The sequence below is a fragment of the Salvia splendens genome, chromosome 6, assembly GCF_004379255.2.
Source record: "Salvia splendens isolate huo1 chromosome 6, SspV2, whole genome shotgun sequence".
NCBI lineage: Eukaryota > Viridiplantae > Streptophyta > Magnoliopsida > Lamiales > Lamiaceae > Salvia > Salvia splendens.
In genome coordinates, this window is record NC_056037.1 from 10,956,675 (window position 1) to 11,024,344 (window position 67,670).

Here is a 67,670-nt window from a genome sequence, read left to right on the forward strand (position 1 = left end):
GAAGAAAAGAAAAAACCTATACTTAGTGAGATAAAAAAGAACCACTAATACATACTACTAACATAAACCTCTATTGACAAAATACTTAAACAGATTATTTATCAATTAAAAGGTTGTATGAATTTGATGATATTGGAAATTCCTAATTACTTCACCTTTCCGAGTATCCAATAGCGTGTAAGCAAAAATTAGGTGATGCTTTGCAATAGTAAAAGGGAAACATTTGCAATTTCCAAATTTAAAACATATTACGGAAGGTGATGATTTGCAATAGTAAAGGATCACCATTTGCAATTTCCAAATTTTTATAAAATAATGTGAATAGAAATGGTCTAGTGTTGAATTGAATATTTTTAAGATCATGCTTAAGTTTGAATTTCATAAAAGTCTTACATATTAAGCATTACTGTCTATTTTTTTCAAATGTTAGTCATCATTAAAATAAATACAATTATTATTAATTCTATTTATAAAAAAAATATCAGGCCAATTTTTTCATATACTGCAGAATCTTATAAATGGAACATTTCACATATTTTTTAAAATACGTAATGATTTACTTTTGAATCCTCGTAAAATAGATTGTATCAACTACGATTAATCTTCCATGTACGGTTTAAAAGAATAGAAGCTCTCTATGTTGTCTCTGTCACATTTTATATTTCAACAGTGATTTTCATATCTTGTTTATCATAGAAAATATATTAAAAATGAAATGTTAATTAAGGTAGTATTTAAGATATTTAAAAAAAGATACGGCAAATAGAGGTATGTATTAAGATTTAAAATTAAAAAGATATGGTAGAGCTGGTCTGCTGTCATCTACCTTGAGATATTCTTCAACCAGAGATGGACTAAACAATCCTCATTCATCTTTACCTAAAAATTGTTTTATAAAATAAATAAAAGGAATATCTCCCCTTCCATGTAAGTTAAATGGAATTCCATTTCCTTTGAATTTGTTTAAAAAGGAGTGGAATAACCAAGAAAAATAAAGCAAGAGAAGGAACCTTTGGGGAGGAGAGGATGAACATACCCTCTGTTTTCATTTCTGTATATTCCTCTCAATAGATCTTGTTATCATCAATTTTCCCATCTATTCCCCTCCTTCCACTTGGTGAGTCTCTATTGGCAAATATAAATAAACATTGCTGAATCTTTTTCTGTGTTTTTGCTTCTTTTTTTATCTGATTGCCGGACTGCTCCGATCTACATGAATTATGGATTTTCGAGGCTTTTCGTGATGAATCTGAATATATGAATCAGGGATCCGATGATTTTGGATCGAATCCAGCATTTCGCACTTAGCATTTGATCACTCACTGCTACTGCTTCCTGCTCGAATAAGGTATTGATGATTTCGTGTCTTCATTGTTGGGTTTTTGTTTGCACTGGGATCTGCAAGATTTAAGTTTCGATTTTTGTGTGTGTGCTTGCTTGATTATGCGGCTCTAATCTGTAATCTGTTCGGTTCAGTTTGTCTTTAGCGGTCTCATTTTTTAGTTGATTCGCGCATTTGGTAGGATCGGAGAATTCGTTTGGAATTCTACTCATACTAACTTGTGATCGCATGTACTAGATTTGCTAGATTTTTTTGGGTTTATGATTTTGAAATTGATATATGCTGTGCAAAGTCAGTTTTGCTAGGTTGTGACGGAGCAGCGTGAGTTAATCTGCAGCAAAGATGGAGACTGACCAAGGCAAACTATTTATTGGTGGGATTTCTTGGGACACTAATGAGGATCGTCTTAAAGAGTATTTTGGAGTATATGGGAATGTGGTGGAGGCTGTGATCATGAAAGATCGAACCACGGGACGTGCTCGTGGATTTGGCTTTGTAGTCTTTGCCGACCCTGCAGTTGCTGAAAGGGTGGTTGCGGAGAAACACATGATTGATGGTCGAACTGTAAGTTCAATGAATAAATACTCTATAGTTCAAAATGCATTCAAAACATTCCATTTCACATTGTCAATAATAACTATTTCTAATATCCAAGGAACTGTGGTGATGCAATCTCAGTCAAAACAGCTGATTATAACTGTATTGTTAAGCTTTTCAGTTGCTAGAAGTGGATGACCAGAAAATGCTGTGCTCTCTGGACTTCCTTGGGTCTTCTTCCACAAAATCTACTTTTAAATTTAACACTGCATATTAACTAGGAAATCCATTACTTTACTTGGTCTACATTGTCTTCTTGCTTGGTCTATTCATGTCTTCTGTAATTGTAACTCAGGTGGAAGCAAAGAAAGCAGTTCCAAGGGATGACCAGCACTTGATAAATAGAAGTAGCAGCAGCAGCATTCAGGGGTCACCAGGGCCTGGACGCACTAAAAAGATTTTTGTAGGAGGATTAGCATCTACTGTCACTGAGAGTGACTTTAAAACCTACTTCGATCAGTTTGGGACCATAACAGATGTTGTGGTCATGTATGACCACAACACTCAGAGGCCAAGAGGTTTTGGTTTCATAACATATGATTCTGAGGATGCAGTGGATAGGGTGTTGCACAAAACCTTTCATGAACTCAATGGAAAGATGGTTGAGGTCAAGCGAGCAGTTCCTAAAGAATTGTCTCCTGGGCCCAACAGGAGCCCACTAGTTGGTTACAACTACGGTTTTAGTAGAGGGAATAACTTCCTCAATAGCTACCCACCAGGATATAATCTAAGCTCACTTGGAGGCTATAGTGTCCGGATGGATGGAAGATACAGTCCTCTGGCTAGTGGCCGTGCTGGGCAATCTTATGGTGTGGGAGTGAACATGGAACAAGGTTTGAATGCTGGGTTTGGTGGGGGCTCTAACTTTGGCGGCAATGTAGGTTTTGGCCGTGTCCTGAACCCATACTTTGGCAGTAGCCAGAGCAGGTATAGTACTCCTATTGGTTACAATGCAAGTGGCAGCCGTGGTGACTCTTTCCTCAACTCATCACCCAGAAATGTTTGGGGAAATGGTGGCCTTAATGCTTCAGCAAATAATGGCAACTCTGGTTCTGGAAGTGGTGGTGGTTTTGGAGTCTTTAGAAACAATGGAACAAATTGGGGTACTTCTCCTAATGCTGCCTCACTTGGGGGAAGTTCTTCTGGGTTCAGCAGGGGTAATGTTGGTTATAGAGGCGGAGAAAATAGCTATGCTCTTGGAGCAGGAGGGTTTGGAAGGAACACAGGAACTGGTGTAGCCACTTCATTTTCTGTCTCGAGTGGTGGCTATGAGAGATCCTATGGAGACTTTTACCGTGGTAGCTCTGTTTATGGTGATCCTACTTGGCAAACTACATCTTCTGGGCTTGATCATTCTGGGTCATTTGGTTATGCTCTTGGAAATTCTGAAGATGTGGCTGACAAAGATTCTGAGGATTATGGAGTGGCCTATGACATTCCAAATAGACAATCCAATAGAGGTATTACATGTTTCATCATCGCATTCAAAGTTGTAAATAAATTTATTTTAGAAGCAAAATCAGATAGCTATGTTTTAGGGTTTTCCGTAGGAAAGCTGACATATTTGATTGTAAGGAATGTCCCCTTCATGCATCCTCCAGATATTAGTCACATAGTCCCAAAGAATAATACTCTTGCTAAGAAGTTATTGTTTGGCTAATCTCATTTCTCATTCTTAACATAATTCGGGGAAAATAAAATTTCAAGCTCAAAAAAAAAGCAACCTTCATAATTTATGTGCAGAAAAAGTTTATGCATTATGTGGTGCATTGCCAACTTTGTAGCTGTAAGTCACTGAACTAGGCTGTTCTTACCATTAAAAGTTAGTACATTTGGAAAAAAATAGTCTCACCTGAATAAATTCTGTGATGAGCTCCAGTGGATTATCTACCTTTTATTTTTCTGCTCGAGGTCACCATATGCCTTCTGACATGACCTGATTAAAATGCTTTCCGAACTACCCAGTAGCAATAGTTGTTAGATTATATGGTAAATTACTGAGTACAATAGTGACTATTATAGGTGTTATCAATCAAGAGAACTGACACATTTATTGATATAAACGTGATGCACTTTGATATGATGCTTTTTTACATTCATTTTGTCTACATACGTCATCTTAGTTTTTTTGTTATGCATCTTTAGCTGAAGGATATTAGGCTGTTACTTTTAGTTTATCATCTGTATAACCTCTGATCCTGATGTCTGAAGAACTTGTTCAGAGTGATTAGGGAAGATTCTTGTTAAGTGTTGATATATAACTAACATGGCTCATGCTGTATTAATGGGGAGAATAAATTAATGGATTCCCAAACGTGAATTATACCTACTTAACCTTGATTCCTCGACTTAGGATCCCTTTTGCCTTCACTCATGACTCATTAATGTATGTCACTTTTGTACCTTTAGAGCTGAACTAATGTGATCTTTCATATTAGTAAATAATAATGTAGATCTACATAATGGCACTTACCTAAATGTAAGAAAATTATTTTTTGCAAAGTTTGGTGTATACACTATTAGGAAATACTCCCTCCGTCCCAGCCTAAGTGAGACGTATTCCTTTTTGGTACGTCCCAACCTAAGTGAGACGTTTCCTTTTTTGGCAACAATCAACTCACTCCTCTCTCCTACTTTATCCTCTTATCTCTCCTACTTTATCTTCTCTCTTACTTTATTCTCTCCTCTTTCTTAATTTATCCTCTCTCTTACTTTTTTCTCTCTTTCTCTTTCTTACTTTACTCTCTCTTACTTTATCATTAATAATTTAATTCACCAAACACCACTACCTAAATTCTTGAGCCAAAATAGAAACGTCTCGCTTAGACCGGGACGGAGGGAGTAATAATGTAGATCTACATAAAGGCACTTACCTATAACGTCTCTCTCCGTTATATCATGTTTGGTGTATACACTATTTTCGCTTTTGAAAATTATTTTTCGCAAAATTTTCATTAGTAATCTATCTAAATAATGACTTGCTTCTGCACTAATTATTGTTGACATAATCAATTTAGTGAATGCAACCTCCCAAGAGTATCAGCTAATGGAAAATTTATGCTTGTGTTTTGGGTATCTTAGATATAGAAGGCAAAGAATACTTTTAGATGCAGCAACACTAATGAATGAGTTATTTCACGAGTCTTAAGGTCCATCATGCACCTAGAGTATCTTTTCTTAGTATTCATACAAAATATTAACAAGCCCGGACCCCTGAATGAGGTTGTAAGGGCAGATTTCTATTCTTATAATTCTGTTATTTGCAGGCTTATAGGAGGGGTTTAGATAGGATTATTGTGCAAGGTTTAAGCAGTGGCTTCTCTAAGTAGAGGCTAGTACAAAACTTTATTCTTGTCAAAATTCATGCAATATGTTCTTAAAACTTGGGGGTGTAGGTTGTTTGAAATTATTGTTTTTATCCAAGATTTTATGAAATGTGGTTTGAAACTGTCATCACTCATCACCTTATATATTTATTACATGGAATGCCTATTACTTTGGATATGATCACCTAACTTGTCTCTGGGATTCTTTCCAGGAATATCTGCATAGGAACAGAGTAAACTGAAATGATGGTAGGAGAGGAAACTTAGAGAACATGTGAACTGTTTATTTGGTTTCACATTGCTTGGTAGAGACAAATGATGTTACTATACGGAGCTAACTGGGTCTTGGAGCAGAGTATGTGCATGCTCATAGTATCTGTCTGAAGGTTTGAGGTTCGTTTTTAGCATAACTTAGGTTCGTATGATCAGATGGTTGAGATGTGAATCAGACTGCAGAATACACTTGTGGAACATTCCTCTAGTTTTATTTGTTGTGTGTCTCTTCAACACAAAATGGTTTCTACTGCTACGCCATTGAAAAGGTAGAGAGTTATTTTTGTATTCATTTTTCTTCCTGTTTGTCGGCTCTGATGATTGGCGGAGTTTTTTGTCCTTCTCCGTCTGGGATTTGTATCTCGCCCAGACTGAGAGACTGTATGTGAGTTTTTTCTGCTTGATTTATTAGCGTGAAATATAACAGGGATACCCTCTTAGGTCTCCCTTCAATAAAAAATATTGAATGGTATGATTATTTCATTTCAATGGAGGTGCTTCTGTTACTGTATCACACTTTATTGTGTATCAAATAGATTTACTAGTGTATTAAGTACTTCCCAATACTTTTTCATAATTTTTATGTTGTATTCTTAATGCTTTTATGTTCTACCATACATTATTTTACTTATCCGAAGAGTTGGTTTGATGAACTTGTTTTTTTAGTTAATACTTGCTACTTGTTAGTTCTTCACAGTAATTTAGGAATGGCGGCACTTGGATTAATAATATTTCTTTTAAATGAAGAATGGGGTTTACTTTACTTTTCTTCTTCTTGTTGAAAAAAAGGTCATGAAATACATGGTGGGATTGAATTTGTGAAGGTAGAAAGTAGTACTGTAACATTCATTTTGGATGTTGATTTTGTTTATGTGAACATTTTCAACCAAATAAAATCAATGTTTTTTTTTTTGAAATATTTTGAATGATAATGCTGTTAACAATTTTGGTAGATCAAATCTTAAAAATTAAGTAGATCGTAAAATTGTAACATCAATTTATTTTGAATGATGACACTATTTCGATCCAAAAATTGAATCCTGTAATCCATCTAATGAGAAGTGATAGATCTTTCAGTGTTTAATCTATAATACAATGAATCAATCAACATCTTACTTCAAATTGTGTTGGATGGCGGACTGGTTAGAAGGATCAAATTATCATCCTATCTAATTTATTAATGTTATTTTTGCAATTAGCATCAAGTGGGGTATAGAAGGGATAAAAATAATCTGATTGTGATAAACACATCCTATCTAATTTATTAATGTTATTTTTCCAATTAGTATCAAGTGGGGTATAGAAGGGATAAAAATAATCTGATTGTGATAAACACTTTATGCTGAAAGCGGTGTTCGGTTTGTAAAATTCTATCCCAAGATTAAATATGTAGTGTGTTTGGTTCATAAGATTCAATCTCACAACTTAATCTTAGATGGATAATCATATGATAACTAGCCATAGCTAACCTCTTTATTATTAAAATAATCTCACAACTCAATCTACATTATATCTTGATATTATTTTATCTAGAAAACTGTACTAGTGATTATATATTTTAATATTATTTTATCTAGGAAATTGTAACCTAAATAGTGATTACTAGTGATTAACTACTAGTATCATTTATGAATGTATTCCTTTGCAAGTGATTAATAAATACGTGGTACAATATATTATTGAGTGACATGTTTGTTATGAAATACTCGTAGCATATTCATCGAAACAGACAATTCCTTAAAAGGAGAATTGTCTTGGATCAATTAATGACACGTGGACCACGGCAGTTATTATGTGGACTTAACGGTTTCATGTATTGATGCAGATTCACGGCCATCAAACTCAGTGGCCCACCTCTGTCCTATGTCTAATTTTAAAATAAATTAGCTACACATGACTCGCATATATACTTTTGATGCCTTATCACTTCATACTAATATTTTTAATTGATGACAAGAAAGATCGAGATGAAAACGATGAAAAAAAAAGTAATACTGATTTATAGTGTTGGTGAAATTTGTAAGACTTATGAACCGTCCATGTTCAATTATTTATTATTAGGAGGTCAATCTTATAATAGTTCAACTAGTAAAGGTCAAACTCAAACATGACTTAGAGAGAACATTCTCAATCCATTTATGAATCTATCATGCTACATTCAAAATATGAACACAATTCGCATATCATACGAACTTGTTAGTTACATAATTATATTCGAATTGACATGATACGAACCTGACACAACAACTAAAGAATAACGACATGATATGATTCAGATGTATTGCAAATGAAATATGACTCGACAACGGCGTGGTGATGGAGGTCATGGGTGAAGGCGAGATAGAATGGAATCGACATATGAAAAGTGAGAAAATGTTAATCGGACTTTTTAGTAAGAAATAAAAATAATTAAAATAATAATATTAATTTCCAATTAAATCCAATCCGAAATTACATTGTATCAGGTCAACCCGATAAGTATTCAATAACAACACCACACAACAGTAACACGAATTTGACTAGACAACCACACGATAATAATACGACATGATCTAGGTGTGTTGTGGATGAGATATGACCCGACGACGACATGATAATGGTGGTCATGGTGGTGAATGCGAGATATGAAATGGAGGCGGCATATCAGATATGAAAAATGATTATTTATTTTAAAATCTTGTAAAGTTCACACTTTGTAGAGAATTATAAAGAAAGGTGAATAGAAAATTATAGTAGAATATGAATCACACTTTTATATAGAGTACTCTATTATTAATTTTATACTAATAGAATGTGAGTGGAAAAAAGTAATGGAATGTGTAACATACTTACAATTTATAGTAAAAGTAAAATGAGACTCTTATTGATGAAAATACCAAAAATAACAAAAAAAATAGAACACCTAACCGTGGACAGAGAAAGTAATATAAAAAAATATAAAAATATTTAAATAGTAAATTATTATTACCGAGCACACATATGATGAAAAATATCATCCTCATAAATATGTACGTCTTTCATGCAATTATAAAATTGTTAGTCATACTATTATTTATTTTCTTTTTAGTTCAATTAATATGTGGAGCTTGAATTTTGAATAGAAATGACTCACATAATTTTTTTTATGAATAAATGAATATAAATTTAAAAATTAAATTTTCTATAATATATTTTTCAGAGGCATCGAACTTATGATCCTCAAAATTTAAAGGCTATTATTGTAGTTAACGCATTAATTAAAATCGTGACACTCAAATGATACGAAAATGAAGCAGTATGATTTAGTAGTACATGTGATCCGAGGCCTGTATTAGTCATTTTACACCTCGTTTAAAATTTTAAACGCTCCTCCGAGGCGTGTACAACGGTCATATGCTATAACGTCTCTCACTCTCTCATTTCAAATAAAAAACCCCATTCGCACTCTCCGTCTCCCTCCCCCCTCTCCACTTCACTGCTCCCGATATACAAAAATTATTTCTCAATTTTATCAGATCTTTCCCAAATTTATCGATTCCTTCGACTGATTCCAATCATGGCGAAGTCCAGTTCAGAAATCTTCGAGAACAGCAGATTTTTCGGCAGCATTACTTCTTCAGTTCCGTTCAAGAGCTTACTCACAAAATCAAAGCAGAAGCCTTCTTTGAATCGACGCTCCAAATTCCGATCCAACTCCGAAAACATATCTCCGATGGATCTCAACATCCGCGATCCGCCACTTTCCGCCTCTGTTTCGTTCCCCAAAAAATCGCCTTCAAAAGTCAAAATCAATCCGCGAAAGGAAGAACTCACCGTATCCACACTCGACCAAAAAGCGCCAAAAGCTTCTGATCCATCAGTCAAGGTATTGGATACAACTATATCATCATCTACTTGCTTCAGATGAGGATAGTTTAATAAACTAAAGGTTTTTGTATTTTGATAGGTTGCGGTGAGAATTATGCCTGGTGCTGGAGATGCAATGTTGAGAAAAGTTTCGGATTCATTATATGTTGATGAAAGGAAATTTACATTTGATGCGGTGTTTGAATCAAATGCAACTCAGGTTTGGCATATAGTATATAACATTTGCAAATCTATGCTTTTGTCGTTTTTCATTTGGACTCTCTGATTACATGGACTGAGATTAAGAACTCGTCTTGCTTCTAAAAGTTTAAGCTTGAATAAAGTTGTGGATTTGTGATTATAGGAGGACGTATACCAATCGGTAGGCGCTCCTTTGGTTAAGGATGCATTATGCGGTTATAATGCATCAATAATCGCTTATGGACAGGTAAATTTCTGGCCTAATCTGTAATCGGAATTTCAGTATTGAACTTTTGAGATATCCTTTTAAGATGTCCTTTGCTTTTTGGATACTAGACTGGGAGTGGGAAGACATACACAATGTGGGGACCTCAGAGTGCGATGGTAGATGACCCATCCGTGAGTGGTCTTCAGGGTTTCGCCCCTCGCATTTTCCAGGATCTTTTCTCCAAGATTCAAAAGGTAGTTTATTCAGAATCGTCTTTTTAAATTGTGAGATGTTAACTTGACAATTTGGCTGACAATGTCAATGCTTCTCAGGAACAAGGGAATGTTGATGGCAAACAGATAAATTATCAGTGCCGGTGCTCATTTCTTGAGGTGGTTCTCCCTCAGAGCATAAAACAATACTTTAGTTTTTTTATTTCATTATATGGCTTAGTGGTAAAGTTTATCTGCTTTTGTAGGTGTATGATAACAAGATTGGTGATCTGCTTGATCCAACACAACGGGATTTGGAGGTTAGTATTATCTTTTTTTTAGATCAGAAGCATAAATTTCATTAGTTCTACTGATCCAAAGTCCTTTTATTCGTGCAATTTACACTATACTGGTTTTTTATTTTCTTATTTGCAGATAAAGGATGATGTAAAAAATGGATTTTATGTAGAGAATTTGACTGAAGAGTATGTTAGCTGCTATGAAGATATCACTCAGATACTGATTAAGGTAAGAGGGGCGGCTGACAAGCATCACTCAGATTCTTTCTTCTGCTGGATTTACTCTAATAATATTTACCTGCAGGGCCTATCGAATAAAAAGACAGGAGCAACAAAAATTAACTCCAAGAGTTCAAGATCCCACATTATGTTCACATGCATAATTGAATCATGGTGCAAGGTATAATCAGTAATTGAACCGGCAATACAACACGTTCTCCAGTATATTCGATGTCAACGGTCTAGCCAAATCCAAACAAGAGTTGAAACTTGATTGTTATCCTTATGCGTGTTTTCTGAATCTTTTCCTATTGTTATCATTCTTGTAAACTAGAAATTACCATGCAGGATTCCTCATCCAAGTGCTTTGGTAGTTCAAAGACTAGTAGAATCTGTCTGGTCGACCTTGCTGGATTTGAGAGAAATGTTGCTGAAAACGCTGGTAGGCAGCATGTGAAAGAAGGAAAATACATAAAGAAGTCTATGTCGCAGCTTGGGTAGGCGTCATCTTTTGAGCTTGTTTCAGACTTTTGTTTATTGTTATATCAAGTTAATGCATTTTCTGTCGGTAGCTGAGATCTTCTGAAAATACTTAAATTTGGTTGACGTTGAAATGAGATGTATACTAGTTTGGATAAACAGAGCCAGCCATTTTTAACATCGCTAAGCTATTCTGAACTTCAGTTGCAACAGATATATATGTAGCAACGAGAACATTTTAATTATTGGTTGGATAATATTATTTGCAATGGTGTTTGATGCATGAATCTGATTCGGTACTTTCTTGTGAATTGGTGTAGGCGCCTTGTCAACATAGTTGCAGGAAGGCTACCTGACAAATTGGATGAAGTTCCATATCGAAGTTCTCGTCTGACTCATCTTCTGAGAGAATCATTTGGTGGCAATGCCAAACTTTCTATGATATGCACCATTAGACCAGATCACAAGTAATAATTCTGTCCATTTATTTTCTATCCATTAAATATTTGTAGCAAAATTTGATTTTGAGAATAGACAATACCTTGGTGGTGGTGGGGTTTCAGTCTACTTACTTTTCTAGGCTGTCTCTTATTCTTACACTGATCGTATAACGATTATGATTGTCTGCTTATAAAACAGGAGTAGTAGTGAAAGTATACGCACTCTTAGATTTGGACTGCGAGCAAGGCTCATGAAGAATGAACCTTTAGTGAATGAAATAACAGAAGAAGATGTGGATGACCTGAGCGATCAGATTCGTCAGTTGAAGGTATTGTTGGTTGATACTGAATTAGGAGAGCTTAAGATAAGTATTTTTTTCTTTTGTTGTTTTACTGAATACTGAAGGTCATTCCTTGGATGCAGGAAGAGCTTATGAGAGCCAAGTCCAGTTCATCTGAATCATTTGAGAGCAATTCTGGTTACTTTAGTGGAGGAAATGCACGTCAAAGCTTAAATCTTTTGAGACAAAGCCTGAATCGTTCACTGATCTTGCCCTGCATTGAGAATGATTCTGAAGAGAATTTATGTATCAATGAGGAAGATGTGAAAGAATTAAAGCTCCACATTGACAAATTGCGTAGCTCTGAGAATGGAGAGAGTGTCCTATACTCTGCGGAAGGATGTGAGACCGAATTCACATGCGAACATTATCTAAGCTGTTCGGACGAGAGTGAAGATGAAGAAATTAACTCTAGTGAAAATCAAACAGAAGTTGTATGCCCAAACAGCTCTGAATTAGTGGAAGATGATAGCGTTACTAAAAATGATGCTGCTTTTGATCTTCCTCCACTAATGAATAACTTGTCAATCAGCAGTAGTCATCAGTTGCTCCAAGATCCTGTTTTGTCCGAGTCACCTAAGATCAGAAATTCTCAACGGAAAAGCCTGATCTTTACATCAAAACACCTTGAAGACGTGGGACAAAATCTGGATGTAATGAGGCAGTCACAACAAGGAGACAACGTTGGATCCTCCTTAAGATCTAGCAGAATCTTTGCAGGCCATACGGAGTCTCTGGCAGCTAGCCTCCACAGGGGCTTGCAGATCATAGACTCTCATCAGAGGAACTGTGCTCCGGCTAGATCATCTGTCTCGTTCTCATTTGAGCATTTACCTAATGTTTCTGCTTCTCAAGCCTCCCCCGAAAGACAACCTACAGATGAGTCATCTGCTACTTTTGTTTGCATAAAAGGTTTGGCAGAGAGCGTAAAAACATGCATGGTAAGGGTGGATGAGTCAGCAAGTTCAACTGGATTGGCAGCCTGCTGTGCAAAGAAGGTTTGTTTGAACTTGCTTTGATCTATATCTGAGCTCTATTTCTTCACGGGTGTAATAATGCCATATTTGTGATCTTGACGTAGGATATGGAGAAGGAATTAAGTGACAAGGACCTCAGTGCTATTTGCAAGGATCAAGCAGCTCAGATTGAGCTTCTAAACAAGAGGGTAAGGATTTTTCATTTGTTGCAAAATTTTGGACATATTTTAGCCATGAATGCCAGTTAATTTATCTGTTGTGATGATGCAGTTGGAGCAATGCAAGTGCACAAGCGATCAGTCTGCTATCAGCATATTCAGCAGCTCAACGAATTTTACCGACTTGAAGAACCATCTCCAACCAATCAGTGAGGAAGAAGCTGATAAATATGAGCATGGAAACCCTGCAAATAAGGTAAGGAATTTCCTCTGCACTCTGTGGCTGTTACTGTTTCACTTGTTCTGACCTTTTCTAGTTTCCAGCTCCTAACATGGAATAGTGAAGAAACTGAGGAACCAGAACTCATAAAGGAGAAATGCGAAATCAAAGAAGTGCAAGAAAACTGCAGTCTTGGCATGAAAGAATCGTTCACTTCTGAAGAGAGGGAAGCACTTCTAAGTGAAATCGAAGTTCTCAAAAACAAACTGCAGCTCTACACTGATGCACCAACACGACGATCGTCTGACATACTCAGATCATCGCTTTTGTCAAAGTCCTACCAGCTTAGAAAAAGCTCGGCATTTGCTAACAGTGGAGAGGAGTTGGAGAAAGAAAGACAAAGGTGGATGGAAATGGAAAGTGATTGGATTTCACTAACTGATGAACTGAGGATCGAAATTGAGTCCAACCGGCAGCGAGCAGAAGAGGCTGAGATGGAACTAATGTCAGAAAAGAAGTGCATGGAAGAGTTGGACGACGCCCTCAAAAGATCTGTCGTCAATCATGCCAGAATGATCGAGCATTATGCAGACCTGCAAGAAAAGTACAATGACGTAGCAGAGAAGCATAGGGCAGTAATGGAAGGGATAGAGGAGGTGAAAAAGGCGGCCACTAAAGCAGGTGGAAAGGGTCGTCATGGCGCTCGTTTCACAAAGGCCCTCTCAGCAGAGCTCTCTGCTCTGAGGGTGGAGAGGGAGAGAGAAAGGGAGTTGCTGAGGAAGGAGAACCGAAGCCTGAAGATTCAACTCAAAGACACTGCAGAAGCTGTGCATGCTGCAGGGGAACTCCTTGTTAGGTTGAGAGAAGCAGAAGCAGCAGCTTCTGAAGCAGAGGAGAAGAACTTGAGGATGGAAGAAGAGAATGAGAAGCTGCGGAAACAGGTGGAGAAGGTGAAGAGAAAGCACAAGATGGAGATGATAACAATGAAACAGTATCTAGCAGAAAGCAGACTACCAGAGGCAGCTTTGAGGGGCCCCATATACAGACAAGATTCTGATGAGGTAGCACCAACTCCTTGTTATGATACAGTGCCAGATGATGATCAGGCTTGGAGGGCTGAGTTTGGGCCAATTTATCAACAGCCGTTTTAAAACCCACATTTTTTCTATAGCAGTCAATTGTTTGAGTGTGGTTCTTCGCCACGTGATTCATACTAACTTATTTAAACGATGTTGGTTACATATGCTTGAAAATATATACTACTATGTTTATTGGCATTGGTTGAGCGAAAATGATACCCCACAGAATTTTGCAGTGTAAAAAAGTCAGTTTTATTGGTTATTATTTCTGTCTATAATACTTGACCGCTCATCACTAATTGACAAAAAATTGAAAATTTAAAAGTGTGCATGTATAAGTGGTAAATATTTAACACAAAATATTATATACTGGATTTTTAAATTATCTATATGGCCTACAGGACAACTCATAACCAACTCCAATATGATCTCATTAAAGAATTTTTGGCACACTCTGGATAAGTAATTTTTTTTAAAAATATTACTATATGATTTTTTATTTCAACTATGTAATTGTCAAAATTTAAATTAGTTTCTTAAAATTTTTGCAATACAGTAATAAACTAAGTAGTATTATATAATTTAGAGATTAATAGGAGTATAAAATAAGAATAAAATTAAAAAGATAGCGTAGCACATAGTTAAGATATGATATGTATCCTAGTGAGGTTAGTAGCTCTTGACTAACTCTTGATTATAATTTCTTGTTTTGCACTCACTCATCAGTCCCTAAAGCTTGTTTTAACTTGTTCTGCAGAAATGTACAGTCACATTTGATTTTATTCAGATCAGCATCTCCCAATTTAATTGAGTAGATCCTCTTGCGTTCGGCACAGATGCTTTTCCCTTGAGGAGTTTGTACATAAGCATTTCCAAGAATCAGACAAATTAAGCAAATTCCAATAGGATCAGCAGCCGCCTCTTCTTACAAAACTTTGCAATAAATTGACATATTGTACCCAAATCAAAAATGCAACTACCACAATGACACTTGAATTCTTGCTCTACTTTTTCCTCTTCATCTTGCTACTACTCACACTCACAAAATCATCAAAGCATAACAAGAATTCTACTACCTCTCCTCTCCCTCCAGGTCCATGGAAGCTTCCCTTGATAGGAAACATGCACCTTCTCTTCGGATCTCTTCCGCACATTGCTCTCAAAAACCTATCCACCAAATTCGGACCACTCATGTATCTCAAGCTAGGCCATGTCCCCACCATCATCGTCTCCTCCTCCGACGTCGCCAAGCAAGTCATGAAAACGCACGACCTGACCTTCGCCTCCCGCCCGCCTCTTCTGGCAGCCAAGATCATGTCGTACGAAAGCACGGACATAGCGTTCGCGCCATACGGACCCTACTGGCGGGAGCTTCGCAAGATCTGCACGCTCGAGCTCTTGAGTGCTAAGCGGGTCCAGTCCTTCCAGTCGCTGAGGCAGGAAGAGACTCTGATGCTTGTTCGATCCATAGCTTCGTGCACGGGATCACCGGTAAATCTGACTGAGAAAGCGTACGCTTCCGCTTATAGTCTCACTTCTAGGGCCGCGTTTGGCATGAAAACCAAGGAGCACGAAGCGTTTGTTTCGCTGGCTCAAGAAGGTATCGAAATGGCATCCGGTTTCGATCTTGCTGATGTGTATCCTTCTGTTAAGTTGCTTCAAGTGATGAGCAGAACTAGGTGGAGATTGACCAAGCTGCATCGAGAGGTAGACATGATTCTTGAGAACATCATTAATAAGCACAAATTAGACAAAACTGTGAATTGTAGTACAAGACAAGACGACCTAGTTGATGTTCTGCTAAAATATCAAGAGGGTGGACAGGAACTTCCCCTTACCATTGACAACATCAAAGCTGTTATCCTAGTAAGCTTTCTATTGTCTAAACCAGTCATTGAATCCTATTATCACTTGCTTACTAACATTTGTCTTCATAACAGGATGTTTTCAGTGCAGGAAGTGAGACGTCAGCGACAACCGTAGTTTGGGCAATGACTGAGATGCTGAGAGATACGCGAGTCCTAGAACGTGCGCAGGAAGAAGTTAGACGTGTTTTCAAGGACACGGGCTGTGTCGACGAATCTCACTTCGACCAGCTCAAATATCTCAAGACAGTAATTAAGGAGACACTAAGGTTGCATCCACCACTGCCCTTGTTACTCCCCAGAGAGTGCAGCCAGATCTGCAACATCAACGGGTACCAAATCCCACTGAAAGCGAGAATCATGGTGAACGCGTGGGCGATCGGGAGAGACCCTGAACAGTGGGGGGAGGACGCTGAAAGCTTTAAACCGGAGAGGTTTCTTGATGCTTCAATCGACTTTATAGGCAACAACTTCGAGTTTATTCCTTTTGGCGCAGGTAGAAGGGTATGCCCTGGGATCACATTTGGTCTCACCAATATCGAGCTTCAACTGGCGATGTTTCTCTATCATTTCGATTGGAATCTGCCCGACGGAATCAAACCACATGAACTAACAATGACAGAGACATTTGGCGTAACGGTTAAAAGGAAAGATGACTTGATGGCCGTTCCTACTGTCAAGATACCCCCCTCCAAATTCTTTGAATGTAGCAATGGATCAAGATTTGAATTCAAGTTAATATATATTTCTGTGGCATAATCAAGATTGAACCTTGATTGCAGGAAGCCTCATAGAGGTCAAGATACCCAATGTATTTTATGTCAAGAATCCAAAATCCATATTTCAATGTCACATATCACAAATGAGTTTGGATCCAAATCTTGGCATATCCCATGGCAAGATGATTTCACACAATACTCTGCCTTTATGCTAATGCATTTAACATAAGATCAAACCAATCACTAATCAAGACTGGAACTTGTTAGCTGGAAAAGGGATGCAGTGTTTTTCACTAACTATACACAGATACATAAGCCCAAAAACCAACCTCATAAGGGAAAGAAACAAAAAAGCAATGACAAAACAAGAAAAAATCAGAGCATATGTGGGACTTGCTTCTTTCTTATTGATCACAGAGCATGAAAACAAAAGTTACAAAACAACAAGAAAGGATTCAAGATTTGCATCTACGCCAATAGGGAAAACACATGATTTCTCTTATTCAGCATAAACAAGACAAACCTCAAAATCACAATCACATATACATACAGAGAGAGAGAGAGAGAGAGAGAGAGAGAGAGAGAGAGCAGAAAGAAAGCTAAATAACATAATTAGACCAATCAGAAATATGTGAAGTCTGATCCATGGTGAAGCTAGGAATCTTATCCAACTTAATCGGATTCTCCTTCCCTCCAATCAACCTCGCCGGATTCCCAACAGCCGTCGTCCTCGCCGGCACCTGCTTGAGAACGACAGAGCCGGCGCCAATCTTAGCCCCATCCTCAATCCTCACATTGCCAAGAACACAAGTCCCCGCACCAATCAGCACCCCATTCCCAATCTTCGGGTGCCGGTCGCCAGAGACCTTCCCGGTCCCACCCAACGTCACGTTATGCAGAATCGACACATTATCCCCGATCACCGCCGTTTCTCCAATCACAACCCCAGTAGCGTGATCGAGCAATATCCCCCGCCCAATTCTCGCCCCGGGGTGAATATTGATGTGATTTCAGCTCAATCTTAGCTCAAAACACCACAACGACAACCAAAATCAACACCGATTCAACATAACACGAGAAATCAACACAAGTAATGGGGGAAACGAAAATGATGGATTGATTAAAACGAACAATACAAGCTACGGAAAGTGAAATGACGAAAGGAACAACTGAACGAGAGGAAATGCTTCGGATCTACGATCCTTGGCCCAACGAACAATCACACAATTGACGTGCATGAAAAGATGGTGGCCCCATCCTTTTATACTCCCTCATCTCACGCATGCCACCTCACTCTAAACCACCTCACCCGTACCACCTTGCCAGCTCATCAATTCGGATGTCACATTCTCCTTATTCAATTCCTTCAACTCATTTATTATGCACTTAGGCGTCCTACTCTTACGTCGCATGTACGCATCGACCCCTCCACGATCGTGCATGCAACATTACCCTCTCCTTAAGGTTCCTTGTCCTCAAGGAACCAAGGAAAACGTTCTTTAATCACGTCGGCAAACTCCCATGAAGCATCGGCCGGAGATTGTCCCACCCAATGAATCAGCCATTGGGTAACAGCTTGGTTACGTCGTTTGATCATCTTCCGCTCGAGTATTGCCTGAGGAATGGCATCATTAATATGGGATATAACAGGAAGATCTGGTACTGGACCGTTAGGAGGTGATGCGGCCTTCAGTAAGGACACATGGAAGACATCATGTATCGCAGCAGTAGTAGGCAATCTCAGTTTATACGCCACTTTTCCAATCCGGTCTTGAATCTGATATGGCCCATAGTATTTAGGCTCAAACTTTTGATGGTGTCCTCGTATGGATTTCTGCCTGTAAGCCTGCAGCCTTAACCATACCCAATCTCCAATAGAATATTCTTTATCCTCCCTGTGCTTATCGGCTTGCTTCCTCATCCTTGCTGCAGATTTCTCCAAGTTTTGCTTCAAGATTTGAATCATTTCCTCTCTATCCCTCAATGCAATGTCCACTGCCTCAACTTGAGAATCTCCTGGTAGATAAGGGACATGAAGAGGAGGAGCATACCCATACAATGCCTCAAAGGGTGTCATCTTAATACTGGTATGAAATGAAGTATTATACCAATACTCTGCAAGGCCTAGCCAATGTGCCCACGAATGAGGTTTCTCCCCTACCGAGCACCTTAGATAGCTCTGCAAACAACGGTTCACCACCTCTGATTGCCCATCGGTTTCAGGGTGATAGGCTGTAGAATATAACAGCTCCACACCTAGCAATCCAAAGAATTCCTTCCAGAAAACCCCCACAAAGATAGCTCCGCGATCACTGACTATTTTAACTGGCATACCATGTAATTTGAAGACAGAGTTCAAGAATACATCAGCTACTTGTTTGGCTGTGAAAGGGTGAGACAACGCCATGAAATGAGCATATTTGCTCAACCTATCCACCACCACCATTATAGCATTTCTTCCTTGAGAATTTGGAAGAGCCTCAATGAAGTCCATAGTTAAATCAGTGAACAAGGCAGTAGGTACTGGAAGTGGTTGCAATAGTCCAGCTTTTGCGGAGTTACCCGGTTTATATCTTTGACACACCACACAAACTCTAACAAACTCCCTCACTTCCTTCAACAACTTAGGCCAATACAACAAGGCTGAGATCCTTTTATAAGTCACCAACACTCCAGAATGTCCAGCCAAGGCAGAATTGTGAAAAAGAGATAGAATCTGAGCCTTTAAATGCAAATCATTACCCACTACAAGCTTACCATACCTCCTTAGCTCTTCCTTATGCCAGCTGAATTTTGGATGAGAGTCACGGTTCTTCTTTTGTCTGCAATAATCTGTTGGATCTGTGAATCCTTAGCCCAAGATGCCTTAATCTTAGTAATAAGCTCAATAGGAATAATATAAGATGTAAGGGCATAAACCATAGTTTCTGGTACTCTGGAGAGTGCGTCAGCAGCAGAGTTTTCAACCCCTTTCTTGTACCGAATTTCATAGTCAAAATGCATAAGCTTGGCCATCCAAGCTTGTTGTGTTGGAGTAGTGAGTTTCTGCTCCAACAAATACTTCAAACTTTGATGATCCGTCATTATAATAAACTTTCTGCATTGCAAATAGTGATACCACTTTTTTACTGCCATTAAAATGGCCAGCAGCTCCTTTTCATAGACTGATAAGGCTTGGTATCTCACTGATAAGGCCTTGCTGATAAAGGCTACGGGATGTTTCTCTTGCATCAAGACAGCCCCTATTCCAACTCCAGAAGCATCAGTTTCTACTACAAAGTCTTTGGTGAAGTCAGGCAGGGCTAATACAGGAGCTGAAACCATGGCCAATTTCAGCTGCTCGAAAGCTTTTTGAGCTTCTTCCGTCCAACAAAACGTGGTTTTCTTGGTCATTTCCACTAGTGGTCGAGCTATTACACCATATCCTGACACAAATCTTCGATAATACCCCGTTAATCCCAAGAAACTCCGGATATGCTTAATAGTCTTTGGTTGAGGCCATTCTCTGACTGCTTCAGTTTTGCTGCTGTCAGTTGCTACGCCCTCCTTTGATATAACATGGCCCAAATACTCCACTTTTCTGCAGCCAAATGCACACTTGGACCTCTTGGCCAATAAGTTTTGTTGCTTCATCAGACCCAACACCACAGACAAATGTTTCTCATGATCTTCCTTGTTGCTGCTGTAGATGAGTATATCATCAAAAAATACCAGTACAAACTTCCTTAGATGGGCTCTAAACACCGTATTCATAAGGTTTTGAAATGTGGCTGGTGCATTTGTGAGGCCGAAAGGCATCACTAAAAACTCATAGTGCCCGGCATGAGTTTTAAATGCTGTTTTAAACACATCTTCAGGAGCCATTCTTACCTGCCAGTAACCCGATCTCAGATCGATCTTAGAAAACCATTTAGCTCTTCCTAGTTCATCAAGCAATTCCTCAATTACCGGAATAGGGTATTTATCCTTGATTGTAATAGCATTGAGTGATCGGTAGTCAACACACATCCTCCACGAAGAGTCTTTCTTCTTCACCAAGACTATAGGACTAGCAAATGGACTCTGACTTTCCCTGATCACTCCCGATTCTAGCATTTCTTTAATCATGTTTTCAATCACATCTTTCTGTTGAGCTGCATATTTGTAGGGTCTAATATTCACTGCTTCGGCCCCTTCTTTCAATACAATCTTATGATCCTGAGCTCTCAATGGAGGCAATCCTCTTGGCTCTTCAAACATATCAACATAAGTTGTCAGTATAGCATCCAATTCTGGCCAAATTTCTTCCTCATGCATTCCATAGCAACTTCCAAACTCTCCTTCCGCAGTAGGCATCAACAAACTCATCTTATGCTCATGATCATCTGTATCATTTTGCTTACACACATGCAACTGATGCAGCTGCTCACTCTTAACAGGCCAATCCTCTCCTAGCAACTTAACCTCTTCCCCATTCAACAGAAACACCATACTGAGCTTACTAAAGTCCCATTTAATTTCTCCCAAGGTAGATAACCATTGGCCACCCAAAATAAGATCGTAAGTTTCCAGCTGAATTACATAAACTTCAGTGGTGAATTTGAAACTCTGCATTTCCCACTGGAAGGTGCTACTCTTTTGAGTACACTGCAGCAATTGCCCATTTGCTACTTCCACGGCTCTAGGTGGAACCTGCACAAATTGGCCCTTAATTTTTCCAGCCACTCGACTACTAAGGAAGTTGTGAGTACTCCCCGTATCAATCAGTATTTTGAGCACCTTTTTTCTGACATAATCCTTTCATTCTCATAATTTGAGGACCCTCTCTTCCCCATACTGCGTGTAGAGATAACTGCAGATTAAGTTCATCTTCAGATTCTTCCTCTACCTGCTCCCCTTCCTCATCTTCTTTCACTTCGGTCTCGTCCCCCAGCATTTGCATAACATAAGAGCGTCGCTTAGTGCAATGGTGATTCGGTGTGAACCTCTCCTTACACCAGAAACACTCATTTCTTGCCCTCTTCTCATCCATTTCCTCGGGTGTAAGGTTATGGTGGTTTCTAGCTCCGCCAGCTCTGCCATTATCCCGACCGCCACCCGCATTAACATTTCCACTAGGCTTGTAATTAGTAGATGTTACCACCAATGGTTTGGATTGAGAATAGTAGCTGCTTGCACCCTGCCCTACGTTATGATTTGCTTTCGACTTTCCTCCTAGAGCTCTCACCGTCAGCTCCTGTAATTTAGCCAACGAATAAGCCTCAGCCAAACACTTTGGTCTGAACATTCTCACCGGCATTTGGAGTTCATCAACCAGCCCAGATAAGAAGAAACTAAGTGCCTGATCCTCTCTAATTCCCGTTCGCGGGTAGATCTCATCAAACTGATCCATGTATAATTGCAGAGTACCCTTCTGCTTCAAATTCCTAAGATCTGCTAGTGGATCTTCGTAAGCATGCGCGCCAAATCTCGCTCCCAACGCTGCAATATAGCAATTCCAATCGGCATAAGCCGCTTCACCTTGCAAGCTTGCAAAACCCCGATGCCATTGTAAGGCTTTCCCTTCGAAGTGGATCGCCGCCACTCTTACTCGATCCTTGAACGGCACCTTTGCCACCTCAAAGAAAAATTCAGATCGCATAACCCAGCCTTCAAATCCCTCTCCATCGAACTTAGGAAACTCATATCGAGTTGATCTTCCCAGATCCTCTCTCACATCATTCAGGTCTACCGCGATTTCCTTCTTCTTCCCACTACCTTCACCTACTTCCGAATTCTGCATGTACTGTTGATTTTGCAGGCTGATGGTTGCAATAGCTTTCATAATACCCTCCAATTTCCCTTCAATTTTCCCTTCCTGCTTCTTCGCAAACTGCTCAATCATCTCACCCATTCTCCTCTCCATCGCCTCCATCAACATCTTCCTCTCCGACTCGGCACCGCGCGTCGCCGAACTCATGTCCGGAGATCGAGAGCTCTGGATACCACTTGATGTGATTTCAGCTCAATCTTAGCTCAAAACACCACAACGACAACCAAAATCAACACCGATTCAACATAACACGAGAAATCAACACAAGTAATGGGGGAAACGAAAATGATGGATTGATTAAAACGAACAATACAAGCTACGGAAAGTGAAATGACGAAAGGAACAACTGAACGAGAGGAAATGCTTCGGATCTACGATCCTTGGCCCAACGAACAATCACACAATTGACGTGCATGAAAAGATGGTGGCCCCATCCTTTTATACTCCCTCATCTCACGCATGCCACCTCACTCTAAACCACCTCACCCGTACCACCTTGCCAGCTCATCAATTCGGATGTCACATTCTCCTTATTCAATTCCTTCAACTCATTTATTATGCACTTAGGCGTCCTACTCTTACGTCGCATGTACGCATCGACCCCTCCACGATCGTGCATGCAACAAATATCCACCGCGAAAACCTCCGAGACTCTGTTCTGAATCAAGAGGGCCAAGATTTTGCGGCCGTTCCGCCATAAATTGTGGCCAATTCTGTGAGTCTGGCAAGCTAAGAAGCCCTTGAAATTCAAGAAGCAGTGGACGTAGCCGAAGCAGGCGGGGTCCCTTTCCTTGACGGCGAGCAAGTCGTGGCAGACTGCGCGCATGATTTCGCGATCCTCGCGCAAAACCGCGATGAAGAGGTCGTGGAGGGTTGCGACGGGGAGGGTGGAGTCGGCCAATTTGGTGGAGATGTGATTGGCGAGAGCGGTGTCCATGGAATCATGGGAAAGGATGGAGGCGGAGTAGTAGTTGCGCAAAATGGATTCTTGATGGACGGCGGCCCTGGCCTCGTCCTTGATCCGCGGCCATAAATCGAGTGGAATGGGGTTGGTGGGTAAATTGGGGCGGGGGAATTTGTGGGATGGGGTTTGGGTGGTGGAAGAGTGGAGGCAGCAGGTGTTAAACTTAGAGGGTAATGGCTGCTTGAGAAGAAAGGGCGGGCGAAGGAAATTTGTAGACATGGATGGAATGGGAGTAATTGTGAGGTGTAATTTGTGGGTTTCATTCAAATTTTAAAGAGACTTGAGTTATGGTTATGTGGAGGTGGAATGTTGCCATGCTAGGGTTACCAGGTTGCTTCTACATCTCTTGTCTAGTTATTCATGGGGATTAATATTTACTTATGTATTTCTGGTGAATGTATTCATTAATATAAGGACTATTTAATATTTTTTTATATTAAAATTTTCTTTATTGTTAATTCTCATCAAACGCATATTACGATTTTTTTTACAACGCCAATCTCCATGGATTTTTTTTAATCGAATGATCGGTAATCAAACAGTTGGGTACAAGTTATCAAACAAAATTCCTAATCCGACGTCAGAAATTTACTTGAAACAATAACGACAAAATCAAAAATAATTTGGGATTTTTCGTAGTTCAGTTCGATTGAATTATATCACATTTGAAGCTGCAAATAAAAATAAGATGACTTAATTCTACAATTAAAACAGGGATCGTATTATTAAAGAAAGCAGAATATGTCTTCTTTCAAGTTCAAGGTGTCTAGAAAAGATGAGTAGCAGTAGTAGTATTATATTCAGAGGCAAATAATTGAATGGAATGAGGCCGTGATGTTGGTACACATTCACTCTTCTTTAACTATCTTCGTCTTTTACATTATTATTAATGAGTTTAGTAAGTACACATTTTTGTCATACACAAATCTAAAGAAAATATTAAAATCCTCCTGTGAGCTAGTACTAGTTTTTTTATTTATTCTTGGATTTATTTATTGATGTAGGAATTGTTTTAGTGTGCAATTAAGTTCCAGCGAATTGGCTTTTATTGAGTTAAAAATAAACAAATTATATCCAGCAGAATTATATACTTTGGGTTTATCCAATTTTATCTTGGAAGCTAATTTTAGGGTATTTTATTATTGATGCGAAGCATATTTCCTATATTTTTCCCCTTAGACTAAACATTTGTATGTAAATTACGACTCATCAAATTGTGTTTTCATCGAAGTTTAGGATGCAAAAGCTAGATTGTTCTTCGATTGCGGTCAACTAGAGCAATGCTTATTAACTGAATGGTTATAATTAATGTTGCAGCACACGAACAAAGAAGTGAACTTGAAGGTGTGGAGAGAAGGTGAAGTGTACGGAGATATCCAGTTGATGCCTCTCGTGGATTACTACAGCCTGCTTACTTATAAAACCATTGCTAATTGCATCCTTGGGAGTGAAATAATGTCCGCTAGATTCAACTGGAACCATCACTTATCAGGCAACAATGCCGGGTGATATCCCGAAGGCAGCTAGAGTCCAGACGTGAACGCCCGGTCGGGCGATTTCATGTGTCGAAATGCCCGGTCGGGCGATTTCCGTAAGGCATTGTGAAGTCAGCAAGGGACGAATTTCAGTCACCCGGCCGGGCAAGTTTTCAGCTTCAAAATAACACCCGGCCGGGTGTTTCAAATTTAACTGCAAGTTGGCAGTTACTGTAGCTGTTGGGCTTGAAAGAAAAACAGGGGGCCGACGGTTTAGTGAAGGGGGGAACGACTTGGGACAGAAAAGAGGAGAAGGAAGGAGGAGAGAAGAAGACCGATCCAAATCTCCACTCGGGAGATCGTCCATCATCTAGAGTTGGAGAACACCACGGAGTTCTCGGTTCACGGTTCTTTTGGTGTAATTAATTCTAGTATGTTTGGTTAGATTTCCTTCGTTGCTCCGAATATGTTGTAGGGTGAATTGTAGGATACTTTGATAATTTTTATGGTTTAACTTATGTGTGATTCTTGTTCATGAATGGTTTAATTATTCTACTAATCTCGAGACGTCTAGATAGGTAGAATTTTGTAGCCTTTATTCTATTGCCTCTTTAGCGTAGATTTTGGTCGTTACTCATGTGCAAGGAACTCGAGATTTGGTACTTGTTCAGAGAGATAATCTCGAGTGGATCGATAGTTTAATCAATGAATTTGGTTTGATGTCTGCGCGCTTCCGCGTGGGCATTAAATTAATATGATCTAATTATCGTGTTTGACAATTATAGAAGCTAATCTAAAGCTTACTGCGCGACCTAGCAGGGGTGATAGGTTAGTGAGTAGAACCTTGGAGACGTATTCAGCTTATCCTAGGTATACAATTCCCTTGAAGTATTCAGCGGATAGGGAGCGTAAAACAAACTTAATCCTCTTAAGCATAGTCTTGGTCGTAGTAATCCATCGAAATATCCCAATTCGTATGCCCAAGACATATAGGAGCAATGATTTCTTCTTATCATATTTTCTAGTTTCGTATTTTATTTATCTTTGTTTGTTTTATCCTTTCTTTATCCAACTTTATTTTGTCTATCTCAAATTAAATAACCTACACCTCCCTGTGGTTCGACACTCGATGTACTACAGCTGACTTTGTACTCTTGCAGATAGGTTGTAATATTAGAGCTATTTTATTAAACTTGTGTGTTAATAATCCATTAATTTAAAAGCTCGAAAATTACACGTCAATTATTCTGGAATAATTAGGCAAAATTTGCATAGATGCAACTCTATGGAGACGAGCAAGATTACGCAGTTGATATTGGGTACACAATTGATAGATATTTACACATGGCTGATTGAGATAGCACATAGTTGAATGAATTAAATAATTGAAAGAGAGTATATAATTTTACAGTTGAGACAATAAACATTTTTTTGACATTTGAAATACACATTTAACAGTGAGTCTAAATTTAATTATACTACTACACAGTTTATATTGACTACAGTCTACACAATTGACAATCCATTTTTGAACCTATATCCGAACGATAATAGGAAGGCTCTATTAGGGAGATTAAACAAAACGTGAACAAAACGGATGTCCCTAATAGAGCCTTCCTATTAAACACTTCCAGATCAAATTAATTTGGCGGTTCTACAAATATTTGATCAGATACAATTCAGGTTTCGAAGATATTCGTATGTAGATTCTGTAAAAAACTTTGAACCCAGAAATTGATCATAAGAAGAGGCTGAAAACGAAGAGTCGCGTCTCTTCGTTTCATAACTATTTTTAATAGTTTTTGGCGGGAACAGGAAATTGCAAAATAGTCATTCAACTTTCGGAAATTACGTTTCCGGATGAATTTTCTGTACAACAACTTTAATGGAAATTAAAAAAATTTCCAAGCTGACCTGGCAGCTCAACCCCAGCCAGGGGCTCTGGTCCAAGCCAGGGGCTCTGCCCCTTGGACCCCGCTACTCGGGGTCGGGGGCGCTGCCCCCGAATCCCCGTCTAATAATAAGGAATTCAAATAAGTGTACACTACGCACTTCCAACTTATTTGATGTCTTATTATGATCACGTTAATCAATCAAGTTAATCCAATTACACTAAAATATCCAACAGGCTCTTGCCGACTTGGTGGCATTGCATATCATTGGACCTTGCTCATTGGTTTAAGCTATATTTAACTTTGTCACATACAAGTAATATGAAATACTATCGAGTAGCAAAAAATGGTGTATAGTATTATCAAAAGTGAGTGGGACCTACGATCCACTAAAATACATGCGGCGCAGCAATACCTTGTTGAAAAATTTTGAGATACAAACTTACCGGGCGAAAATTACACGGTAAAAACAAAGAGAAAATTACATGGAAACAACTGGAAAAAAAATTACACGGAAAAAATTGTGGAAAGCGGTAAGCCGAGTCGAGGAGTCCTCTTTCCACAAGACGAGATAAGCCCCGGTAGTGCTCTCGGTTTGACGTGTAGATAAAACGGCTTCATCTCTGAAGTAGCAGCACCGCTAGCAGCAGAGCTCCGGCGAACGGGAGTAAGGCGGGGGCAGAGCTTCGACGGGAAGATTACGGCGAACAGGAGTAAGGCGGGGGCAGAGCTTCGACGGAAAGATTATGCAGAGAGGGAGAGAGCGTGTATGCAAGAATGCTTGAGTTTGTTGTGTTTTGAATGCAATGGATGCATGCTTATTTATAGGCCAAGTCGGGGCTTGACGCTCAACGACCAGCTCCAAAGAACAGCCCAAAGGCTACCCAAAGACCAATTACCAAGGCACAAGGTGCACAGAGTCACGGTGCGCGGGTCGCGGGCGGGCTGCGGCGCGCCCGTGTGGGCTCTGTCACCCATCTTATTCCACGATAATTATTACACATAATAATTCATCTTATTAAATACTTCATCAAAGAAGTTTATCATCCCCGATGTGGGATAATTAACACTTAGTTAATTAATCCCTTAGTTTTTTTTCTCATATCTCATTTATAGCTTTATTGTGACTAACTTTAATATATTATTTCTCACTCACCGGGAATCGGATTTGAGAAAATGAATATGCTACGGTCATCTACTCGGAACTTAGATCGACACTATTACATTTAATTTCACAAAATTTAATGTCTTGTAACATTTATTATTAGTCAAAGTCGTTTGACCAAACATGATTCCAACATAGCTCAGATTCTGTGTTGAGAAGTACTAACAATCATTTCATGTCTTCAACATTACATAACTTTCATGATTCTTTCAATTTCATTGTTTATACTTTATTATTCCCACTATTTTATTTCATGAGAAACTAATCTGCCCAATTCTAAATATTTGACATTCTTTTGTATGATTGCTTTCCCTCCAATTATAAACTGATATTTAGTCTTAATTAATGGATCCTAGCTTTCTTGTTCTGACTTATTCTAAATATCCGCAGCTCAACTGATAGAATTGAGAGAATTAATACTTATGAAACCATGATCACTTACTTACTCAAGTTGGTTCATGCATAACTAAAATTTGATATTCATTACTGGCTGAATACACATTAAAAAGAAATGCCAAAGATTTCAACTATCACCCAACAAAATGTAGCGTTGTCTCCATCTTTCCCTGCTGAAGCCAATAAATATCATGTGTACAACGAAATCACAGTTTACATTTACCGTGAGATCTAAAGCTTAACCTCCACATCAACACCGGCAGGCAAGTCGAGTCGAGCTGCATCAAGGAGTCAATTGTTTGCGCAGTTGGGTAAAGGATGTCAATGAGTCGCTGGTGAGTTCTAATTTCAAAATGGAACCTCGCATCTTTGTGCACGTGAGGAGATTTGAGAAAACAGTACACCCTTCTCTTTGTTGGTAGAGGCACTGGACCCATAGTCTTTGCATTCGTTGTCCTTGCCGCTTCCATTATCAGTATGATCTCAGTTTGATTATAATCTTCTGCTTAGGTGCAACCTGAAACCAAAACACCCTTTTAGTAAGTACTTGAACATGCATATCCCGTGTGGGCCATATTTTTATGGCTAGGATGTTATTTGTTAGGGTAAGAAATTGTCCTAAGATAAAATTTCTGGGCAGGTAGATTACATGAAATTTAGCGTTGTGTTTCTCCAATTTCCTAGAAATAAAAGTTACTTTCATGCTTCTTGTTCCCTTCACAAAAAACAATCTTGGCTATTCTTGAGAAATCATAGTTATCCATCTAAAACTGGTTTCTGAAGGAAAAAAAACAAGAACTTACTCAGTGCATTAATCCCAAGAATCTTCAGACCAGAGTGAAGATCCCTAATGGGGAAAGGGATAGTCAAAAATGAATTTGAAGGAAACATAGAATCTAGACTTTCATATGAGGTCAGATAGACTATATTGTACTTGCAAAAGCAGTGACCATTTTTCCTAACATCTCCTTTTTGGAGATATAATTTACATATAAAACTATAAACCTGTGTTTTATGCATGGACTGCAGAAGTTGATACACAGGGTACATTGATTTTGATTCTAATTAGAAGGTCCTCAGTGAGTTAGGATTTAGAAACATTTCTAATAAAATGTGAGGAACTCTATTATTAAATTATATCAACTGATAACAGAGACAAGACCACTTTAAAGTTCAATTGTTCCAATACTGGTAGGTGTCGTTCGGTTGCTATGACTAATTATCATATGATTATCCATCTAGGATTAAGTTGTGAGTTATTTTAGTTGGAGGGGATGACTATGACTCATTATCATATGATTATCCATCTAGGATAGAGTTGTTAGGTTATTTTAGTTGGAGGGGATTGACTATGACTCATTATCATATGATTATCCATCTAAGAATTAAGTTGTGAGATTCATGAACCAAACATAATACATATTCAATCATCAGATAATCTTTCAAACTAAGCCCCTAGTGGAATATAGAAGAGTTTGTATTTAACTTGTTTTTATTTCTCAGAAGTGATTGATAGGACATAAGTATACTCTTAGTATAAATTAATGTCTGTATGTAACAAGATAGGAGAACATCAAATTCCTGCTAAAAGTTAGGAGAAACATGTACCATGTCTACAAAATCCAATGTGGTCTAATATAATCAAGATAAGTCACATAAAAGAGTGTTTGAACGACAAGCTTGAGTTTTGATTTATAACCATAATTCCATGAAGGATAATTAATACTTAGTATTTTTAACCTCAAGATGGCTTAGTTTTAATATCAGCACAATTTTCATAGCAGGACCAAAATTAGTGAAGTTACGAAGAGGACATGAAAATACCTTATCCGAATCTGCACCAACACTCAATGCTGAAGCAGAAGGAGACTCGTCCTAAAAACCACACAATAAACATATTCACCATAACGAAAACAAATTTGAGCTGATTAAATGGCAGTACAAGAAAACCTCAGTAGCAGTAGAACCGGCACTGGATTCCAATACTTGAGGAGCAGCCATATCTCTCGAAGAAGTGATTCGACAAGGCTTCAACGCCATAAACTTTTGAGGGGTACGAACAGTAGAACGAAACTTGCGGTCTCGAAGAAATAATTGACGAATTGCACACAGGAATTGAAGCCATTTTCGAATTGTAGAGAGCTTTATCCCTCAATATGTGGGTATGATATGGATACTGCTCTGCACAAATTATCAGCAGCTTCTTTATCCAAAACTTCGTGATCTTTTTTCACACTTAATATCTACACTACATTTCTAAGGTTAAATATATTACTATGACCCTTTCCGTAGCATTAAAAAGAGTAGCTACTCAAGCATCATGAACATACTATCGTCCGATCCTAAAATTTTCAGTAAAATTAAACAGACTTGGCTTGTCTAAATTCCAACATGGAAACGCCGGGATTGTCATTTTTCATGAGGTAAATGACGTAGTTTAGTTTAGGGCTTCTTAAAATCGATTCATTCTTCAATTCTGATCTTCAGCCGTAGGTGAGTTCCCTTTTGTTCTTTGTGATTCAATTCTTATTAAATTCAATTTGATTTTGTTCTACAATTTGGTTTCGTTCTTCATTGAATCTTCATTCACATTCATTCTTTAATAAGGGACTGAACATATGTGAATTGCCAAATTAACTTCCATTGACCCGAGAATAAGTTGTTTCCATGGCACAACTGCAGACAAGTTCCTGCTCCAGGTTTGCATTTAAGTATTACATTGTTTGTCATCTGTCTATTTATCAATGCAAAGGAAAAAAAGAAACACAACAATGTAACATTTACATGCTCTTTGTTGTTTGGGGTGTAAATGTGTCGAGGCAAGAGAGCTGATACAAATGTGGAAGAGCAGCATCGTCGAAAGCCCTTACTCACCAGGAAGCACTCTGATAACATTCATCGGTGGCAAGAAGTGGCTAAGATTGTACTTGTTCCAATGATTTAAAGGCAATATAACAAGATAGTATATTATTTTACTTTACATAACTACGCACAATTTAGAATATCAGATGTACAACTTTTCTTTAACTCTCAGCTATGGCAAGATATTGAACTTGTTTTCCTTTCTGGTAGAGTGCGCAATCACTTTGGCATCAATATATCATTGATGGAAATAAATATCTGTATATTCTAATGATGCATAGTTCTTCCAACATTGGTTGCATGTTAACAACTTACATTACTGATTTACCATTGAACCTTGACAGTCACATATAGTAGTAAAAGGATGCTGAAAGAAAAATATATGAACAATGCCCACTTTTGCTTAAGTTTCCCATTATACTTCCAATGAATGCAAAAATCTGAAACAGAATACGGAGTACCAAATATCAGTGCCTTCTGATTCTTAATAAATACTTACAAATATATTTATGACTTGAAAAGAAATGAACCAATATCAGGCTCAATGTAATGCGAATCTTGTCCAATCTTAGACATGGAAAAGCAGTCAAATTGTGCACTAACAACTAGCAAGTATTCCCAATTTGATCTAAAGTATTACCAATGCCTAACCGAAAGAAAAAAAGTGTTAGCAATAGCCGGGAGCATATATCACGGCAATTTATTGATCTAAAGTATTATCTATACCCAACAAAAAAATGGAATTAGCAGACTCTCATGGCATCCTAAGAATGAAAGATTATAACTGTAAGCCCTCTGGCTTATGAGGCTGTTATTTATTGTTTACTTATAGTTATCTTTAATAAGTTATACTCCCTCCGTCCCTAAAGAGTATGCACTATTTCCTTTTTCGTCCGTCTCTAAAAAGTATGAACTTTCAATTTTGTAAACTCTCTTCTCTCTAATGAGGTGTGACTCATTCTCCACTAACAATACTTAAAAAACTTTATCTATCTATCTCTCTCTTACTTTACCAATAATAATGCATTAAAACCCGTGCTGAACCCAAAGTTCATAGTCTTTGGGGACGGAGGGAGTAGTTAAGTTACTTGGGGTTGGAATATAGTTATTGGTCAGGCTTTCGTGTGTGCTCCAATCTATATACTTGGGCCTTAACTTTCTTTAAATCTTTAAATGGTTATTAGTGAGTTACTGTTAGTATCATCATAGTTGCAGTATTATTCTGGATAGCATCCGCTGTAAGCCTTATCCTAATTTTAGGGACAGCATCTCATAATTGTAACTTGTAAGAGGAGGAATTTCTCTTTATTTTCCTAGTTCATTATATAATTCAATTGGATTCTCTCTGTTTTCTTGCATCACAGTATCAGTCAATTGAGAAACTTCATCAGTATGTTCTAAAGAGCTTATGCCATCAATGAGTAATATGTAAGGTTCTGCTAACAGTGTGAGGATGCAGAAACTTATCCGACTGACTAGGGGGACATGACACATAACTATGAAAAGCACACTGAAAAGTGAAAAGACGGCATAAGAAACATAATTTATTGAACAATCAACAGATTATTTAGGCAGTATTATTCTACCTCATGTTCCAAGATTGGGTGCTGAAGTAGCAATAGGTGGACCATAAGAATATCTCCAGGACCCACACGCATCACATTTGTCCATCTTCAAATCATTTTCCAAAGTACAAAATCTGCAGAACCACCTATGACTTTTCATCTTATCTTTTTTGGGCTTTTCTGCTGTGCAGAGGCTGCATATTGGGGCCAACGGCTGCAATAAGAAGCATTACTGATTATGAACTTGAAAGAAATAAATTAAGGAATGAGGTCAACTTGAAATCTAACAAAAAAAATGTTTATTAGCATGTCATATACAATGATAGATATATTCATGCATGCATTAGAAGTAATTCACTTATAGAAGAAATACTAGGCCTTTCAGTTAAAAATGTCCATGAACTAAAGGACAGATCAGGCAGTTTTCTCTGCTGCCAGAAATAGTTACTTAGTTGTTCGGTATGAGCTGCATAAATCACATCAAGGCTACCCACTAAAGTAGTACCCAGGATGGCGCAGAGAGCACAGCTTGGCTCCGTCCATGATAAGAATTAAAAGAGATGGGATACAAATCAGAAGTTTTCTCTTGTTATGCAAAGTATTTCAATACAATAGTAAAAATCACAAACATGTAGCAGAAGTAGGATGCAACATTAACATAAGCTATTCAAGTTAGCACTATAAATGGCCTCTTAAGAACTAGTCAAATATACTAATTGATGCATGTTTCACAAATCTAGTATTTGTTGTATCATAAAGAAATATATGCATGCATGCATGGTTCAAAACAAGCATTGCATTTTTTTAACCAGTTGTCTGCTGCAGCAAGTCTGTCCAATACAGAGAGTCCAAAGAAAATATTCGCATCACAAATGCAAATACACACGGAATGAACTAAAAAGAAAATATTGGCAAGAAATAGAATAACATACAAATCAAAAACAATATCTAGCTTACATATATAGTGTAAGGAGACCAATACCAGAAACATGAAAATGGGAAGAAAATATATCAAAAGCAAGTTGAACTCACTGGATTCAACAAAGTGCATGTTGTACATTGCCATGTGCCAGAACTAGTTTCATGCATTTGGTCATCATGGCTAGGAAGGGATGACGACGCTGAAGCTTCTTCACGTGAATCTTTAATGTAATCTTTACTAGGATGCAGCTTATCTGGATAGCACATTGACCAATTTTCTGAAGCTGTATTTGTCAGGTCTATTAAAATGGGCTTTGGTTGTCCCTCATCAGACTGTACTAAAGAAACTTTATCCGATTCTCGTCTTCTTTTCAGCGATTTTACATTCATATCATGTTCATTAGATGCAGTTTTTGAAATTTTAGAACAGCATGGTTTATCTGGAACACCATCCTTCATTAAATCAGTACAGTCTTCATCTCCAGTTAAATCATAGAATTCTGACCCACACCATATATTATCCTGCAATCTTCTTTCTGCTGCCATAGCAGCAGCTTGAACAGGACTCAGGGCAAACATAACAGAGCTATCACCACCAATTTTGTTAGGTCCTGAAGGCAGCAAGGACTGAAGACGCACTCTATTTTCTGCAGCAGTTAGTGCAACCTGGCGAAGAGATGACTGACGGGGTTTATGAGAGGCTCCACCCAAACGCCTTCCAGGAAGATCGAATCCTTGTCCTGTTCCACTGATCCCCTTGTTTATTAAGTCTTCACACTCCTATGGATATTGAGTATTATATTAAGCACCCTTTTAAACCCAGACACTCAAATAAAATCAAAAGGTGTTTGGGAGCATTAACCATCATTTATAGAAACAGTTGCCAGAATATATAGAAGTAAGAAATAAGAGGCATAAAAACCACTGAAGACTCTGGAATGAAAATCATATACTATAAGGCAAACCTTCAGAACTCTATATTGATTTCTTATAATGAATTCACCATCACATATGAATTTGGAAAAGACAATGCCTCATTCATAACTCTTCACGAATGGTTCATAAGTTATCTTATCTTATCTTTTACTGCTGAAAAAAGTAAAAAATTGCTTCAGAAGCTCTAAAGTGTTTCAATAATGTCTTCAGACAAACAATTGCGAAAATACTGTTTGGGTTTTGCCTCAACACATGTTTCAGCAGATTAAGTTTAAAGACCTAATGCAGGAGAAAATGAAAATACATTCGATTCTGAACATAAAAAGTGCCAACATATGAAAATAATAAAAAAAAAGTTTAGCTTTAAGATCACACTAGAGCGCTATGAGCCTATCTCCAAAGTGAGCAGGAAAAGGATGAAGCCTTGTAAAGATGTCATCCCAGTGAGGTTTTAAGTAAATAACTACTATAGCGAGAAGGTAAGAACTCAGTATAGCAGAATAAGCTACCACTGTTTCAGGAGCTATAGCAAGCGCAGATCTACGTTTATTGGCCTGGAAAGTCCTGGAGAGCTCACTCCACTATTGGATAAGAACATTAGACCAACAAGAAGATGGCACTGTTATGAGCAGTGCATTACAGTCAACTGAACTATAGTCTATAGTCAGAAAAAGAAAAGAAAAAGAGACATTTTCCCCATGCAGGTTATCTTATCTTTTCATTTTTGGCTCTGTTGCATATATTCAAGTGAAATGACTCTTATATTTCCACCATCCATGATCCAACATAGTCATCATTGGTCTTCCGAGTTTGATTAGTTATAGTCGGAATATCAACGAGAATTTGAGACTGTTGCCAGGTGTTTATCAGTAATGAGACTCAATGTGCTCACCAATCGTAATCCAGTTCATTTTTCTGCATTTAATGCAGTTATGTAATCACCGGAATTGATAAGACTATCAACTGCTTATTTAGATTGGAAGACCAAAAGAACCCATGCCCCACTCTTCCCATAATATTGAAATAGCATTGTCACAGTTCCATATAGAGAGCTCACACTTGCTCTTCAAACATTGTGCTTTAATATACACACTCTCTGCGAGTTGCATCCGGATATAGAACAAAAGTATAAAACTAAGTACAACCCATTTACCTTCCTAATCTCATCCCAGAGCTTGTAGAATCTAGCATTATGAGGGCTATGAACATTGTGACACAGCTCGTGCAGCATTGTATCCAGAACTTCATGGTAAGGAAGAAATTCCTCATCTCTGTCTGACCTCCTGAGTCTCAGCTTGACATGTATACCACGCCCTACATTCACGCCTAGTAGTGCCGGATTTTTTGGCCTGAAAAATTCACTTCCAGTAATTCACTTTCTATCCCCTACTGCTCCAACATTCATTCAAAAGAATGTAATATCATTTCAGAAAGCCCCAATTTTGGAATATCCATATCTCGTAAGGAGTATGTAAAGCAGGGTTTTTTAATCCATTAGTGGCCTTAATCAACCAAATTTTTTGAAATCAACTTTAATTTGTACACACATTTTGAACTCAAAGAGCATGAAATCAAAATTTTGGAAATCAATTTCAATCTCTTCCGATACAATTGAAGAAAATCATGACAATTGTTGGCATGAAAAGCAGCAAAAAAACGCCATACCAGAATTCAGAGAGTACTTTTACCCTCCAATTATGCTTACGCATAATGGGCTGAACCTGATTTGCAATTCTGTCTAAAATCTTTCGCGCCTCTTCCTCTTTGGGTTTCCGCTTTAGGGTTTTGATTTCCCATACTTTGTTCAGATCGCCCAAAGTCATTGCTATCGACGTTCTAACCAAACCTCAAATGCAGATAGGATTCCTCAATTTGGAAATTCAGGACTATGACGCATTCATCGAGCAACGAGATTGATTTTAGGGTTTCGATCAGTCGATTTGGTGACTGGTGACCTTCGATTTCGATAGAAAAGGAAATGGCGGGCCGAATTTCGAAATTTCCGGAGTGACTCATTTGATCAACTATATAGCGTATCCAACAATCTATCAATACTATGCCATAATTAATTAATTGTTGTTTTGTAACCACATTAGGATTAAATGTTACTCGTCTAGAGAAAAAAATATTAGTAGTAAAAAAGTTTGATGTTGATTTTACTAATGTTAAAATACTCATCTATAAAGAAAAAAATATATTAATAGTAAAAAAGTTTGATGTTATATTAAGAGTAAAAAAGTTTGATGTTGATTTTACTAAAGTTTGATGTTATATTAAGAGTAAAAAAGTTTGATGTTGATTCTACTAATGTATGTATAAGAGAGTGTTATATTGCTAATTCAATATTTAATTAGTAACTACAATTAAATAATAACCTTTAGATATTCAAAGCAATGGTTTAGATCATCAACTCTGAAATGTCAATACGATAAAAAAATATCACATAACTTTAAAACTTATATAATTTTCTCGTTTTAAATTATTTTTTCGCACAACATATATCAAATTAAAGATAATTTCATAAGGATTCTAACGAGATCTCACTTGCATATGTTCCGATGTCAAAATTTGAAAATAAATAAATAAATATCAATTTTTTCGTACCGCAATAAATGTCAACATAGGATATAAAATATGGCAATATAATATATGTAGAATGTCATTCTTAAAGCAACGTGTTGACATAAGCAATGTATTGATATTCTCAAAGCATTGTGTTGATATTTTCAAAACACTATCTTGACATTTTCATCCAAAACCCTAATTTGGTAGTTTTTTTTATCTTTTTCGATTTAATTAATAAAAACGAAAATTACACGTGGCAAATTTTAGAGCACTAGATTTCTAAAATCATATCGTCTTAAATTAGTAGTAGTTTGCAATTAGAGAGTGAGTTAGCAATTGACACATCCATATATATATATATATATATATGGTTTTAATATACCAAAAGAAGCCCTTATGTAAAGAAATACAGACCAAATATGGACTGTGAGATCTGGAAATGAATGGCCACGATCTGGTGTTGTGAATGATTTTGTTGGGTCATAATAGGAGGGTGTTGTGTCATGAAAGGGTAATTTAGGTATAGAAAATATTAACAACAGCCTTCCGTTATTTACAAGCGGATTAATTGGAATCATTACTCCACACGTTATTAACATATTAAAAACTAATTATTAGTACAAACGAAGAATATTCTCGTGTTTTGAACATATTTAAAAACAAAAACGAGATTCTATGCAAGTTTTTAACATATTAAAAAAGTTAGAACGATTGAATCATGCAAAAACAATTGTTATGAACATTAATTATGCTTTTGGGTCATACTAAACAATTTTATATGTCATATCATTGTGGGGGTATATTGGGTCATATTTAGGCAACATTAGAGTCATCATATAAAACTAGTGTTTTATATGCCAAGATATTAATTTATTCACTTGGGTCATACTAGATGAATATATGGGTCATGCAAAGTTAATGTCAAACTGAGTCATAATAAACCACAGTTCAAGACATGACATAAAACTATTGACAAACAGAATGCCAAATAAAATTAAGAATGAACTCAGTCATTTCTAACAACGTAACATTGCAAATAAAATGGTCTCCAAAAAAATATTTAAACCGACGTATTACTTAAAAAACAAAATACATTGTATCAAACATCAGAATTTCTTTTGGACCGCAGCTTTTCTTTCTCTTTGAATTTGTCGCAATTCCTTGAATCGTGGTGACCCCACTCCTGACATTTCTTACATTGACGCAAAGGCTTGCTCTTAAGCTTCAAAGTCTTCTTCACTCTTGATGGGAGTCTACTACCACATCCCTTCGTGCTGACGACTTCAGGAGGTTGTACATCTACCTCCTGGGGTGCCTCAACACCATAAAATTCCTCCATTAGTTTCTTCTTCTGGGCTGTATAATGATAATAGGTCATAATAGGATGAAATCGCGGCATACAACTCATACTACTATCTTATTTGAAAATGGGTCATACTATACAAAAATCGAAACATAGCGGACAAATCGGTCATACTTAGTGCATATAAACGGTCGTACAATAACATGTCATATTAGCAATACAAATAAGTCATACTTGCATCATTAATGATACTGATACAGAATCAAGAATAAAAATAATTGATGATAAAGTTATTTCATACTAAGTACGGACTGAGGTCATACGTAATCATGTAAAAAAAATGAGAATTCAGATACTTAAATTTTAGGTTAAATAAAATATGCCCGCAGAAATGAAAAATGAGAAGAAAAATTCAAGTAATTGATTTAACAATCCATAATTTCATCTCCTTCCTATATTAATTGAAGAATAATTTCATCTCCTTCATAACACGGGAATTAGTATGATTATATGTCATAATAGGATGAAATCGCTTCATAAAAGTGATACAACTATCCTATACAAAAATGGGTCATACTAAACACACATATAAGCATATCACAAAAGCGTTGATACCAATTGAATACTAACAGACTCCACTAAAATGTCATAGCCACACGCCAACTAAGTAAGACTTACATCGTTACTAATATTGATACATAAGCAAGAGTAAAAAAAGGATTATAATTATAAGTCTTCAAAGGATGTTTTAAAAGATAACCTGTATTCTCCACAATGTCATCTACGGGTGACTGATTATCTACATGCGAAGTAGATGGCGTTTCATAATCCATTCCCGGATGTCTATATCATAACAAAATAGAGCAAATCTTATTCTTAAAACATTAAACAATATCAATAAAATTTCGGAAATATAAATTCATACGTCTACATAAAAATTGCCTACATACAATAAAATGAGATGCATAACTGAATTAGATGGCAATAACTCACCGTATATATTCGACAGAGATACAAGAAGTACAAATTCAAAAAACTGGATGAAGATATCAATTTAAACTGAAATGGCTAGCATCGAGATTTTGGAATGGAAACTCAAATGTTGACAGGGAATAAGACTACACCACAATAACTACATCGACAGAGAATTTTTGCATATCTTCAAATGTTAAGGCTATGCAGAACTACATTAATTGGAATAGGGTATGCAAATTCAACGAAAGATTGAAGAATAAGAAATTATGGTCTAATACACTACGCTAAAGAGCAATTAGTGGAGAGATGACGGAGCAAAAATTATAGGAAATACTATAACTACCAACATACTGCAATTTACTTAATTAACCTTTTTAGATTATAAATAATTAAAATAACAATATCTTCCCATTAAATCTGGCCGTTAATTAATGTAATCTTAAGATTAGCTTGTCTAATCCAATGGAAATAAAACAGTCTGCAATTCTTAGTTTAAGGCCATTTTTGTTTTGATCAAATACCTATATATATATATATATATATATATAGGTATTTGATCAAAACAAGTATTGGCTTAAACCAAGAAATGCAGACGGTTTTCTGTCCATTGGATTAGCCAATCTAATCTTAAGATTACATTAATTAACGGCTAGATTTATTGGGTAGATATTAATATTTTAATTACTTATGATCTTAAAAGGTTAATTATGTAAATTGCATTATGTCGTTAGTTATAGTATTTCCTATAATTTTGCTCCGTCATCTAATGTTCCTTTTATATGATCATGACCTATATTTTCATCTATTATGACATATTAGAATAAATTAAATTTTTGTGGTATAAAACATAATCCATGTGTTATGACTTGAATGTAATTATACTTTGACCCTATTTTACCATGTTTTTTATTATGACACATAACATTAATTAGTATGACCCAAAGATATGTCTATATTTTTGGGCAATTTTTTTTGTCGTGCTTGAATTGTAAAGGCATTTTTAGTATGGTTATACCATATAATCCATGTGTTATGACTTGAATGTAATTATATTTTGACCCTATTTTACCATATTTTTTATTATGACACATAACATTAATTAGTATGGCCAAAAGATATGTCTATATTTTTGGGTAATTTTTTTTTGTCGTGCTTGAATTGTAAAGGCGTTTTTAGTATGGTTATGTCATATAATCCATGTGTTATGACTTGAATGTAATTATATTTTGACCCTATTTTACCATATTTTTTATTATGACACATAACATAAATTAGTATGACCCAAAGATATGTCTATATTTTTGGTTAATTTTTTTTTGTCGTGCTTGAATTGTAAAGGCGTTTTTAGTATGGTTATGCCATGAGTAAAAACGGAACGTCAGTTTATATTTTTGAGTAATGATCCCATGATTTACGCGAAGAAAAAACGGAACGTCAGTTTATATTTTTTTAGTTCCCATATTACCCTTTTATGCCTCAATTCGTTATTATTATGACCTAACAAAATGGTTGACAAGACTAAATCGTGGCCGTTCATAATCAGATCCTCCGTTCCAGATTTGGTCTGTATTTTTGTACTTAAGGGCGTATTTTGATAGATTAAGACCCTATATATATATATATAGTTGTGATAAACTACAAACCTTCTATAATACAAACTATACAAACTTTAATCTCACTCACTTAGAGCATCTCCAATGGCGGACGTCCGGTTGGACGTGCGCGACGGGCGACCGGGACGTCCGCCATTATGGCAGGGGAGGTCGGATACGGACGTCCCGTGAGGACGTCGGGTGTCCTCGAACGTCGGCGCGACGGGCGGGCGGACGTCCGCCATTGTGGCGTGGGTCGGACGTCCGATTTTTAATTTTTTTTAATTTTTTTAAACTCTATATATACGGCTCGTTGAATTTTATTTCATTCGCACCACTTGTGTTAACAAGTTTCTCTCTCTACATCTCTAATTTCAAGTATATCTAGAATGTCTAGTGACAGTGACAGCGAGAATGAATTGGAGGTCGCTGTGGAAGGTGCGATAGATAGGCTGCTACAGCAGAGGGCGCAGCGGCGGCAGTAGGGGTGGGAAATTATACCGAAATACCGTAATACCGGACTTACCGTACCGGAAAAATACCGAAAATACCGATTTTTCGGTATACCGCAGTTTCCGGTACGGTATGATACCGTACCGCAGTGTTTCGGTACGGTAACGGTATCAATTTTTCTATACCGCGGTATACCGAATCCACGGTATACCGGTATACCACGGTATACCGAAACTTCGGTATATACCGAATCCACGGTATACCGGTATACCGTGGTATACCGAATATTCTGTATATACCAAAGATTCGGTATACCACGGTATACCGGTATACCGATAGATTATTATATATATATATATTAATATTAAATATGTTGTAATATATATATTACATTTATATATATTATATTAAAAAAAATTTAATACATCAATTAATACAATAAAATTAAACATTCAAATGATAATTTATTCAAACAAATTCAAAATTAACCTGAATTATTTTTTTGTCAACTCATCCTATTAAATATAATAAACACAATAGCACATAACACCGAAAGAATATTGGAAATACGATATCGGGAATATGTTTCAACAGAGCACATTTGAAAAAATTTGTATTAACGCACACCATTTAGTATATGATTCTTTGTGTAATGTCATATTCCAAATATACAAAGTAATTAAAAATTTTGTTTTATTCTTCGTCCCACTTCATAAAATGTCAATTAAAAATATGTGCATCTGAAAATGAATCAAATCGTTTAATTAGTGTTTAATTCATTGTATGTTATCTTATTTTATATACTACTTAAATTGAAGGATGAATAAATAGGATACTGATCAGTCATTCTTAATTCTTAAAGAGAAATAAATGTCCAATTTAAATTACTAACTAGTGTCACGCCCGTGCGATGCACGGGTCATTTTAATTTCTTCATATTTATTTCATTTTGCGAAATAAAAGTTGTGAAATGATAAACAAAAGAATATTCGACATCCTCTTACTTTGGATTATACTTTTTCAATCACATTAACCCCACATAGACACAAGAGTGTGTTTAAATGCTACCTTTTCTTAAAAATGTCAATACGATCACATTAAAATTTCAACACATATTTGTGTTGACATTTTAATAAACTGTCTTGACATTTAAATATCAGACTTAAAATTAAAAAGCATTTTAAATCTGTGAAAATATGAATTAACCGTTGAGTTACAACTGTATGAGCAAGTTTACGTTGCAATAATTTAATATTGCACTGGTGAGACACTTTCTAGTCGAGATTCATTTCATTGCAATATAGCGACCCTATACACTAAAAACCCAAACCTTGAAACCTAAATCCTAAACCCTTAACTTTAAAATATACTCATCATAACCAACAAATGAGCCAAATTTTGATATATGTTGAATTTTAGTATTTTCACATTAAAAAAATATTATTTGCTAGTATTTTAAAAATTTATTCAAATCAAAGGAAGACAGTGCCTTGTTAATATTTTTGAGAATTTGTATGCATGTTTATAATGATAGATTGAAATTAAAGTCTAGGGGGAAAATTGAATCTTTATTTCATTACACTTGTAAATCTATTTGGAGATTTTATTTATAAGACCAATTATTACTACTATTGGTCTAAATAGCCAAAAATAATCAATAAGTACCTTCATTTTATCATTAACCACGATTATGAGATAAAATTCTGAATATATGTAATCAAAATAATCCATAAATATATATTAAAAGATACTTAAAGATCAACATCATCGGCAACAACAAATGTAATATGATACTTGATAACATGCTAACCAAAATATAAAATTGAATATAGTGATGGACGAATTACCGATAGCAAAAAATAATGAACAATCGAGAAACCAATTAGTAAATGAACAAATCAAGAAACCAATTATTTTTCGGTATACCGTAATAACGGTATGGTAACGGTATCAAAAAATATCATACCGAATTTCCGGTATACCGAAAATTTGGTACGGTATCGGTATTGAATTTTGTCATACCGTACTTTCCGGTACGGTATGCGGTATGACACGTACCGACCCACCCCTAGGCGACAGCAGGCTACGGTACCTCGGCCGATCCATCGTCGAACTACAGTACCCCGTGACCACATTGCTGCACATATTCGGTTGTATGCAGACTACTTCGCTCCGCAACCGCGTTTTGGGGAAGCCTTATTCCGGCGACGCTTTAGGATGCATCGTCCACTGTTTCTGCACATCGTGGGTGCTTTAGAGAGAAGATACCTGTATTTTAGGATCAGGGAGGATGCGGCTGGCAAACCCGAACTCACGCCCTTGCAGAAGTGCACTGTCGCAATCAGACAACTGGCGTACGGAGGCGCGGCCGACATGTTCGACGAGTACCTCCACATTGGCGAGTCGACAGCCGTCGAGTGTCTGCAGAATTTTTGTGCGGGCGTGAGAGCGATATTCGGTGAGCGGTATCTTCGGAGTCCGAGCCCCGAAGACTGCCAGAGTTTGGTAGATATGCATGGGTCGGTGCACGGGTTCCCTGGGATGTTGGATAGCATAGATTGTATGCATTGGGAATGGAAGAACTGCCCCACCGCCTGGAAGGGGATGTACACTACTGGCTTCAAAGCCAAGCATCCCACGATGATCCTAGAAGTTGTAGCTGACTACCGGCTGTGGATATGGCATGTTTATTTTGGAGTCGCCGGGTCGAACAACGACATCAACGTTCTCCAGTCGTCGCCCCTGTTCAATGCTCAGTGCAATGGCGTTGGTCCCGCCATCAGTTTCGTCGCCAACGGCAACCAGCACAATATGAGATACTATTTGGCGGATGGGATATACCCAAACTGGCCCGTCTTTGTGAAGACAATCAAGCATCCGCTCGGACAAAAGAAGTCATACTTTGCGAGCCGTCAGGAAGCAGCGCGCAAGGATGTGGAGCGGGCATTTGGTGTGCTCCAGAGTCGATGGGCGGTAGTCAAGGGTTCTGCACGGCAGTGGTATATTCCCAACATCGGCGATGTCATGTACGCATGTATCATAATGCACAACATGATTGTCGAAAATGAAAGTGCGGAACTGACTCAGTGGACCAATGAAGATGATACGGGTGCAGGTCCAAATCACGGCGTGGCCACCGCGAATGTGAATATGGGGGTACCTCATGGAGAGGTCGAGCGGATGCGTGCATTTGCCGACATGCGGCAAACAGATGCCCATGTTCGACTTCAGAACGATATTATCGAAGAGGTTTGGACGCGGAAGGGTTGACGTTGATGTTAGTACTTTTTTTTATTTTATTACTATGTAATTTTTTTTTCAAATCATGTATGTTTTTTTTAAATGAAGTTGTTAATTTTTCCCGTTCGTATTCGTGTTGAAATTTTATTTCCGTAAACGTAAATTGCTTTATTTGTGAATTTGTGATTTTTTTTATTGCGGGAAGTCCTAGTGGGAAGGGCGGATTGTGAAGGGGATGTCCTAGTGACGTGGCAGTGGGATGGGAAGTCCTAGTGACGTGGCGGGAGGTGTTTTCGGGATGTCCTAGTGGATGTCCGAGTGGGACATCCGCCCACTGGAGATGCTCTTAATACAATTAATCAACGGTTAATATAAGAGATTTTTCTAATGTCAACATTTCCTACAAATTCTTTACACTCCGTTGACATCGAACAATCAGAATTTGTACACCCCCATTGACAGAATTTGTACACTCCGTTGACATCAGCCCTCCCGTTGACAGAATTTGTACACTCCGTTGACATCAGCCCCCGTTGACAGAATTTGTACACTCCGTTGACATCAGTTTATATAGTTTGTATTATAGAGAGTTTGAATTTGATCACACCTCTATATATATATATAATGCTCTAAATTCAAATCCTATTTTCAAGCACTATTCATTAAAATATCAACAGACATATTAATATAATACCGTTGGAAAGAAAAAACAAGACTCTAATGTTAAGTGTTAACCCTACCTACAAAATCAGCACCTACTAGTGGGAGACGAAGAAGAATTAGATCTAGATCTACTTTTCAAGTTCTTAGCAACACTTGGACTATTGTCTTCGAATTTGTTAAGTCCTATGCGTTTCTCTAAAATGTGTCCATACACATGGAGAATCGTGAGTTGGGAATAAGTTAAAAGATTCACGGCTAAGTACACACCCGAACGTGGAGAAATTGCTAGTCACTACTATCCTTTGGTGAATCAAAATGTATTCAACCAAATCACATTTAATTTATGTATTCTATGTGAATCTTCATAAATCCAAAATATACACGTAAGCGAATTAATTCACATAGTCACCTAAATAGATACGAATAGAGATCCGTTTGTTTAGTAGCATTTCCATTGCAAAACCCCAACACCATCATTATCTTATAAACTTTTGTCGAACAGTCGTGTTACAAAAGAATTGAACTGTACACAGCTGATGCAACCTCACTTTTGTTTTTTACAAAATATCAAGACATAGGAGATTATTGAACATGACTCTGAACGAAATAAATTGTACTGCATGGATGATATGATATAGCTCAAAAAGACATCTCATATCTTAACCATATTTTGCCTTTATATTTTTACCAGAGCTACAACTCGTCTTTTACATCTGTTGTCAAAAACTTCATCTGCAACCCATCACTAGTCTACACAGTGTCGAGATTATATAGTGTCTCACGATTATCCATCCACCTTAACCTCTATGCAGCTACTCTTTTACCCTAAAACCGAGTCATTTTTGTTAGAACGCTCTACAAGAAGAGCAAAATCAAATATTTACCTAAAAAAACTGCAGCCAGAGCAGGAGACAAGGAAGGAAATAGCAAATAGTACATGAAATAGTAAGCTTAAAATGTTAATGACTTGACTTCAATTTCAATTGCACTAAGAATTTGGCTTTCAAATAATCCACCTCATCACAAAAACCATGAGCGAGCAAATATGATGCTGCTAGTTTCATTTTTCAAAACAGAAAAGATTCATTCCGATGACAGAAACTGGTTTGTCAACCAAGTTGAACACCTCAAAAAATATTTGCTTATTCAGAATCCGATCGTTCTCTTCATTTCTCAGAAATCAGATGCTAAAATCTATCGTTTCCATAAGCGACCCTGTTGTTTTTGCCCTTGCATACGCCTGCAGCACATATTTCCATCAGTGCATTGAACACCAACAAAATGTGAAATGACAACATGAAACACCTTGCCCATACAATAAATTAAAATATACTATAGTAATTTGTAACAAAGTCATAATGGAATATAAATGAGTAATAGTAATTATACATTATATATACCGAGATTAGCAGAATATAGAAGCTGTAGTACACATATATGACTATTAAACTTCACTAATCGCTACTTAAAGTGGTGAGATATTACCATAAACCAGTATTTCAGAAGATGCAACATTCATTTGGGAAAATAATATTCCTCGACTACCAATCGTCCTACCTCAACCTCAATCCAAAAAAGAAATGGGGAAAAAAGAACTAGAGGAGGAAATTTGATTGGTAATGGAAAAAAGGAAGGGAAAAAGAAAAAAAACTGACCTTTGATGCTCTTTGGATCTTTCAATAAACTCGTTGGCAACATCACGCCCTTGGTATGAGGTTAGAACAGTTCTGATGTCAGCTGGTCTGTGCTTAGCAACATCTGCACTCAAACAAATTAAACTACATTTTCCAACAGAAGTGGAAAATGGGTAGAAAACTGTATATTAAATGCTTACATTCAAGAAATGGAATGAGATCTACAAGTGCAGTATCTTCCTGTTCTCCTTGCCACGGTTTTACTTGAACAGAGTTTTCAGGCTGAAGGCTACTTTCAAGTGCATGACCACTAATATATATAACCTTAGCAGGATCCCGATTCAGTATTGATAGGTCCTATAGAAAGATTACGTCAGAAAAAAAAACAATATTCTACCTATGAAATAATATCCAGAGTATTGCGACTAAAACAATGAAAACCAAGTAAGCTTGCAAGCATAAAATAGCTTGTCAATAAGGGAGAGATGGATTCTTTTCATAAAATCTTCACCATGAGCAGAATTAAACTCAGATGCAATGTTCTCATGATGCTAAATTGCATTCACAAATCAATAGTAGCAGTTCTAAGTCTTATATAGCAAACATAGTACCCATCAATAATGTATTCTTACAATGTAATCTTAATTGATTACAAACAGCAACTCACATTGTTGATTCTATGCTCCTTGCTTCTTTAGCAACAAGCCTGACAGAAACAACTCAACAATGTATAGTGACGGCTACTATTTTCAGCAAGAAAAAGAGGGAGTGATGGAAAATGGTGAAAAATGAAGCCAACACTCAATAAATTGACACAAAGAAAAAGAAGTGAATTGCTAGCTATTCAGTCTGCCCAAGTGTTGCATGATAATAACCAAGAAGGAAATGAATTGTCTGGCATTTCGGTAACATTATGTGTAAATAAAATTACAATAGATGTCTAAAGTAAAAGTGAATAGATGTACCCTATAGTGCTTGCCATCAACATATTTTGTTTCACCCCTGGAAAGCCTATACCGGATACAGTGCTTTGTATCCAATCTTTCAACAACAGGATCCACATACTGTGATTTTGAGGACAGATGCAACAAGTTCCATAATAAACAAAAAAATGTTAGCAATATATAGGAGGTGAAAGTAACAATGTCTTTTATTTATCTAAAAAAAAAAGTAAAAGCTTACCATATTTAGTTGGTCAGAGTATACTATAATTTCATAAAATTGAGCTAAATACTCGAGAAAAGCATCAACACCAGGCCTCTTAAATGTTCTCCACCCTCGGTCACGCTTCAAAAAACACAATCAGGAAAATGCAGTGGTTAGTATATGTACACCATCAGAATTTCATCAAGAAAATAATTGGAAACCAATGACATATTTTTGTCTACTTATATAAATATATAGTGGATGATCATAGACTTATAGTAAAAACACCCCATACCGCACCCCCCACAAAAATGGAATTATGAATGATGCTTCTCTACATGCAATTGCAGATTAGTGCTTCTTTATGCATACAATATTGCTTCTTTTATGTCAATATTTCTTTATACACACAATTATGATTCTTTTATCAATGATTCTATATGCATCCAATGATACAATAATGGTTCTTTTATGTATGCTTTTTCATACATACAATAATACTTCTTCGATGTTAATGTTTTTGCATTACATAATTCTATTTATGACAACTGTGGATCATACAAAGGTTTATTTGATCCTCTCCCTATATGTATATGGATATCTTACAACAAAATTACGGACGTTACGTAGCAACCAAATTAATGACAAGAACAATGTATGATTAGACATAATGTAAATGTAATCAGTGCATATTCACCTATGAGGCAATAAATGTGACCATCAAGCAAAATAGTTGAAGAAAAAGCACACAGATGTTACCTTCCAATCAGAGTATATCAATGTCTCATTCAAATCTAGAACAAGGGTAAAAATATGCTGCTCCAAAGGGTGCAAATCAGGGAGAAGCTTATCTGATGTTGGTTCGGTGAAACCCTGAAACAAATTGACCAGATATTCAAAGAATCTTTAAGTTGGTCAGAGATTCAAACAAAGTAATGATCTCTCGCACTCAAACGTGAAAATCTAAAATTATGACCTTAATGTGTTCTTCAGCTAACCTCCTCAAATCAAGGTAAACATCAACTAATTTAGCAGGACCTGTAATACACAATTTCAAAATGAAACAACCAGTGAAATTAAGACATAATCTTCAGGAATATTACTGAAACTAATTGATTAAGACCAGATGTAACAAACTATTATATCTTATCCAGTTACAATAGTACTACAAAAGAAGACCTTCAAAAGAAAACCACTTCACCTGACATTGTTGCAGCATGTAGATAAGCTTGAAATTTCTGCAGAAATAATTTGGTACATGGATTACAGATTGTTAGTTCATGCCTCTTGATTTTCAGCATATCAGGAAGAAACTGAATCTCAAATTTTAAGAGTAATAATCCAAATAGCCCAAGGGCACTCAGGAGAAGATCATGGGCACATGAGTAGTAAGTTTTCAGATCAAGGAAATTGCTACCCTTGCTATTTCCCCAAATCTCATAACATCTCATTTTCTGATCAATCTCTAGAGTCTAGGGTGGGCATCAGTAGTTGGACCAGAGCATATCAACAATAAAGTAGCAACTATAGATTACAAGGCTCCAAAATATCCAACACTTATTAGATGCTACTCCTACTAAATAAATCATGAAGGTAGTTTTCTATAAGAACATATGAAACTAATGTGTACAAGAATTAAGCCTGTAACTTTAAAGAGTACTACATGTTTAGTCTTTAGAGTTTAGACTCATGTTCTAGTTTAGAATGCCATTATCAATGTGTCAAGAAAACATTAAACCAGGAAACAAGGTGACCCGTACTTGTCTTCCTTGGCACCTTAACATGTGATAATCTAACTACCAAAGGAATTTGTTACACACAAAGGGCAATATTGATGGAAGAACATGCCTTTTCCACTCTCATTGACGCTCATCACCATCCATTATATTTATCATAAATAATAAAATAGTAGTATATCTTTAGTTATACGTGGATAAAAATGAATTTGAGCAGATGCTCCTTAATCACATGAACTAACATATAGGCAAAAGCTAAACACAGAGGGAGCAGAAAACGCACATCCAGAGAAGTTGCATCATCGCCAACAGTGTACTTGGCCGATGCACGAAAGCCCTTTGTCTTCTCATCAACTTCATCGGTAGTGTAGGCTACAAATTAACATGTAGTAGTAGCATTTAATTGAGGTAAGAGCTTCAATTTAACAGTATCGCGTATACAAATTTAAAATGCAGACATGCAATTCCCACTCTGAGCCAAAATTCAATAATATAGCAAGTGAATCGTCAATTAAAATGCGAACGAGGGGATACCAACCATAGGTTGCGTAGGCAGATGTGGCGACACCACCGGTCAAGGCAGCAACAAGACCGTACTTGAGAAAGGCCCAGGAGCTATTCGGCGCCTCGGCTACCGGCGGCGGGCCACTGGGAGGCTGCGGCGTCTGGTCAATGAGGAGCGATGCTGAGATGAGGGAATCTCTTGGGGCGTCATTGGCGGCGCTGGTGGAAAATGGGCGATTACTCCTCGAACGCGAAATGATAGAATTCAACCGCGCGCATTTCCGAGAGATTGCAGACATCGATCAGAGTTATTTGATGGATGGAATCAGCTAGGGTTTTGCAGTTTCTGGGTGTGGGGTTTTTCCTTGCTTAGATTAACTCAACCGAATAGTCTGTTGAATTATATTTACTGAGTGACAAGTAACTAAATTATGTCTCAATCAATTCGCCCTTCATCATTTTAAGAATTACTATATGATTAAAATATCCAATTCACTAAAAATATTGAAAACCCAATAGAATCAACAATTCACTAAAAATATTGAAAACCCAATAAAATAAAAAATTACAAAACTAAAGTTTAGAAAATAAAAAAAATTACATAATTAAAATCCTAAAACAGACAAATCACATAATTAAACTAGATACGAGTCCCACGATCATCATCTAGTGTGATTCCAAATGGATGGCGATGCAGCTCTTGGCTAAGCCACTCACTCACATCCATAAATGTGGCTTAGCCATCAAATATTCCCTTGCCTTAACTCTTCACCGCCTTCTTGTTGTCGGGGTGATAAAGTTTGAAAGCATATTTCAAAATATTCGCCTCACTGGATCCATTGTCCCATTATTTTTCTTCGGTATTTTAAATGACGCAACACTTTTGGGCTCACTCGATCAAAATGAGCATGAATCTTCTTCTTGCAGGAGCAAATAAGAGTCTCATCAAACTGAGTCCGGTTATATGCCTCAACAACTTTTACCCAGAAATCTTTCGCCTTTTAGTTGTTTCCAAGGACAGATCATCTAAATTGTTGACAAAAACATGGAAAATCTTAATTGTTTCCTCCGAGGCTGTTGAAACAATAGAGTTTGATCGACAAGAACAAGAACCGAAGAAGAAAGAAAGTATATTTTCTTGGGAGAAAATTGTAGGAACCTTTTATTGCTATTCAAGAAGGATGATTGATCATCAACTGACTACTTTTAACTCTACATCTGCTATCTATATTCATCACAAAACTAATGAAGTGAACGAGTAGTTACACTTCTTGATCGGTTGCAAGAGCCAAGCTCAAACCGAGCTCAACTTCCACTAACTAACAAATCCTAACGGCTAGTAGCCGTTGGCTCCCAACTAACTTTTGAATTTGCTTCCTTCGATTGTGTGTAGCTTTCCTCACCATTGCTCCCATGCACTTTAGCTATACTTCACTCAGTTACAATCTCCAACAGAGGCGGACATGAACCGCGGTGTCAATTGAAAGTTGGATTTCATCCAACAACTGCGTGGGATATCCGATATGTTGGATATTTGGGGAGGTAGATACATTGGGGTGCCAATGGGTGGAACAATGAAGATCCGATAGAAACAAAAGTGCATACAAGTAATGAGCCCACCGGAAACGAGTTGGTACTTGGTATACTCCATTCTTATTGACTTGTCATAAGGAAATATGAAAATTGAGTGCAAGAAAGATTTTTTTTTGGGTGAAAAAATAATGAGTTGAATGATGTTTTTTTTAGGTGGTAATAGAAGGTATTGGCAGGGGAAAATGAAAAAAAAAGGTAGAAACCTGCCAAATAACATATAGTACTATATTTGAATAGTACAGTAAATTTTGAATTTTAATTATTTTCTCAGATATATAGATAATTAAAAATGCTCAAACATTGGCTACTTGTAGGCCCGCGAGTGAGCATAACGCCCAGCAGTGATTGGTCGGGCCGTCGGGGTGCGGAACGTCCCTCCTCTCTTTGCGCCTTCGTGTAACGTCCGTTCCACCAATATGCCTGCAACGTGTTCTGCCAGAATTATATTCTGCTACGTGACCAGTGATGACTGTTGCATATACTCTTAGACTCTCTCCATCTACAATTATTTGTCTTGTTTTTCCATGCGAATCCGTTTTTAATACTCCCTCCGTCCCCAAAGAATATGCACTTTGGGTTCGGCACGAGTTTTAATGCAAAATTGGGAAAGTAAGAGAGATGTAGAGATAAAAAGTAATTAAAGTATTGTTAGTAGAGAAAATGGGTCTCACCTCATTAGAATGAAAATAGTTTTCAAAATTGGAAAGTGCATATTTTTTTGAGACAGACTAAAAAGGAAAGGGTGCATATTCTTATGGAATGAAGGGAGTAATTAGTTTCTTTCTATTCATGCAAAATTTATTAGTATATGCTTGAGGATTTGTGTTGATGTATCTATTTTTTCAAATTAGATCTTGCTTGTGGTTATAATTGTAACACAAATTAGAAAATGTGATAAGGAAATATGGACCTTGAAATGGAGGCCCCTACAAATTATCCACACGGCCTCATTTTTCACTTGTACACGTCCTCCACCTCAAATATTCAATCATACTAATCTTCATCTAATATTAAATGTACATTGCAGACTGTTTTAACCACGTCCTCTAATATGTGTTATCAAATCACGGCCATATCTTTCGACATTAATTCACACGTTGTAAATTTATATCACAGCATATATGTACTCATTAGAATTATGCTTATTTGTATATACATTAATGCTTATAATATACTATTGTTTAATTATACTATAATAATTATATACAAATATCAATCGTTCAAATAAATGATTCTGAAAAAGTAAATCCATATAAGATCTCACCCTTATATATATATATATTGTATTTACACATGAGTAGTGCAATTCTAAATACATACCACCCACCGCATCAGTACCATATCCACGTTACGTACTTACTAAATACACCCAAATTCTTATTGATAGAATTTCATTTTCTATTTAAATAAATTTTGTGGCATTCATTGATACAGAAACAAAACTTGTTGTATATACTATCCAGAAGTGTTTTTTTTCAAGGATCAATACTGATCCCTAGTTTACTTCTTATCCACAAATTAATCATATATCTAGCTAGTTTCTTAATTGCCGGTGATCAACATTTTTTATACTACTAATTAGTCAGAACTCCTATAAAATGAAACCACCTCTCACATTAGGTTCCAATCTCACTACCCCTCTCTCTCTCTCTCTCAACATGTATTTGAAAAGGCTGTCGAGAGATATTATGAAAGAAATAGAGGTGAAGCGCTTCAGTAGGCTCTTGCCTTTGAAGAAGACCATCACACACTTACTCCTCTCTCTTTCCATACTTTCATTGCTGAGCTCCTCCACTTTAGTTTACTACCAAAACTTGCACTACTTCTCCACCAACACTTGCCAATTCACGAGAATCGCAATGAACAAGAACTTCATTTTCCTAATCTGCAACGGCATCCTCGTCTTCCTCGCCAAAACCTCCTCCTTTGTCCGCCCTCCTTCGCCTTCTGATCTCGACCACGCGCTGCACAAGAGAATCGGCAACGCCCTGGAAGAAGAGACAGAGGCAGAAGAAACCCTTTCAGATAAACATATAATAAGCTTGGGAGATGAAGAGACGATTAGTCCGTATCAAGGAGAGGAGGTGGATGGTGAATTAGATGAGATTGAGCTCCGAGATTGCTGCCTTTTCGAAGATGTGGATGATCGAGATCAAGAGGTTTGTAGAGGAGGGGAAGAAGTTGATGAAATAGAGAAGCTGAGTGACGATGAATTGAACCAGAAATTTGAAGATTTCATTAGGAGGATGAAGGAGGAGTTTCAGATTAATGATCATCAACGAAAACAACTAGTCTTGGTTAACTAAAATTGTAGGTTTTTCTTAGTTTATGTATAGCGTAATAGAAATGCGGTGTATGCATATATTTGTAAAATGAGGCATATTTAATTTGTAATTTTGGAGTACTAAATGTCAGATCTCAGATGTAATATTTTCTCTATCCTAGTTGTTCTATTGAACATATTGGGGAAGGCCATTTGCCAAATTAATTAATGCAACGATGACATTATGTTTGTGTTGACGTGACACAATATGATACACTGAGAAAAATAAAGTAAAGTTAAAGAAGAAAATAATGTGTACATATTGTGGTGTTATATAGTATATATATGTATATGAACACGATGAAACACAAATACAAAATGAAAATGATTGTGTTTTGTTGTGTTGTATTTGTGTCGAGGTAGATAATTATGAAGTTAAGTACTAGTAACACCAATTAATTCAAATATGATATAATCATTAAATTCACCGACACACTAATATTAGTAATCTAGAATCAGCCAAAAACGGGTGGCTACAATTCTCACCATGCTAATTATTAAAGATGCGGTGTTAAGAATTAGGTATGTGTCTTAGTTATATCATTTACTCTTGAACTTGAAGAATAATGATTTAGGAGGGTATTAGTATCTGACAAGTGACACGTATTTTTTCAATTTGACGACTGTTCCTCAATTTGCTATCAGTAGTATTTCAATTACTTTAATGCAGTTAAATGCCATTGTTTCTCGTGAGGGATCAATATCAATGTATTTTATATGTCATACACATGGCGTGTCTTGCAAAGTGTACCGTAAATAGTGTCGTAAAATTGAAATTAGATAAACGAAACCATCATGTATACACGTGTATGACTCTATATAACTACAGTATATTAGTTCGTCCACGTAATGATTACAAATAGATATTAGCATATGATTCCATATGTATTATCGTAATTGAAAGTTTATTTTTGTCTTTTAGGGAAAAGTTTGTATATCCATGATTAGGGATCGAGATGCTTTTATATTATATGCGGACAGATTAAGATTGAAGCTGAAATAAAAATTGTGAAAAAAGGAGAAACAAATTAAATTCGGCGTGGTGATTGAGGAGTAGTTCAGAATTGGACACATGTAAATTAAAGTTGTATGTGTGTAGAATGGTGCTTGACATTTATAGCAAGGCATAAAAGGTTTGGACCGTTCATGAGGTGTGTGAAATATGTGTGGCTAGTGTACCTCATCAAATAGTTTTAAAAATTTAATTCATCAAAATGGTATGCTCCTATATATGTTATATGCCGACGCAATCAAGTACTCCATCCGTTCCATAGTAATATAGGCGTTTCTTTTCGGCACGGAGATTAAGAAAAATTGTGTTAGGTGACCTCTTTTTAGTTATTTAGAGTTTGTGTTAAAAATGTTTTAATCTTGTATATTGATCATGCTTGTCTTAGTTTTTATAAGTGTGAATAAACCCTCCTTTTATAAAATTTTTTTAAAGGTGAATGACACATTTCTAATAGTTTGCAATCTACACTATCCGTTTTAGTTCAGTATCCCATGCGATTTAGATTTAATTTGAACTTCACTCATAGTTTATATCTGTAATTGTTAAGATAAATTATTTTCTCTTTTCTTGTGGGTAATGTAGGAGAAAATCAAGACAAGATGAACACACGTTCAAATAATGTCAATATAAGTCGTACATCATTTCATACTACTCTCTAAGTACTCTCTAAGTACGCCCGCGAATAGGAGTCCTGGTGCACTTTTACCATAAATGGTAATAGGGTCTCACCTTCCACTAAATCATTCAAACTCACATCTCATTTAAAACTAATATATACAAGTGGGACCCCAATTTCACTAACTTTTTTTTCCACTCATTTTTCTTAACATTTCTTAAAACCTGTGCCGCTTAGAAATGAGACTCCTAATGGCGGACGGATGGAGTATTTGATAAGAACGAGACCAACAACCAATGTGCGGTTGTATGCAAATAAACTCACAATACATATGGAATGCTCTGATAAACATGGTTATTGTAGGATCCTGATAGGGCAGGCAGGTACGTGGCTGGAGAAATGTTATTTTATGGAATAACATATAGTAGAAATATTTACATTTTCATGTAAATATTTAAATTTTAACATGTGAAGATGTAAATACAAATATAAACTGTTTACATACAATGATATACAAAAAACTCAATATATTATTCACTCAATAAGACATCTAAGGAGTCTCTGAATACACGATGATGACATTTTATTTCAAAACGTGAGTAAAGCTATAATGTGTAGTGACAAGAAATTCCCTGCGAAATTTCCTCTTTGATGCACATGTTTCACCACAGCGCCGAAGTCTGAGATTATTATACAAATCCTACTCACTTTAGTGAAAATTACAAAATAACCTATCCCCATATTCATATTCATATTCATATTCATGAATATAAGTGATATCATATGTAATTTTTGCTTTTAAGTAAAAAATTAAATTAGTAAAATAAGATAAAAGTTGACACTACCAGGTATAAGTTTAACCCAAATCTTAGAGCATTCACAGCGGTGAGCACGCAGCCGTCCGTCCGTCCGTGCCAGCGGCGCGACACCGCTGTCCGCCGCTGCGCTCTTGCCACTGGCACAGCCCTGCTGCTACATCATTGATATTTTTTTTAAATCGGATTTTAATTAAAAAATCCGATTAAAAATAAAAACAATAATTTTCAACTTCCCAAAAAATTATATCCGTTTTCTACCCACTTTTAATTTATTTTTCAATTTTTCCCCCAAAAATACACATTTTCATCTATAAATACCCCCACTTTCACACCAAAAAATTCACACCACACTACACAATTCTCATCTACATTATCTCATTTCCATTCTCAATTCTCAATCTTTTTTTCACTCTTACAACAACACAATGTCCAGCTCCAGCGATCACCCATCCGGCTCCCACGGTTGGAACCCGATTGGTTCGGTTCACAACCGTTTCCTAGTCCGGAAATGAAATATTCGGCCTCTCCTCAAACCCAAGGTTCGCAAGTTTCGGGTGGCTATCGGCCTTACCCGATCGACGACCAAGATGCCCCCGAAGGGCAATACGGGTGGACACCCGAGCCATCCGTGCCTAGAGCGGGAGGGAGCGGCCCCTCTCAAACTCCTCCTCTTCCTACTCGCGGTGTCCGCACCCCGTACACTCCGGGGAGATGAAGCAATTGTTCAAAGCATTCTTGTCAATCTCCGAAGATTCGGAGGTTGGCACGAATCAATCCGGTGACCATTATTGGTGGCGCATCTGTCGTCGGTACAATCAAAATCGGCCGGCTGGAACAACCGAGCGCAACGAGAGTATGGTGCGCAACACCATATACAGAGCCAACGAAGAAATCCAAAAGTTGCAGGGGTATTACCTCCAGGAAGAGCGGCCGGAGCGAGGTCGACATCATCAGTGCCGCGTTGGCGACCTACCAATCCATCAACTACAAGCCGTTCAAGTACCTCAACATTTGGCAGGAGACGCGGTCGCATCCGAAGTATAGGGAGGGCGTATCATCCTCCTCTAGCTCCTCCTCCAAACGGTCGAGGTCGGTATCCCTATCGGACGCCGGCTCCGAAGATGTGGCTAGCCAACTTGCCGGAGCTAACTTGGGTAGCCCCGACGCCGACCGGAGCGGTTCCCAACGCCGGCAGCAAGGAAGGAAGAAGGCGGCGGCCAACCGCCGTCGCGGCGCGACTCCATCCGCCCCCGCTCCCGCTCCCGCTCCCGCTCCCTATGTGCCACCTCAACCCCCCACCTACTCGTTGTGGGGGATTTTGGCCCAACTCAATTTGGCCGATAGGTCAAATATGACCCCCGAGCTACTTCGATCGCATGTGGCGATGATATGGGGTCTCCAAAAAACGTTGGGGGTAGAGCCGGATGAATAGTCAGTCTTCCATGGGGGTATTTTTAGGCTTAATTATGTAATTTTTATTTTTTAGGAGTTTAATCATGTAATTTTTAATTTTGAGGATTTTAATTATGTAATTTTAAATTTTTATGATTTTAATTATGTAATTTTTATTTTTTTTATAATTTGTAATATTATTTCGGGTAATTTTAATGTATTTTAATTTTGTGGAAATTTTTTTATTTAAATTGAATAATAGAATGGTGGGACTCTTGTGCTTGTCCTTGCGAAAGAGCACGGATGTGGGTGTTGTGCTCTTGCCTAAGTGCATGGAGTAAAAGTGGGGCCGGACCCACATCCGTGCTCGTTGGCAAGAGCACAGATGTGGATGCTCTTATTTCTTTAAGTAAGAAAAAATAAGTTGTGATTACAATTGGAGTCAATATTTTGATGGGATGAATGGAAATCTTTTCGACCAGATATAGAATTCAGCATAAGATTCGAGGTATTAGAGAGAATCGGATGCTACTGATGGAGTACGTACTAAACAAGCCCAACAGCAGCAAAGCCCATCAGTCTAAAGCCCAAGAAAGAGTATCAGTTCGGCATGACTAAAGAGTATCAGAGTTCAGTTCGGCACGACCAAAGAGTTCGGCCCCAGCCTACAGCTCGGTAAAAGACAACCAATCAAACTCTGCTCTCAGGTCGGCATCAAGCTCTACTCTCAGATCGGCAAAAGCTGCTCGGCAATAATTCAGCAGTTCGGTCTCAGTATTCGACCGAACTAGGAGATAGTGGACTCATGCAGGATTTCCACCTCCACTACACCCACGATCTATTTAGTGGTGTCAAGCAGTCATTAACTCATGCAGGATAGTGGACCCATGCAAGATCGCCACGATCTCCACGACATCCACTACCTAGTAAATGGCTGCATGCCACGATCTAGGTCAATGTATAAATAGAACCTAGATCAGATAGATAGGGTTACGTTCTAAGACTCTCTCGCTTTCTAGAGATCAAATACAAAATAGCAAGTCTGTATTGTAAGCTGTAAGAAACAGATTAAGCAATACAACTCTGCCCTCATTTCTTCCCGTGGACGTAGATTTACCTCAGTAAATCGAACCACGTAAAATCCCTGTGTCGTGATCTGCATCTTCCTGCATTCACTAACATCAGAAATTCGCGGATTCATCACTGGCGCCGTCTGTGGGAAACAGAGAACCAAATTTGTGATAAAGCGAATTTTTGACCCTTTTTCCACCCCAAAAAAATGCATACCAGATCACATACCACCCGTAATACCGTTCGTGATCACCGTGAGGAAGCTAGTCCAGCTCGCAGGTCTGAAAAACGGCCTCGGGAGACATCTACCTCCGGTTCTCACGAAGGAGGAACAAGCCACTCCAGGAGTCATCGCACCGAGTCTTCCCAGCAGCCCGATTTAAATGAAGCTGTCAAGCTGTTCTTGGCCGAGAAGCAGGAGGAGTTCTTAACCTTCCTGCAGAAGAGCCAACAGCCGGAGAAGACAACGGCGGATTCTCCCTCCTCATCCAGACATGAAAGTCACTACCGCAGTAGTGACGTGTCTTCCAGGAGAAAGAATCCTCAACCCCGACATGTTCCTGTTCCTCCTCGGTACCGGAACCACAGGAGAACTCCATCTCCTCCGTACCGAAGAGATGTCGGGTTCGCCATGTACGGAGCATTAAAGACTCCGTTCTCGGACGATATCACCCGAACTCCTTTGCCGCGGAACTACCGGACACCGTCAATGACTTATGACGGGTTGGTGGATCCTCATGACTTCCTGGGACGCTATCAATATAATATGGCGAACCAGGGTCTCAATGAGGTCCATATGTGCAAGCTGTTCCCCGAGCTGCTCATCGGGAACGCCAGAAGGTGGTTCGACAGCCTTCCTCAAGGCAGCATTAGATCCTACCGAGATCTAATGGATGCTTTCCACAGGAGGTTCTTTCAGAAAGCGGAAGCCCGGATCACTTCGGCTCAGCTGCTTTCTATTCGTCAAGGTCGGGACGAAAAAATCAGCGACTTTATGACAAGATTCCACAAGGAATGCCTGCAAGTAGACGATCTCAACGATCTGCTTGTCATCTCGGCATTCCAAAATGGAATCCTACCTGGAGCTCTCTACAGGAAGCTCGTTGAGTGCGGTCCGCAGACAGCTCAGGAAATGTGGGACATTGTGGACCAGTACTCCCGGGCCGATGAGGCAGACCGTCGCAAACGGTCGTTAGACAGCTCATCGTCCCGAGGAGACAGAAGGAAGCCCGATCATAGCGATCAGGGGCATCCTCGCCGGACTCCATTTGAAAGAATTCAAAGGGCTCCGGTGCAAGACAGATTGGGACCCCCGTCTCAACCCCGAGAAGCCGCCCGCTCAGTTCGTACCGCTGAACAAGTCAAGAGCGGAAATTTTCGAACTACATTCCGATATGTTCGAAAGACCAAAGCGGATGACGAAATCAGCCGTGCGGCGACCTCAGGATCAATATTGCTCCTTCCATCAAGCCCACGGACACGATACCGAGGAGTGCCGAGATTTGGCTGCAGGTATTGATGTTCTTGTGAAAACAGGAACGTTAAAAAAATACCAAAGCAAGCAGCCGAAAAAGAACAAAAGGCAGAGAGGTGCGAACTGCAATCCTCAGGATCCGAAAAGGCATGAAGATCCCGAAGACGACGACGAGCCGCAATATGATGGAGTAATCCAGACTATTGATGCTCTCCCTGCCGGGAAGACTAAGTCGTCCCTAAAAGCAGAACGCAGAGGTTCCAATCAAGAGGAGCCAACACATAAAAGGCTGAAGAAAGACGAAGTGATTACATTTTCAGATGCCGATCCCGTCCCAGCCATCTCTCCTCACCAAGACGCTATTGTCATTCAAGCCGGAGTGGCAAACAAACTGATCCACAGAGTATTTGTGGATACAGGAGCATCAGTCAGCATTCTTTTTAAAGAATGTTTCGATAAAATGGAAGTGGATCCAGCTCGGCTCAGTCCAGCTCCGCTTCCTCTGAAAAGTTTCGCCCAGGAGGACACCCACCCTGAAGGTATTATCAGCCTTCCAATCACGGTGGGAAAAGCGCCTACAAGCTCCAATACGATGATCGAATTCTTTGTGGTAAAAGCTCGGTCCCCGTACAACATCATCCTGGGGAGAGACTGGCTCAACACAGTTCGGGCCGTTTGCTCTACTTATCACCTCACCATCAAGATCCCTACTAAAGGAGGGATAGCGGTCATCCGAGGTGACCAAAAGAGAGCAAAGGAATGTCTACAAATTGCACTTAGAAGTGCCGAGCAGTCAGATCGGCACCATCAAGCATAGCAATCACAGCAGCCGGAGTCAGAGGCGATGACCGAAGTCATACCGGAGCCGAACTCGATGACAGTTCAGCTGTACGAAGACGATCCATCCAGAACGGTTAAGATCGGCTTCGCGGGAACGCCTCTACTTCGGGAAAAAACCATCCAGCTCCTCAAGGAGTATAAAGACGTCTTTGCATGGTCTCCGTTGGACATGACCGGAGTGCCCCCCGAGGTAATCACTCATCGGTTAAATATTGATCCTTCGGTCCGGCCGATAAAACAGAAGCAAAGACTCTTTGCGGCAGAACGAAGTCAAGTCATCCATGACGAAGTCCGTCAATTATTGAAGGCGGATGTGTTATTCGAAGTGAAGTATCCTTCGTGGGTGGCCAATCCTGTCATGATCAAGAAAAAGGAAGGAGGATGGCGGATGTGCATAGATTTCACCGATCTAAATAAGCACTGTCCCAAAGATTGCTATCCCCTTCCGAATATAGATAAAAAAGTAGAAGCTTTGATCGGCTTCGAAATTTTCTGTTTTCTTGATTTATACAAAGGATATCACCAAGTGTTGATGGATGAGAGTGACGCTCCGAAAACAGCTTTCATTACCGATTTCGGCATTTTCGCTTATAAAAAGATGCCATTCGGTTTAAAGAATGCCGGAGCCACTTATCAAAGGATGGTAGACAAGCTTTTTCGGCACCTAATCGGAAAGCAGGTTGAAGTGTATGTTGACGATATAGTCGTCAAAAGCAAAAGCACTTCGGAGTACGAGCTCAACCTCAAGTCCACTCTCAACGTGCTCAAGAAAGCCAACCTCAAACTTAATCCCCAAAAGTGTACCTTTTTGGTAGATTCGGGAAAGTTTCTGGGTTGTTGGGTTTCAAAGGACGGACTCAAGGCAAACCCCTCAAAAGTTCAAGTCATTCAGAACATGGCAATGCCGAAGTCCATACATGACGTGCAAAGGCTAACCGGATGTCTAGCCGCACTGAATCGATTCCTTTCCCAAGCAGCCGAAAAGCAACTGCCGTTCTTCAAGGTGTTGAAAAAGGCACCAAAATTCGAGTGGGGAGCCGAGCAGAAAAAGGCCTTTGACGAGCTCAAAAGTTATCTAGCCGAGCCTCCTATTCTCTCTGCTCCAACCGAAGCCGAAGTAATATTCTTATACTTAGCGGCATCGGATCAAACCATCAGCGCGGTGCTTGTACGAGAAGAAGGCCTAAAGCAGTTTCCCATCTATTTTACAAGCCGAGCATTAAGAGGTCCAGAAACAAGGTATCAACCTCTGGAAAAAATTGCTCTGGCGTTAGTAAATGCAGCAAGGAGACTGCGGCCATACTTCTATGCTCACAAGGTATGCGTCTTAACCGATCTGCCTCTTCGGCAAGTTTTGACCAAGCCAGAAGCATCAGGCAGAATCGCCAAATGGGCCATAGAGCTGGGAGAACACTCAATCGAGTACCTACCTCGAAAAGCCATCAAGGGACAAGCCTTGGCAGATTTTCTTGCAGAGGCCAAGTTCGATCAAGCAATCCCTGTCATTGCCGAACAGAAAAATTCTGCCAATGCCGAACTAGCACAGCCCTTGGAATCCGAAGTAGAGCCGCCAGACTGCTGGAGCGGATTCGTAGATGGAGCTTCAAACAAGATGGGAAGTGGAGCTGGTATTTTACTCGTCGCTCCCGACGGACACGAGGTAACCTACTCACTTCGGTTCCTATTCCCCACTACTAATAATGAAGCCGAGTACGAAGCCCTCCTGGCCGGACTCCAGTTAGCGCAAAGTCTGCTCGTCAAATCTCTCAAAGTCCATTGTGATTCACAAGTCATAGTAAATCACATGTTGGGTACAAGTGAAGCTCGTGACGAGAGAATGAAGAAGTATTTGGACAAAGCGCAAAACATCAGCCGAAGTTTCTCCTATTTTCGGATAATCCGCGTTCCCAGAGCGGAAAATAGCCGAGCAGATACCTTAAGTAAGTTGGCCTCAGATCCGAGCTCAAAGGCGGAAGAATTAATGCATCGAAGCATTGATGAAGCCGAGGTACATTCAGTGTCCAGCTCGCCGAACTGGATGACGCCGATCTTGCAGTATCTGGATCAAGGACAATTGCCCGAGGATAAGAGAGAAGCTCGGAAGATCACGTGCCGAGCACTTCGGTACGAACTTCATGAAGGAGTCCTCTTTAGAAAGTCTTACCTCCAGCCGTTATTGCGGTGCGTAGGACCAGAAGAGACGGACTACATCCTCAGAGAAGTTCATGAAGGATCGTGCGGCAGCCACATCGGAGCTAGAGCTTTAGCTAAAAAAGTTCTAAGATGGGGATATTATTGTCCAACCTTGGTACAAGAAGCAGTGCAGCTCGTCAAGACATGCCCGAAGTGCCAAATCCATGCAAATATCCCAAGGATGCCGCAGACCGATCTATTCACTATGCAAAGCCCTTGGCCTTTCATGCAATGGGGCATAGACATAGTGGGACCACTTCCTCAAGCTCCTCGGCAAATGAAATTCCTAATCGTTGCCGTGGACCACTTTACGAAGTGGGTGGAAGCTGAACCATTAGCTACGATAACGAGCTCGAAGGCATTGGATTTCGTCTGGAAGAACATAGTGTGCCGATTTGGCATACCCCACATCCTCATCTCGGATAACGGGACTCAGTTCACCGACAAGACGTTCAAGAATTGGTGCCAAGAGCTGAATATTCAACAGCGGTTCACTTCGGTCTCTCACCCACAAGCAAACGGACAAACGGAGGTAACAAATCGTATCCTGGTGAAAGGGTTAAAAGCTCGGTTAGAACAAGCCAAAGGACAATGGGTAGAAAATCTCCCTCAAGTCCTATGGTCCTACCGAACTACACCCACAACCTCCAACGGTGAAACTCCGTACAGTCTGGTGTACGGCACTGAAGCCGTAATTCCGGTGGAGATCGGCGTACCCAGTCCCCGAACTCTAAATTTCTCCTCAGAAATGAATGACGACGGACTGAGAGCCGAGCTAGATCTTGCCGAAGAAAGAAGAGAATTGGCATGCATAAAAGCAGCCAAGTACAAGGAGCAAGTAGCCCGGTATTACAACCAAAGGGTGAAGAAGCTGCAATTTCAAGTGGGAGATCTCGTCTTGAGAAACAACGAAGTAAGCCGAGCAGAAAAGCTGGGCAAGCTCGAACCCACATGGGAAGGTCCATATCGGGTGTCAGAAGTCCTCGGCAAAGGGTCTTACAAATTGGCTCACATGTCAGGAGAACAGGTACCCCGAACATGGCACATTTCCAACCTCAAAAAGTTCCATTTGTAAGAGACAGTCCGGTCAGTCAGTCTTGAGTCCTGTTCGGTCAATGTGCTTTATTTGGTTTACTTGGTCCTTGTTTGTCTCTATGTGCTTTTTATTTGTCTATATGCGTTGTCTGTCTATGTGCGTGTCGTCTCTTACAAATGTTACTGAGGTATCTTGTTCTTCGAAGGCTGATCCCCTTCTTAGAACATATACAAGCCAACGATTGTGAGTCAAAGCTTCTACAGAAGATACAAGACCACAATTCAGCTTAAACAAACAGTTCGTCTGAAACGAGCTGCAACAAGCCAACGATTGTGAGTCAAAGCTTCTACAGAAGATACAAGACCACAATTCAGCTTAAACAAGCAGTTCGTCTGAAACGAGCTGCAACAAGCCAACGATTGTGAGTCAAAGCTTCTACAGAAGATACAAGACCACAATTCAGCTTAAACAAGCAGTTCGTCTGAAACGAGCTGCAATAAGCCAACGATTGTGAAGTCCAACCTTCTAAAGAGGATATAAGACCACAATTCGGCTTAAAAATCAAGCACTTCGTCTGAAACGAACTGCAACGAAAGTCCGATTCTCGCGATAAAACTTGCCTGAATTAGGACAAGGGAAAGTCCGATCCACGCGATAAAACTCGCCGAATTAGGACAAGGGAAAGTCCGATCCCCAAATTAGGACAACGGAAAGTCCGATCCGAGCGATAAAACTCGCCAAATTAGGACCAAAGACGAGTCCGGTCAAAGATGTTTATTTCATCAGCCCAAAGACGAGTCCGGTCAAAGATGTTTATTTCATCAGACCAAAGCCAAGTCCGGTCAAAGAAGAGTTCACTTCATCAGACCGAGGACAAACATCAACTTACCCCGTACCTTTATCCAGAATGCCGAAGTGATTCACTTCACTTTTCGGGGGGGGTAGTGATGGAGTACGTACTAAACAAGCCCAACAGCAGCAAAGCCCATCAGTCTAAAGCCCAAGAAAGAGTATCAGTTCGGCATGACTAAAGAGTATCAGAGTTCAGTTCGGCACGACCAAAGAGTTCGGCCCCAGCCTACAGCTCGGTAAAAGACAACCAATCAAACTCTGCTCTCAGGTCGGCATCAAGCTCTACTCTCAGATCGGCAAAAGCTGCTCGGCAATAATTCAGCAGTTCGGTCTCAGTATTCGACCGAACTAGGAGATAGTGGACTCATGCAGGATTTCCACCTCCACTACACCCACGATCTATTTAGTGGTGTCAAGCAGTCATTAACTCATGCAGGATAGTGGACCCATGCAAGATCGCCACGATCTCCACGACATCCACTACCTAGTAAATGGCTGCATGCCACGATCTAGGTCAATGTATAAATAGAACCTAGATCAGATAGATAGGGTTACGTTCTAAGACTCTCTCGCTCTCTAGAGATCAAATACAAAATAGCAAGTCTGTATTGTAAGCTGTAAGAAAACAGATCAAGCAATACAACTCTGCCCTCATTTCTTCCCGTGGACGTAGATTTACCTCAGTAAATCGAACCACGTAAAATCTCTGTGTCGTGATCTGCATCTTCCTGCATTCACTAACATCAAAAATTCGCCGATTCATCAGCTATCATCTTAGAATCAAAGCCATTAATAGCTTTGATAATGTGGTTTGTATTTTAAAAAAAGATGATTTCTCATATATGTTAAACGACGTGTTAACATATATTTCGGCACGTACACAAGCTTAGGCGTACATGTGAGTGAGAATCGGGATAGTGAGTGAGGAGGGTCCGCCCGGTTTGACATGATTGGGCAAGACCTATGTCGGAGGTGGAGAGAGTCCCAGATTGATCGACGAACTCAGCCAGCTGAAGTGAGACGACATAACTTCAATCAACCGAGCAATATAAGGATCTCGAATAACTCCAGACGTGTGTATTAAATGCCTAAACTTATTTCCTTTCTTGTTCGATGGTTAATCATTAACTACACCTAATATGCTCCGGCTTCCTTACACACAAGGAATTCGTAGCTGTATTCCCTAACACACAACTGCAAATACATATTTTTAATTGAAAAGGAAATAACTGACCCGACAATCCCATTTTCATCGACATCAGCTGCCTCCAAATCAACATTGCTCATTCTCTTGGTTACGACAAATTTGGTCTGCTCTCGGTGTTAAGCTCACCAATGTAACACAACAATTTGTTTTCTCACCCGACACTTCTTCATCTTCTTCTTTTCTCCTTATTTTTTTTGCCGTTTGAAAGGTGCTCCTGGCATTATTAATTGTGTTAGTGGTGCCAAAGTCATAACATAAGCTTGTTAGATACCTAAAATCTATTGAAATCATGAGTTGGCAGTTACACTAGATGACACATGTGATGTGAGATTCATGACTAGTTAAGAATTAATAAGATTATGAAATTGAGAGTTGACTGATATGGTTTCATCTAAATCTAGAACAATTCTTGTCGGTTTAGTGGAAAATTGATATATAATGAAATAAAATAAGCTTGAAAATTTGAAATGTTAGTGTTTTGTGTGGGATATTATTAGTCTCATCGTTACATAATAGATGACGTAGTTGGAGAATAGTACAAGATTTTAGGAAACGTTGTTTTGTATATTAGGTACAAAGAGAAAATAATATATTTATATTAATATAAGAGAGATTTTTTAAAAAAAAAGAAATGTGACATTTTTTGTGGAACAGAATAAAAAGGGAAATGCGACATCTATTATA

At 38.4% G+C, this 67,670-nt stretch overlaps 7 protein-coding genes and 1 pseudogene across 8 annotated transcripts; 4 read left to right on the plus strand and 4 right to left on the minus strand.

Moving 5' to 3' along the window:
* Positions 1–812: 812 nt before the first annotated feature.
* Positions 813–6,115, plus strand: LOC121809700 (heterogeneous nuclear ribonucleoprotein 1-like). Of its 2 annotated transcripts, none has more exons than XM_042210458.1 (5): positions 813–1,117; positions 1,267–1,348; positions 1,635–1,906; positions 2,235–3,399; positions 5,478–6,115. In XM_042210458.1, the coding sequence occupies exons 3-5, from the start codon at positions 1,685–1,687 to the stop codon at positions 5,489–5,491; spliced, it is 1,401 nt and encodes a 466-aa protein (XP_042066392.1). In that variant the 5' UTR covers positions 813–1,117; positions 1,267–1,348; positions 1,635–1,684; the 3' UTR covers positions 5,492–6,115. The 2 variants fall into 2 exon arrangements, with proteins under 2 accessions (XP_042066392.1, XP_042066391.1); XM_042210457.1 differs by having other exon boundaries at positions 1,639–1,906.
* A 2,849-nt stretch (positions 6,116–8,964) lies between these two features.
* Positions 8,965–14,395, plus strand: LOC121806913 (kinesin-like protein KIN-12F). The gene is made up of 15 exons (XM_042207090.1): positions 8,965–9,382; positions 9,464–9,583; positions 9,728–9,811; positions 9,901–10,026; positions 10,105–10,164; positions 10,251–10,304; positions 10,420–10,512; positions 10,588–10,683; positions 10,851–10,999; positions 11,303–11,449; positions 11,622–11,751; positions 11,847–12,761; positions 12,845–12,928; positions 13,011–13,154; positions 13,223–14,395. Exons 1-15 carry the CDS (start codon positions 9,074–9,076, stop codon positions 14,267–14,269), a joined length of 3,558 nt encoding a protein of 1,185 aa, XP_042063024.1. The 5' UTR covers positions 8,965–9,073; the 3' UTR covers positions 14,270–14,395.
* A 786-nt stretch (positions 14,396–15,181) lies between these two features.
* On the plus strand, positions 15,182–17,098 carry LOC121808281 (salviol synthase-like). Its single transcript, XM_042208682.1, has 2 exons — positions 15,182–16,063; positions 16,138–17,098. Exons 1-2 carry the CDS (start codon positions 15,182–15,184, stop codon positions 16,819–16,821), a joined length of 1,566 nt encoding a protein of 521 aa, XP_042064616.1. The 3' UTR covers positions 16,822–17,098.
* A 160-nt stretch (positions 17,099–17,258) lies between these two features.
* On the minus strand, positions 17,259–23,891 carry LOC121808280 (serine acetyltransferase 1, chloroplastic-like). Its single transcript, XM_042208681.1, has 2 exons — positions 23,199–23,891; positions 17,259–17,777 (listed from the first exon to the last, which is right to left on the minus strand). The coding sequence occupies exons 1-2, from the start codon at positions 23,753–23,755 to the stop codon at positions 17,381–17,383; spliced, it is 954 nt and encodes a 317-aa protein (XP_042064615.1). The 5' UTR covers positions 23,756–23,891; the 3' UTR covers positions 17,259–17,380.
* Positions 23,892–28,589: 4,698 nt separating this feature from the next.
* On the minus strand, positions 28,590–30,546 carry LOC121807953 (annotated as a pseudogene).
* Positions 30,547–31,673: 1,127 nt separating this feature from the next.
* LOC121807952 lies at positions 31,674–36,747 on the minus strand. Its single transcript, XM_042208290.1, has 5 exons — positions 36,414–36,747; positions 35,902–36,097; positions 33,924–34,592; positions 32,913–33,105; positions 31,674–31,766 (listed from the first exon to the last, which is right to left on the minus strand). Exons 1-4 carry the CDS (start codon positions 36,569–36,571, stop codon positions 32,914–32,916), a joined length of 1,215 nt encoding a protein of 404 aa, XP_042064224.1. The 5' UTR covers positions 36,572–36,747; the 3' UTR covers positions 31,674–31,766; position 32,913.
* Positions 36,748–46,477: 9,730 nt separating this feature from the next.
* On the minus strand, positions 46,478–50,947 carry LOC121806282 (mitochondrial import inner membrane translocase subunit TIM50-like). The gene is made up of 10 exons (XM_042206274.1): positions 50,594–50,947; positions 50,339–50,427; positions 49,521–49,557; positions 49,296–49,357; positions 49,079–49,192; positions 48,356–48,460; positions 48,139–48,237; positions 47,374–47,530; positions 47,195–47,297; positions 46,478–46,779 (listed from the first exon to the last, which is right to left on the minus strand). The coding sequence occupies exons 1-10, from the start codon at positions 50,856–50,858 to the stop codon at positions 46,734–46,736; spliced, it is 1,077 nt and encodes a 358-aa protein (XP_042062208.1). The 5' UTR covers positions 50,859–50,947; the 3' UTR covers positions 46,478–46,733.
* A 3,064-nt stretch (positions 50,948–54,011) lies between these two features.
* Positions 54,012–54,458, plus strand: LOC121808776. The gene has a single exon (XM_042209355.1). The coding sequence runs from the start codon at positions 54,012–54,014 to the stop codon at positions 54,456–54,458; it is 447 nt and encodes a 148-aa protein (XP_042065289.1).
* Positions 54,459–67,670: the final 13,212 nt, after the last annotated feature.

Excerpts from the sequence above, each read along its gene's own strand:
- LOC121809700 (XM_042210458.1), top strand. The coding sequence starts at position 1,685 with ATGGAGACTGACCAAGGCAAACTATTTATTGGTGGGATTTCTTGGGAC. Across the intron at positions 1,907-2,234 it reads ACATGATTGATGGTCGAACT|GTGGAAGCAAAGAAAGCAGT; the intron begins GTAAGTTCAATG and ends ATTGTAACTCAG.
- LOC121806913 (XM_042207090.1), top strand. The coding sequence starts at position 9,074 with ATGGCGAAGTCCAGTTCAGAAATCTTCGAGAACAGCAGATTTTTCGGC. Across the intron at positions 10,513-10,587 it reads TCACTCAGATACTGATTAAG|GGCCTATCGAATAAAAAGAC; the intron begins GTAAGAGGGGCG and ends ATTTACCTGCAG. Across the intron at positions 11,000-11,302 it reads AAGTCTATGTCGCAGCTTGG|GCGCCTTGTCAACATAGTTG; the intron begins GTAGGCGTCATC and ends GAATTGGTGTAG.
- LOC121808281 (XM_042208682.1), top strand. The coding sequence starts at position 15,182 with ATGACACTTGAATTCTTGCTCTACTTTTTCCTCTTCATCTTGCTACTA. Across the intron at positions 16,064-16,137 it reads ACATCAAAGCTGTTATCCTA|GATGTTTTCAGTGCAGGAAG; the intron begins GTAAGCTTTCTA and ends TCTTCATAACAG.
- LOC121808280 (XM_042208681.1), bottom strand. The coding sequence starts at position 23,755 with ATGTCTACAAATTTCCTTCGCCCGCCCTTTCTTCTCAAGCAGCCATTA. Across the intron at positions 17,778-23,198 it reads GAGGTTTTCGCGGTGGATAT|TCACCCCGGGGCGAGAATTG; the intron begins TTGTTGCATGCA and ends TCACATCAATAT.
- LOC121807952 (XM_042208290.1), bottom strand. The coding sequence starts at position 36,571 with ATGACTTTGGGCGATCTGAACAAAGTATGGGAAATCAAAACCCTAAAG. Across the intron at positions 34,593-35,901 it reads TCTGGGATGAGATTAGGAAG|GAGTGTGAAGACTTAATAAA; the intron begins GTAAATGGGTTG and ends CAATATCCATAG. Across the intron at positions 33,106-33,923 it reads CATGCACTTTGTTGAATCCA|CCGTTGGCCCCAATATGCAG; the intron begins GTGAGTTCAACT and ends TTCTTATTGCAG.
- LOC121806282 (XM_042206274.1), bottom strand. The coding sequence starts at position 50,858 with ATGTCTGCAATCTCTCGGAAATGCGCGCGGTTGAATTCTATCATTTCG. Across the intron at positions 50,428-50,593 it reads ATCTGCCTACGCAACCTATG|CCTACACTACCGATGAAGTT; the intron begins GTTGGTATCCCC and ends GTTAATTTGTAG. Across the intron at positions 49,193-49,295 it reads TAGCTGAAGAACACATTAAG|GGTTTCACCGAACCAACATC; the intron begins GTCATAATTTTA and ends AATTTGTTTCAG.
- LOC121808776 (XM_042209355.1), top strand. The coding sequence starts at position 54,012 with ATGAACAAGAACTTCATTTTCCTAATCTGCAACGGCATCCTCGTCTTC.